This window comes from Seriola dumerili, unplaced genomic scaffold, assembly GCF_002260705.1.
Source record: "Seriola dumerili isolate Sdu_G_001 unplaced genomic scaffold, Sdu_1.0 BDQW01000044.1, whole genome shotgun sequence".
NCBI classification, from domain to species: Eukaryota; Metazoa; Chordata; class Actinopteri; order Carangiformes; family Carangidae; genus Seriola; species Seriola dumerili.
Window position 1 is genome coordinate 989,594 of NW_019174299.1, and position 60,948 is coordinate 1,050,541.

General features: G+C 41.2%; 5 protein-coding genes across 5 annotated transcripts; 3 read left to right on the plus strand and 2 right to left on the minus strand.

Annotated features, from left to right (window-relative positions):
• Window positions 1-2,400: 2,400 nt before the first annotated feature.
• gosr2 (golgi SNAP receptor complex member 2) lies at window positions 2,401-8,110 on the plus strand. Its single transcript, XM_022739285.1, has 6 exons — window positions 2,401-2,567; window positions 2,830-2,894; window positions 4,902-5,010; window positions 5,863-5,995; window positions 6,182-6,322; window positions 6,851-8,110. The coding sequence occupies exons 1-6, from the start codon at window positions 2,539-2,541 to the stop codon at window positions 7,010-7,012; spliced, it is 639 nt and encodes a 212-aa protein (XP_022595006.1). The 5' UTR covers window positions 2,401-2,538; the 3' UTR covers window positions 7,013-8,110.
• A 306-nt stretch (window positions 8,111-8,416) lies between these two features.
• On the minus strand, window positions 8,417-37,222 carry gpatch8 (G-patch domain containing 8). Its single transcript, XM_022739286.1, has 8 exons — window positions 37,135-37,222; window positions 31,657-31,734; window positions 23,747-23,819; window positions 15,835-15,902; window positions 14,581-14,667; window positions 14,241-14,384; window positions 13,982-14,112; window positions 8,417-13,552 (listed from the first exon to the last, which is right to left on the minus strand). Exons 1-8 carry the CDS (start codon window positions 37,177-37,179, stop codon window positions 9,655-9,657), a joined length of 4,524 nt encoding a protein of 1,507 aa, XP_022595007.1. The 5' UTR covers window positions 37,180-37,222; the 3' UTR covers window positions 8,417-9,654.
• Window positions 37,223-41,638: 4,416 nt separating this feature from the next.
• On the plus strand, window positions 41,639-54,048 carry LOC111217746 (mitogen-activated protein kinase kinase kinase 14-like). The gene is made up of 16 exons (XM_022739729.1): window positions 41,639-41,669; window positions 47,743-48,012; window positions 48,102-48,183; window positions 48,302-48,521; window positions 48,847-49,236; window positions 49,330-49,464; window positions 49,571-49,700; window positions 50,166-50,294; window positions 51,574-51,678; window positions 51,777-51,934; window positions 52,034-52,184; window positions 52,391-52,699; window positions 52,786-52,895; window positions 53,178-53,316; window positions 53,414-53,514; window positions 53,617-54,048. The coding sequence occupies exons 2-16, from the start codon at window positions 47,757-47,759 to the stop codon at window positions 53,776-53,778; spliced, it is 2,577 nt and encodes an 858-aa protein (XP_022595450.1). The 5' UTR covers window positions 41,639-41,669; window positions 47,743-47,756; the 3' UTR covers window positions 53,779-54,048.
• A 203-nt stretch (window positions 54,049-54,251) lies between these two features.
• bax (BCL2 associated X, apoptosis regulator) lies at window positions 54,252-57,468 on the minus strand. Its single transcript, XM_022739350.1, has 6 exons — window positions 57,260-57,468; window positions 56,485-56,533; window positions 56,235-56,393; window positions 55,977-56,112; window positions 55,747-55,851; window positions 54,252-55,646 (listed from the first exon to the last, which is right to left on the minus strand). Exons 1-6 carry the CDS (start codon window positions 57,288-57,290, stop codon window positions 55,548-55,550), a joined length of 579 nt encoding a protein of 192 aa, XP_022595071.1. The 5' UTR covers window positions 57,291-57,468; the 3' UTR covers window positions 54,252-55,547.
• A 250-nt stretch (window positions 57,469-57,718) lies between these two features.
• On the plus strand, window positions 57,719-60,016 carry rps11 (ribosomal protein S11). The gene is made up of 5 exons (XM_022739351.1): window positions 57,719-57,802; window positions 58,307-58,447; window positions 58,686-58,761; window positions 59,352-59,481; window positions 59,814-60,016. The coding sequence occupies exons 1-5, from the start codon at window positions 57,788-57,790 to the stop codon at window positions 59,935-59,937; spliced, it is 486 nt and encodes a 161-aa protein (XP_022595072.1). The 5' UTR covers window positions 57,719-57,787; the 3' UTR covers window positions 59,938-60,016.
• Window positions 60,017-60,948: the final 932 nt, after the last annotated feature.

Genomic DNA, 60,948 nt, shown 5'->3' on the forward strand with positions numbered 1-60,948 from the left:
TATTTTCACAATGTGGTTTTGCTATAAGTATAAGATCTCAATACTTTCATATCTCTTATATCTTCCTCAGTGGATTATGACTGGACAGAACTCTATGCGCTATAAACATATATTAAGGTGCAACAATGACCTCAAACTAGGTGTAACCACATGTGAGCTCCCGGTCAGTCGGAGTGGTGTGATTGTGCTCCACACCTGGAGTCTGGATTCCAGTTTGTGCCCGTGGTGCTCAGGTGTGGAGGAAAAACCAGTAAGCTCATCTCATCCTTTCCCGAGGGCTGAAAGATAAAGGACAGACGGAGAGAACCCCACGACCTTGAGAGAGGGAGGTAAACGTGGCTCATGTACCGCTCAGAAATGGTTTGACGGGGGCCTTCTTGCTCCCGTTCTCTACTTCTACTCTATTCTGAGCAACAGGTTAAAGCTGTGCACAGCCAACCACATCCCCTGGGGATGTGTTATGACAACTGAAAACGGTGAACAGCGAGAGCAAGAAGTGGCATGAACAGATCTCAAGGTTTCTGACATGTGGGGGTGGGTGAAAAGGACCTCTGTTGAGAAGTGTCTAGCCTGAAGATACAACCATCAACTCAAGTACCATCAGGCAGCCATGGAAAACTGTCTAGGCTGACTTCTGACTGCTGTGCTGGATGAGGTAAACAAATACAGCTATCACTGGCAAACAGGAGCTCGTCACAGCTCACTGCACTAATTAGGTCAAAGGATGTTTGAATTTGCGTTGCTTGGTCCTGGCCTCATCGATTCTCCCCTCCCAAATCTGTAGACAGAACAGTGAGGGTTGGTGAGAGGTGATTGAGATGCGGTTTTGTTAAGGTGCCAGGCAGCGCCCCAGGATGATTTGCCTCACACTAAATCACCAAGGAACTATTGTGAAATTTTCACAACTTGTTCTGGGAAATCCAATCATGCCACTTTCACACAGTACTCCATGACAGAGTCAAGTCTATGACAGGCAACCTCACAGACAACCTGTCACCTTCCTCAGACGTCCTCTCCACAGAATTCTGTGACTTGTAATCTCACCTTGCTAAAGTTTGATATCTTTAGTTTTGGTGCCTCTGACCGCAGGCGAGAAGGAAGCCTCTGGATGGACAGACAGAAATATTCTGACACCTATCTGTGGAAAAAGAGGATAGCCTAATTAGACTGAGTCAGGCTGAGCTGACAAAAGCTACCCCCAGGACATGTTTCACAGAGTCTTTCCTGTCACATGTCTACATGTCAACAGATTATGCTATATGCTCTCAGAGTTTGTCTTAGTGGGGGAAAGGATCTCTGCTATTACACCTGTCACCTATTACATTTAGGAGAATATCAAATATAATGGAAAATGTAGCCTGAAGCCTAGATTTAAATTTGTGAAGTTTAGTATCAGTTGAATAAACTAAAGGAAATGTTGACTTGCCCATTACGGGCATGGTCAGATTAACTTCTTAGGGGGCACTGGGGAAAAAAATTGTTGTTTGGCCCCTATTGATCTCCACTGTATAGGGCAGTTTCATTATTTCACCAGACACCTAGAGTCCAACCAGCATGCCAGAGCTGAAATGATGAATTCATTAATTAATTAATAACAGAAAATTAACTGGCAAGAATTTTGACAACTGGTTAATTCTTTAAGTCGTTTATAAGCAAAAATGCCCAAAAAACTTCCAGGTTCTTGGATGTTGACATTTTCTTGACTGAACAATCATTTGACAATTAAAGACTTTCTGTGTGTCGATTAGCCTGGTTGACAAGCAGAAAAGGAAGTTTGCTAAAACAAACTTTAAAAATGAGGTAAATATGAACTGAAATAATGAAGGTCTTAAATCTAGATTTTGACACAAAGTCCCACTAGAAAAACTACAAGGCCACAAGATGGACGATGGAAGATCTGACACGGATGATACTGTACATCAGTGGCACAAATTTTGGGGATTAATCAAAATAGAGGTTAATCAAATTTTGTAGAACAAAATTAAATGTAGTAAAACTGGAGGTTTCTGTTGAACAAAACGATGAATTCTCTATTAGGTTTCCTATCGGTGTCTGCTACTGAGTTTAACTGTCACCTAACAGGCGTATCTTCAGTATTTTGTGTAAACCAAAGATCATTCATTTACAAAATCAATATATAAAAATTCATTAAAGTTAATTAAAAGTTATAACTATAGTGTTAATTATAATTAACAGACCACCTGACAAAAATGTCAGAGAAATCGCCGTTAGTCACGTAATAGCTGAAGTACAGACAGTATACCGATGCAATTACCTTTTCAGTATCTAAAAATCGATGCGGAGTGAGCGCTCTCTACTCTTTCTCTTTCTCTCTCTCTCTCTCTCCCCCTCTCCTGGTGACGTAGTGGAGCTTCCGCTTTCCTATTTCCGTACACAAACGCTTGGCTGATGACGTGTACACTCCACTACCGTTAGCTAGGCTGCTAGCTTAGCCACCTGTCAGAATAAAGGTGTTATAAATAAATTAACGACCTAAAGTAAAAGGGAAGCAAAGCGTTTCATTAACTCAGGGGGAAAATGGAGACGCTTTACCACCAGACGAACAAGTGAGTGTGTCTGTATTGTGGTTAGAACTATCTTTGAGACATGTCGCAGCCAGCTAACGAGTGTAACTAAACTAGCTAATTACCAGTGACTTACCTGTAGAAAATTATTATCAACATGGGAGCATTAATGGTCATTACAATGTTTACACTGCTGTTCACTGATGATCATAACTGCTTAAAAATTCACTGAACAGTCGAGTTATATTTGTGTGTCATGTGTCGGTTCCCCTTCACCAATTTAACGTTGTTTGTTCTGAATTAGGCAAATCCAGGAGGTTCAGTCTCTGATGGGAAACCTGGAGAAGACAGACCGTCAGTCGGTACATTGTGAGTAGTCAGAGCTGCCGTTTCTCCTGCTGTTCAATCTGCGTCTCCTAACATAAAATCCAATAATACAATTCATCACCAACCAGGTAAAAATGGACAACTTCAAACAGCAAAAGTCCCAAGTTCACTCCATATCATTTGGATCTATATGCGGTAATTACACATTTGTTAGAAACTTGTACCACAGATGTACCGTATCTACAATGACTGGTCCTCCATGTTGTAGTTGTGGTCCTGTCCTATGGGACTTAAAATGTGTCAAAATCTGGTTTTAAGACTTCAACTGTTTTTGTTTAAATTGTTGTCATTTGTTGTAAAGTTGTGCTTTATCAAATTGCATTCGATTTTTTTGTGTGTGTCAAGTAATTAACACACACAAAACCTCAGGTAGAGTCGTGTTATTCCATCGCAGGAGAAATGTAACCAACAATTGTTTTCATCATCAGTGTGTCTGGCAGTTATTTTCTTTAATAATCGAGTAATAAAATAGCTCAGTGTGTAAAAGAGAAAATAATTGTCAGAATATGGTGAAATGATGCCCATCGTTATTCCTGGAAGCCCAAGTGAACATAAACAAGCAGTTTGATTATTTTTGTTTAGTTTTGTTTGACCAACACAAAAACTGATACATTTTGAGTTTACTGTCACAGAAATCTAAGATACAAACAAATATTCATATCTGAGAAGTTGATACCAGTGAAACTTTAAATTCTCACTAATTCCCAATTTTCCAAATAATTTTCTGTCAGTCAAATAACCAACTGATCATATCAGCTCTATCAGTTGGTTTCTCATAAAAAAATCTGCAGATTAATTGATAATACGCCACACAGTGCCTTTTCTATTTCTATTGAACAAGTTCTCCAATCACAGACCATTTTTCTTAGTATTTGAAATAGATTGCAAGCAGTTCATCGAAACGATGCAGCACTCTAACAACAAAAAGGCTTGTAAAACTCCAAATGTATGTACTTAAGTTAATCATTTTGTGTCCTATTCTTATCTGGTGTGATGTCATTGTGAGTATTGTTTCTGTCTCAACCCCCAGCTTTGTTCGTTGATGATGGGAAAAGACAGTGTAATGGGCTTACATGATTTATCTTAGGGTCACGTTCAGCTCTCCCACCGCTCTGTATATGAGTGTTGTTAGATCAGTGTTGATGACATCACTTCCAGTCCACTTTCCTTTGAATGGTCTCTTAATTTCTACTCAGTACTTGGTCTTTGTTATGGCTGCCTGTTACCCTTTCTGACATAATGACTGTAGGGGGGGCTGGTGTCTCCCTGGTTGATTGTTCTCTGTGGTTGGTGCCTGCCTGATCAGTTCTGGGCCAGGCTGGTGCCAGGACAGGAAGCAGTGGGGTGGGTGCAGTGACAGAAGCTGGGAGGGCTTCTTCTAGATAATGGTGGGAGCCAGGGAGTCGACAACCCTCCCCTTATTCTCCTTCCCAAATTATGACATCAACTTGTATTTAAAACCAGGGGAGATGTAGCATGCTAACCTTACAAAGTTACTAATGAAAGAGGGTGATTCCACTGATAAATGCCACTGTAAAGCTTAATACAACCAGGTGCACAGGAATAAACAGATACCCACAGTCACAGCAGCATGAAGACTGAATTAGGTTGGAAAAGCAGTAAATCCAGATTTCAAACAAATATATGGTTTACCTTAAACAAGAGTCAGTTTTTACCAAATATTTAGGATCCAAAAGGGAAATGTGAGGAAAATCTGATGTAGAGCTGCAACTAATAGTCAATTAATTGATTAATATTTTGATAACTGAGTAATTATTTTCTTTTTTCAAGCAAAAATGTCATTTGCTGGTTGCAACCTCTCAAATGTCAGGATTCGATGTTTTGTGGTGATATTTATCAGTAAACTGGTTATGTGCGGGTATTGGACTTAGTTGCAGCCCTAATCTTATTTACTTTGTGCCTTGTGTGATTAATTGTCATTTTCTGTATCCTCTAATTTTTTTCTTTTTCTTTTCCTCAATATACAAGTGTTAGAGAATGACCTGCAGGCTAGAATCGACCAGATCTTCAACCATTTAGAACGCCTTGAAATTCTGGCCAGCAAGGAGCCACCAAACCGCCGTCAGAACGCCAAATTGTGAGTTTGGAGTGAGTCAATTGATGGTGACCCTAAAGCCCCAGAGCTGGCAGGGCGAGCCATATCTCATAAAGGCAAGGGAGGGTGTAGAAGATGAGACAGGCAGCCCTGTCCTGCCCTGTGGCGACGTGGCTCTATGAAAACATTTCCTCAGAAGCCCCGTCATCACCAGCATTCCTGTTGCATTGGGCAAAGATTCATTTCTGAGCTGGGTAAACAGGCCTTAGGGGACACAGTACACCCCATCCCACAGCACTCCTCTGATCTTGGAGGAGCTCTAGTGGGGCCTGAGTGAAGCTCAGGAGAGGGGGAGACTGCATGAGGATTTGAGGGTAAAATAAATGTTCTCATCAACCAGAGGAGTAAGAATTAAAATACGGTGCAATGAGCAATGTCATAAAATTTATCAAGTAGGTGAGTAGGTTTCTGAAGGGTTCACCCGTTTAAATTTAATATCTTTTTCAGTCATACTGTTCAGAGACTGACAGAAAACCCAGCAGGGACAATTACTTATGAAGTACATTAATTTGTTGACATTTATATAACATTTCTGTCAATGCTTCAGCTGAATAACAATAATTCTTAGTAATAATTAACAAACTATATGCTGATAATATGACCTGGAGTCAGATAAGCAGCAGAAATCTAATATATGTATTAACCAATTACGAAGTTTTTGCTAAAATTGTCCATAATGAGACACTGAGCTTCCAGTCTCCTGTAGCTAACGATTAAACAGCCACAGTCCACAGCTGAAGCAATCTGACTTTTAATTTATATGTGTGTAACATCTCCACTTCATAACAAAGTTCGATCAACAGAGTTTTAACTGTATTCTCTGCTTTCCCTCAGGCGAGTGGACCAGCTTAAATATGATGTTCAGCACCTCCGCACCGCTCTACAGAATTTCCAGCACCGACGCTACGCCAGAGAAGCCCAGGACAGAGAGAGGGAGGAGCTCATGAGCCGCACCTTCACCACCAACGTAAGTCAAATGTGCCTCAAAACAGGCCGAGGAGTAAACCAGACAATAGTAGCCAAGCTCAGGTTGTGGAGCTGGGTATGAATGCAGCATTCTGACGTCCATATCACAGTGTAACATACAGTACAAATCCCTCAGTCTCAAGCTTAATAATGTGGAGTTGAATAAGTGTTTGATCTTGTTCAACAGGATGCAGATACCTCCATCCCCATAGATGAGACCCTTCAGTTTAACTCCAATTTGCACAACGCACACAGAGGCATGGATGACCTCCTGGGCAGTGGCAGCAGCATACTCAACGGTCTCAGAGATCAAAGATCCACATTGAAGGTGCGTGCCTACGATTTACACAGAATTGATAAAGAAATAAAGAAATGGTATCTGTAGCAGAGCACAGGACTTTTACTTTTTGTTAAGGAAGCAGTATAAAGAAGCAGGTTCTCCTGACAGATACAGGTTGAAAGTTCTATTCCCTGACCCACTTTCCGGTGTCTACATTGATCACAATAGTCTCATTGTTAGTGTGCATGTGCTCAGCGTGAGGGTGAGTCCTTGTTTCCAGGGAGGAGATGGTCTTCCTGGTTTTGCTTCAGGCCTCCTCTTATCAGGGTGTGTCTGTTGATCAGCACTCATGGCCCGGGTTTCTAACCATGAGAAACTTCTGACGGAGAGGCACGTCAGGCTGGGTGTTGGCACTCACGTCTCCCAAAACGAGATGAATTAGTTTAGATAATTATAATGTCGTCATTTAATGCCTCCATTCTCCAAAACATTGTGTGTGTGTGTGTGTGCATTTTTTTTAAATGGCTTTTATATCCTAATCTAACACGTGATCGTTACCGTTTGGGCTCTGCACAGGGGACCCATAAGAAGATGCTGGATGTGGCCAACATGTTGGGGCTGTCAAACACAGTGATGAGACTTATAGAGAGGCGAGCCACGCAGGACAAGTTCATCATGATTGGAGGCATGCTGCTGACCTGCGTCTTCATGTTCCTGGTGATCAGATACCTGGGCTGACCTCCATCCATTGATGAGTCGTGGACATTTCCGCAGCACATCATCCCTCGTGATATGAAAAGTGGCAGAGCTTGAATTTTTAACATCAGATAAAGTAATTTTTAATAAATTGTGCCATTACAGTTTGTTTCCCATCATTTTAAAATTTTTGGGAACCTGCAAAATGGTAAGTTGGAAGAAGACCCTAATTACAGACAGTATTTTCATTCCACTTGAAGCTCCAAGAGAGCATGGAATTTTCTGCTGCTGTCCTCAGATTACTGCCACACATCCATAATCTATTTTTTTTTCTTTTTTAAAATCAAAACCACTCTGAAACTGTAAATCACTCTTGTGACTGTACCCACATGGCTTCTTAAAAAATACTTCAACCAGATATTTATCCTCAACTTGCTTTTGCCTCTAGTGAAAAGCTATTTGTTTTGTTTTGTTCCTTTAACTGTCACTAATACTGTCAGTGTCATTCTGCCTTGTTCAGCATGGTTCAACAGAGAATTAGAAATATTCATAATGCTCCATATTTCTTTACATTGCAACTCAAGAATACTCCCTGAAGATTCTCCTCCTTCGTGTGTTATGTTTAATCAGTTGCTCACTCACTAATGCAGTTTAATACAACATTTTTGTTGAAATTGCTATTGAGGCATTACTTAAACTTCATCATTATTTTGGATGTAGTTTGTGGTGCTGTTTAACTGTATTGCATTACACGGAGAGCTGTTTGTTATTTGGCCTCCCCTCAGTGATGTAAAATAATAAAGACACCTCTGCATATATAACACAATTGAGCAGCACCGCAAACTGTAACCTCCAAAATGACCAGCTGAATCAGCACCTCTCTAAAACAGTATCGACGATTTACTGCAGGACTGTTGTATCAGACTGCATTAGGTTCAGCTAGCTGTACCTAATAAACTGGTGTATAATTTTGGCAACAAATATGCTCAGTTGCCAGAGATAAACAAGATGACAAAGATCTTTTGGGAGGTAGCAGTCATTTTGTAATTGTTACACACCTTCTCTTGGATTTATGCTTGAGTCCAGTCTCACTATGTGAGTGATTTAATTTTCTTAATAGAATAAAACATGTTTCATTTCCTTGGTGTCTTTATCTAATAAATCTGCTGGAAACATTAACATGGTTCAGTTAATACAGATTTTTTTTCCCCAGATTTAATCTTAATAAGAACACTCCCTTTCAATGTAAGAATTACTGGTAGCTAAGTCCACTGCTACAACACATTTTGTGGATTTACTGTTTCACAAGTTTATTCAAAGCAACTACGACTCCATCTAGTGTTTCATATTTGACACTGATCTCTGCAGGAACTGCTTGCCTGTCTGACTGCAAGTATCCTCATGTGAATTTCATTAACTCGTTTACATATTATGGAAAAAGACACATGAACTCAAGATTTTATTTGCTGAAACAGAGTAAGTCTTTAAAAAATACAGGGTTGCTACTGTTTGACCAATCACTATCCTTCACCATCCCAGCCCGTCTTAGCTGGGGTAAATTAGAAACAACCTTGATAAAATACATAGTGTCCATCTTCCATCCAGCTGGACATTCTGTTTTTTCCAACAGCAGTTTCAAACCTCTAGAATGTTAATAGGTTAATCTACAGCAGTTTTATTTACAAAATTACACAAAAGCAAAACACTGCCCTCCTTTTAAAGAGCATTTTGGAAAATAATTTAAAAACAGAAAAATACAATTATTGCAGTATACTACAATCTTATTGTTACGTGATGCCAAAGCACCATCTTGATGTACAGATTTCAGTGCAATTCATTCAGGTGTACCCTCACCACAAGGGAACATGAGCTTTGCCTCAGAGCATCAGGGATATTAAAACCCCTACATCACATTTCCCCTCACTTACTAAGGGGGTTCTTAAGTGACAACGTCATACCGATGGGGACACCATAGCTGTAATTTCATATGGTCATCATTGGTGGGATTCTTCACATTACACACTGATATATGTACAAGTTTACTGCATTACAAATTATTTTGAGACCAGGGATCCAATAGAAAGCAAGTAGTCATATGAGAACAGAAAGCATCAGTAATTATGAAATTGTCTGTCTCAGAAGGTTACATTACACAGTCGAAGCTGTTCATCTCTAGAACAATACACTTCCTCCTCCTCATCTCCTGACATGATTCTGCTTATAGCTTCAGCCAGTGTCCCTCTTTGGCTGCCAAAATGAGCAAAAACTGAGAATAATATTTTTATGTGGAAAACAAACAACAAAAAAAAACTCCAGTGGTTTCTCTGATTTGTCATCAAAACATATGGGTACTGTTTAACATTCCCCCTACATGGAATATAAACCGATGTCTTGAGGAAGTCTCTTTAAATCGACACCCTGTCTTAAAAATTCAGGGCAAACCATGAAAAAGTCTCACATGAGCCAGAAGAAAATTTTAGTGTCAATTTTAAAGCCAACACGAGCAGCACCACTTTGTGGCTACAACTTGCTGCAATGTGTAGGCCAGTAAAAACTGTGGTTTATTGACCAGCTTCCTGTCTCACTGACTGCACAAAGACTTGATCTAAAACTCCAAACCAAGACAGTTCAGGTCAAGTCTTTCCCCTAGAGCTGTGAATAAACTCCTTCACTTGCATCATTACTCAAGAGCCATGGTTAGGTGGGTGCTGGAGGTCCTGCCCTGAAAAGATTGGGTGTAGGAGTGGGTGGAGCTGGAGAGCTGCTGCTGCAGCAGCCTGTGAGGGCCGAGGTGTGAATAGTGTGGGGTAGAGGGCTGTGTGTGGGACATGGTGGAGAGCTAAAGGGGTGTGGTGAAGTGCAGAGGCTGGGATAATATGTATGGGCTGACCAGAGAGGAAGGCTGTTGGATGGGCAGGAATCAGCCCTGCATGTCCCAAAGAATGTCCCAGAGAGTGACCGAGGGAGGGGCCCAAAGGAGACAGGGAGATGGGGGTAAGGTGGTGCTGGGGAATGTGGTGTACCTGGGCTAACTGGGCATGTGCATGGTGTGGGTGGTGAGGATGTGCTGGGTGGATGCCCATGGCTGCAGCAGTGGCGGCATGGTGCTGCAGGATGGCGTGTTGAACTGTGGTGATTGACGTGCCGGAGGCCACTGACACGGTTGGCTGCTGAATGTGGATCTGTTGCAAAGCTGGTGGAGGGGGGGCTGGGGCCAGGTTGGCAGCGGCAGCAGCGGCGGCGGCTGCAGCAGCAGCAGAGGGAAATGTCTTGACCTGTTTGGCCAAAAGCTGCTGCTGGATGTGCTGCTGTGCAGCCTGTTGCAGCTTGCTGTACTTCTCCATTTCCTCTGGTGTGAACGTAATGGGCTGACTCTCCAAAGGAGCCAGTCCATCTTCCTCTGCCTCCATGCCATCTTCTTCCAGGTTGGGTGGTGGATAAGCAGGGTAGGCGTGCATTGGAGGAGGCTGCTGCTGCTGCTGCTGCTGCTGCTGCTGCTGCTGCTGCTGCTGCTGCATTTCTGGCATGAGGGACTCCATCATGGGGTTCTGAGAAGGGTCCTGTCCTGACTCTCCTTGGTACTGAGGCATCATCATGGAAGGTTCCTGTTCAAACAATGGCCGGGGTTCTTGGTGCACTTGGGCTTCTGTAGTGGGGTGCTGCGTTTCTTCTGGTACCACTGTGCTCTGTGGGGCCTCCTCAACCTTCTGGACTGGTGGAGCTGGAGGTGGTGGTGGAGGAGGGAACTCCCTTATAGGCTCTACCAGGATAACCTCTCCCTCAGCCTCAGAGCCTTTCCCTGGTCCTGACTTCTCTCCCTCATCAGGTCTGGTTAAGGGAATCACTGGTTTCTTCCCTGCCTGCAGCTTACCAAAAAGTGGAAGCATGGCTTTATTTCCCAGTGTGGGGGGTAGTTTGGGACCAAAGTAACCCTGTGGTGGGTCCTTAATCTTAATGCCAGATTTTGTTCCAGTGGTAGAATCATCAGCACTTTTTTTAGACTGGACCTTCTCCAGAAGCTGGCGTGCAGTAAGCGAGTTTTTCTGTTCTCCTGCATCTCGGGACCCACCTGGCCTCAGAGCCTGTGAACTAGATGAATGGGTGTTGCGGTTAAGGCCTCGTGATGAAGATGATCGTGGAGACTGGGAGCGGTAGATGCGGGAGCGGTTGAAGTCTCTGCGATGTGTGTCACTGTCTACTCGACCCCTGGCGCCTCGTCGGTGAGGGGAGCCTTTGGCTGAACTGGAGGAGCGGCTGGCAGAGCTGTGGCTACGGCTGTAGCTGCGCCTCCAGGATCTTGCACTGGTGCTGCGGCTCCAGCTACTGGAGCTTCTCGAGCTGCTCCGATGGTGCCGCCGGTGCCTTTTTCTGCGGCTGTAGCTGCGAGAACGTGAGCGGGAGTCATCTGAGGAGGAAGAGGAGTACTGATGTCTCCTGGATCGTCTACGTCCTCGGCTACCCCTGCGCTCATACTCCGAGTCTGATGAACGTTTGGAGCGCCGCCGTCTGCGACCCTCAGTACTGTAGTCACTGTAGCTGTCAGAGTAGCTGCGACTACGGTGGCTGTAGGCACTGCTGCCTGCTGAGGAGCGTTCAGAGCTGCTGGAGTACGAGTGACTACGGGAAGTTTGGCCACGATGGCGCCGACGGCTGCTGCCTCGTCTTTCCCCTCGTCTTGATGAACGACTGCAGGACCGCCTTGATTCCTCACTATGGTGGCGCCGTTGTTCCCGAGGACTTGACCTGTGATGACGTGAACGTTGAGTGTTGGAGCCCCCTTCTTCTTCACTCTCACTGCTGGGAGGTCTACCAGGACCAGGACTCTTTTGGGCTGAGGTGGAGCAGGAGGCACTTTGAGGTGCACTGGAGTCAGTCTTTTGTCGCTTGGTGCCACTGTGCTCCTCTGAGGAGTTGGCCTTGTCTGTGCCCTTTCTGGCTCCTCCTTCCTCTGCTCCAGACTTGCAAGGCACTTCCTTAGTAGCACGTTTTCTCTTCCCCAGCTCTACTCCTGTATTTCCTGTAGCTCCACCCCCTCCAGTTGCCAAATGAACAGAGGACGAAACAGCTTTTTCTTCTGACTTTGGTTTTGCTTTCTCCTTTTCGTCACCTGTTGCCTCATCTTGATCTGGAGCTTTGTTTTTGCTCTTCTTCCGTTTGTGTTTTTTCTTCTTTTTGGGCTTTTCTTGTGTTACCTCAGTCTCTCCCTCTGCACCTTCTGCTGCTCCTTTTTCTTTGCCTTTGCGTTTTGAGTGCTTTGCAGACTTCTTATGCTTCTTCTTTTTCTTTTTTTTCTTGGCACTACTGCTGCCAGTTGCAGGCTTTTGCTCATCAGCCTCTGATTGGCCAGGCTCTCCCTTCATCATTGGTTTATCTTTGTCAGTGCTGGTCCCAGGTTTAGTGGTTGAATCTACTTCAGCTGTTGAGGCTGCTACCTCTTGTCCCTTGTCATCAGACTCTTCACAAGGCTTAGGGGACTTCGCTGTTTTCCCACCACGCACTCCTTTGTTGCGGGACAGCTTGAAGTCAAAGTAGAGGGGATTACAGCTGTAAGACAGGGATGGCTGCGCTTTTGTAAATTCGAGGAGCTCAGAGGGCCACTGCAGGGTGGTGCTCTCATCTTTGCTGAGAACTGGGAAGAAGGGACCGGTGGGGATTTTAGGGCCTGAAGTGGAATCCAGAGTATCCTGTGTGCTCTCTGCCTTTTGTGTGGGTGAAGTGGGTACCACTGTGGGTAGCGTGGAAGCTGTGTCTGCTGCGCATGAAGAGTCATCCTCTGTCTTCACGTTAGGTGATAGAGGGGTCGGCTCTGAGTCAGGGGATGCAGGGGCATTACCTTGTTCTTTTTCAGTCTTACATTCTGTAACATTGGGATCCGTCTGTTCAGGACTAGCTTCAACTTTTTTCTCCTCCTGCACTTCCTCCTCCTCTTCCTCTTCTTTGTTCAGACACTGATCAGTGGCCTTCATGAAAAGCAAAAACTGGAAGTGAGGCTTTACCCGGCAGTGAGCTGGAGGTACATAGTGATAGTACTGAGGCTCCTGCCCAGCATATCCTTCCTCCTTTTTCATCATCATCTTCAGTTTATTAAGTGTGGAGGCTAGAGAGCCTCCATCGTCAGGCTGCTGCGCCTCCTCCGTCCCTGCCACACTACCGCCCTCTCCTCCTTCACCTCCTCCTGACACTACCTTGGGGCTGTCTGTGCCGCAGACTGATGTCTCCTCTTGTCCTCCAGTCTTTTCCCCCTCCTGGCTCTCCTCTTCCTCCATAGCCTCCTCACCATGATCAGCAAACACTGCAGCTGCTGTCTCCAGCTTTACTGGTGCTTTCTTGGCAAAAGAGAAGGACACACTGACTTTGGATGCACCACTTGGGGTTGGGGAGGAGGAGCTGTTCTTTCCCAGAGAGAAGCTGATGGCTGGGCCAGGCTTTGGGGATGCTTGCCCAGTTTTATCTGTCATTGATCCTTCCAGGGCAGCGTCTGTCAAAGCAGGATTCTCAGGCGTCGTGGCGTCGCCATCTTCTGCCTTCTCCCCGTCCACAGCCACTGTGGTAGTTTTGAACATTGGCCCACTTCCTGGAGTACTGAAAAACAGAGGCATGATACCAATGTGATGTGGGATCAATGTTTCAAACTATCAGACTTAACTTCAGTGAGAGTATAAGATGATAATCAAATGCTTATTGCGTTTGTTAATCATCAAAAGGGTCTCAACAGACTAGTTGTCGGTGTAAGAATTTAGTTTTATCAACTCAGAAACAATGTGAGGGATTTAGAGGCTGTCATAGTAGGATCTATGACATACCTGTGTGTCCTTCAGAGAATACTACAATTTAACTTCTATTATGTTTTCACATGGTGAGAGGGCAGATTGTTAAAAGAATGTTTAATCGATATTTTGTTTTAATATGCAGTCTTTGTTCGGCCTAAAAGGTTGCACAATGATCAAGACTCAATAGACTTCATCATGTTGAGTCCATCCAGCAGAGGGCACTCCAGGAGTAAATTCTTACCGGTCCTGGTGCTTCCTCTGCTCAGCCAGCTCATGTAATCGGCGTAGCATCTTTTCTTGCTTCTTTCCATCTTTCCGGGAACGTGATGACACATTACGAGCAAACTCTCTCTGCTTCAGCTCTTTAAGCCTCTGCATTACACAAACGCAAGACAATGACAGGACAGTGAGAATCATTTCACGATCTCATGATTTCTCTTATGTTTCAAAGCAAAACACAGAGGAGACACAAGATTACAAAAACCGACAGTAAACAGTACCTGCTTGTGAGCGTGGTCGTAAGAGTTAATGTGGTTGTCAAACTCCTGGTGTTTAGTGTACTGTTTGTCACACAGCTCACAGTAGAAATTGGCTCTCAGGTCTTCCAGAGCCTTTGCAATGGCTTTCTCCTTTTCCATCTGGTCCTAGAATCGGTGGAAAATAAAGGAGGGAATGAGTGAATGAATCTTTAAATTGTGTTGAAAAAGTAGAAGAAAAAAAGACACCCAATTACAGTAACGAGAGTACTTGTCAATTTCCTCTTTTTATATGGGCTTACGCAGTAACTAAGTACAGAACAAACACTGATCATTAGCAAGACAAAAGCCTGAAAGGCTTCACCTTGTATTTCTGCCGCAGTTCCTCTGTGTCCTCCTTTTCCACTTCGAGCACTCTTCTCTTCTCTGTGGCGTCCTCTGCATAGTCCAGCTAAAAGGACAAACACAGCAGTTAGAACACTGCGAACAAAACACTCCTGAATCAACTGCAGTCATCCTATTTCATCTTATACTGAATGTACGCTGTGGTGTCAGCTGTTGTTTCCCAAACTGTAATGCATCTAGGCCACAGGGGCTATAGAGATACTAGTTTGTCTGGCTTGTTTTTCCAACATTCTGATGCAGACAGATTATTGATGGTTAAATCATCAGGGATTGCGGAAACACATGGACATAGAAGAACAAATCCTTCTTACAAAAACTGATACTCAACTCAACCCAAGTTACATAGTCCAAGAACAGGCGTTTGGGAAGCGGCAATGAAAGAGGAGGCATCATTCCCCCAATTACATGTCAGTGTACCCTTAAAATGATTTTGAAGCTGAAAAAATTTTTAAAAAAAGAACATTTGCACAGGATAGCCTGTAATGCCACTGAGTGCTGTAGCACTGAGACTTCCATTCAGTGGAGCCAATAACACCCACACCATGATTTTTTCCTCCACTGACTAATCATTCATTCAGGTAGTGTTCTCCTGGCATCCAGCACACTCAAAGTTGTCTATCAGACTGCCAGTTGGTGAAAGGTGATTGATAACTTCAGACAATGTTTCCACTGCTCCACAGTCCAATGCTGCTGAGCTTTCCACAACTCCAGCTCAAACTTGGCGCGAGGCACTGTGAATGCTGCTCTTAGATTCATATGTCATCTCTGAAGCTCCCAAGGATTCTTCCATAGTAGTGAGCGATACGATGAAGGACATACGTTTTTAGTTGGCTACGTGCTTCGCCATTTGGTAATCTTGTCCCGTCTCGTGTTGCCAGTGGGCAATGACTCTTTGGCTGAACTGCTGTTGCTCCTAGTTTCTACTTAACTGCAACAGCACTCACCTTATAGTTCCCATTACCTCTCTGAAAGCCAACGAGCTCTTTGATATTACTTCTACAACCAACAGTTGTGACATTTCATTACTTCGTTCTTTATTTTATACACCTCTCAGCAAAGCAGCAGTGTTTGTTGCAGTGAAATAAGGTTTCAGATACAGCGGTGAGAGCTCAACCAAGATCTGGTCTGGTTCAATATCAGGACAAATACAGAGCAGATATGTCAAAATACATACCTAGTCAAGTGTTAGGGGATAAAATAAACAGTGCCTTACCTCCATCTCCATCCGTCCCATCCCCATGACATCATATTTGAGGATAATGGGCACAGGGTCGGTGCGTCCTGAGGGAAAAGAGACAGAGAAAGGACTAGGTGAGTTTTTGAGGCTTGGACGGAGGGCCAGCTCGGAGACAGCCTGCTTTTAGAGCATAGGGTGCTGGGGTTAGAGAATTTTGCCTTGAAGTGCAAAGAGACCAGAAAGCTACAGTGAACCAAACACCAGCCATTCTCACAGCTTACTGCAGCCACCAAGTACAAACCAATTTATCCTTCCTGTTACATTTGACCTGGCTGCTGATTTGCATTTTGAATTATTCAAATTAGCCGCACTTATTGTATTCCTGGTGGATTAAATGAAGTCAAGGGCATCCGGGTTGTTCAGCTAAGATAAAGTTCACTACAAACAAGACTGTCAGCTTTAAGCCAATGTGTTTCCATATCTTTTCAATGTAGTTGTGCCACCCACTACCCCTCCTCCACCCGTTCATTGCTGCAGTCCTGTTAAACCAGAATCCCAAGTTTATCAAGGACGCTACAGCTTGAGGGACTGCGTGTGGCGGCAGTGGCGTGTGTGTGTGTGTGTGTGTGTGTGTGTGTGTGTGTGTGTGTGTGTGTGTGTGTAGGAGTTGCAACAGGCCTGCGCAGCTGCTGCCACTGCTCACTGAGCACCACTGCGACATCCTCCATGAGGGGAACAAAGCCTCCCAATATTAGCTAAGGCCTATTGCATCATCTCTTTCTGAACTGTCTGCAGGCTGGCTGACCCTTGAAAGCCCCTCTCACTGTCCTGAGGTCCAAATCTGTTCCCTTGTCCCAGGCCCCCTTCCTCATCAAGACTGGAGCAGAAATGTTATTTTCCTTTGTCTACTTAAGCTATGTTACGTAAGCTGTGAAAAGAGCTAGATCAGAAGGAAATTAACTGTAGAAAAATAAACAAACCAAAGACAACCAAAAGAAAAAAAAACAAAAACAGAATGAAACATTAAAGATATAAAATATATAAAAATCAAAACTACTTTGGAGATTGACACAGAATTGCTTAATCCACTCATAATCAGCCAAACAAAGCAGAGAGAAAGACAGTAAAATTAAAATAGGACACAAGCACTGAACTACAGCAGAGTGACGTCACAGGCCAGGTATCGCCATGGTGACAGTGCAAGGGATGGGGATACTTACCTGGTTAAACATGGGTATGGGTAGGAGGAGAAGGAAGGGGACGACAGACAGACAGATAGACAGGGGAATCTCAAAACAAAAGGCATAAAATAGAATTTGGACTAGTCTGCTGCTCCTGTTGCCAGCCAGATACAATAATCCATCTTACTGATAGTGATTATCAATTCAGTTTGGTTTCAGTTTTTTTCCTCCCACATTTTCAAGTTAGGTTTTTTTTTTTTTTTCCATGAATCAATTTTCTATGTATACCATTGGGCATATGGAATAGCTACAAGCACTGCGGCTTGGAAATGTAAAATCAAAGTTCAACTGTTGTGATACCTGTTCCAAGTGAGGCAGATGGGTTTCATTTCTTACCAATTTGAGTTAAAAATTAAGGCCTTTCTCAAATAGAGAGAAAAACAAGAAGGCTAATGCTATACATTTGCCATTGCCCTGCCAAAGTAATGTTAAAGTAATGTTTTGAGCCAAAAACAGCCCTGAGACAAAATGCATAATGTATTAAATATTAATGCATTTGAAAGCTTTCAGCTTTACTTAAACTATGAATTTATTAATTTAAATGGGGCTACTCCCTGGCACATTCTTACCCTCCTGGAGAGAGAAAGGTAAGAATATATTTGAGGTTTATGTCTGTGTCATTCCTATGCCTCCCTTGAATAATTTAGTCATCACAGCCCAATGACATATTAATTCTGAAATCATAGATGCATGGGCATTGTAACATATAGTGGCCTGCCTGTACTCTCAGTCCCACTGCAGTGTCTGTCAGATGGGAGGGCCTGCAACTAAAAACCTAACTGATTGCATGATTGTTGAGGCCTCAATCCACAAAGGAAGTGAGATAAGAGGACTGATTGTGTGATATCTCGATCATAAGACTATCTACTGTTAGACATGTGTGTTCATGCTGTTTGCCCAACAGCGGTAGGGAAGTGAAACCAAAACAGGGTTTGGTCTGTTAGTCAGCCACTGCAGTGGTCTGTCTGAATGGAGTCACAAGCCAGGCCCAGAATTAAAAATTAACGAACAATTACAGTCATCCCAAACTATCACCAATCTTTTAACACAGTGACAATACTTCCACATTACCCATTCCAGTGGAAAAGAAAGGGACCACACAAAAACAATGTGCATCTAAATCACAGGGTGTGAATCACAAGGTTTAAAAAAACTGAAAACAAACAAAATGACAATGTTCTAAGAGTAATACATATGCATGATAATATACAAGCAGCAGAATGAGGACTAATACAGAAAGATTTGAAAGCCTATGTAGCATTGGTGCTCTGATGAGAGGAAAACAAAAAAAATGGGAGAAATTAAAACAAAATATAAAAAAAAAAAAAACAATTCAATTGGGGGATAAAATAACATTTACCACTAAGTTTACCATCAGCACAACATGGGCAGGATCAAATCGCTGTAAAAAAGAAACACCAATTGGTTAAGCAGGAAGATTGAGGCACATAGAGAAGGGAAGGTGGGGTTGGGAGTGTGGTTGTGGGGTTAAGGGGGGTTCATTACCAGAGGGGCATCAGTGTGTCACCCCCCACCCCCCTCATCCCTTCACTCAGGGCTAGGTGCTTACAGGGATTTCCTCTCACCACTCTCTCCCAACCACTGGTCCCAGTCCCCAGGCCCCTAACCTGACATCATCTTGCTCACTCAACCACAGTATGCCCCCAAGGGTACCAAACTACCACCCATTACAAAATACACCTAAAGTCCTGTATCCCAGCACTAGTTAAAACCTTGCAAACCTTCACTTTTTACCTTAAACAAGGAAAATAAATTAATATTAGAAAGCCCATCAGATAAGGATTTTAGGAGGAGCTGTACTGGGTGAGGGAATGATTAAAAAAAACTGCTTGGTGGTATATAAACTCCGACAGGTAAAGGAAGAAAAGAAGCCTACGAGAATCATGAATCAAAACTAACATCTACTTTTGCAGACTGTGGTACTTGGAAACATTTGTACCTTTTTTAACTTTTGTTATCAAATGTCTAGTCTGGGATGACAGATGCCTCTAGGGACGACCACCATTTTCCCCCTTTGAGCTTTTTGCCTCGCAGACGCTTGTCAGCCCAGTTAGCAAATCTCCCTGAAATTCCTTCATTTCCTCGCTAGCCTACAGCCAGCAAGCTTGTTTTGGGATGTGCTTAACCCCGGAACAAGTGAACACATGACACACATAAAATGTACCTGAGGAAAGAGCCAGCAAGGCTTTAAGCAGTGCTTAGAGCAGGTTCTGCATTGCTATGGAACAGCAATTTTTTTTTTTTTTTTTAATCAAAGTACACTTAAATAAATATGAACTGTGCACCTGTCTGGAGTGTTACATATCACTCTATCATGTGAAAGTAATAGTTCAGTGTGCTACCTCCAACACTGCTTAAAGCCCCAGGTGAGTGTGATAGTTTGAGGCAGGCAGGAGTGCACCTCTGGGACAAACATGCTGTGCAGGAGGGCAAAGAAACAGGGGGAGGATGGGAGCGTGTAACCATGGGGACAGAGATATTCGGGGTGTAGAAGGGTGGTGAGGTTTTCCCTGTAAGTTGACTCTATAGCCCGGTCAGTAACAGACACACACACACGCACGTCTCAGTCCCACATAATGACCACACACATACACACAAGTTTCACAGGTTTGGAGGTAGAAACAGGCAAACAAGCAGAGGGGGGGAAAACTTGTCTACTCTGCAAGCCATTCAAAGTCTGAGCCGTGGTTACAGCCAATCAGATACCCGACAGCAGCCACGGAAACTCAAAGAGAAAAAAAAATCTAAAATACATGAAGATGATGATTCTAAGGGATGTGATGGAATCATGGCTTCCTAAATCTACCTCGATTTCAAATGGATTTTTGTTCTTTTGTTCAAATCGAAGCACTTTACTCTTGAGCAGATTGAAATAAAGGTTAAGTGATTATGAAGCAAAGAGGAGGAAGCTGACAGAGGCCATTAGCCTACGGTACACTGTAAAAGGGGTGTTACATTGAGGTCAACTGCCGAGTGGGAGAAAGAAAACACACCCACACACACACATACTGACATACAGAGGGGATCCAACAAACCTTACCTAAAAAGGGGCAAAAGGACAAAAGAAGAATAAGAACAAAGTCAATACAGTGAAAAACTTAAAAAAGGGGACACAATGCTTTCACTTCAAAATTCAAAAACCTTCCCTTCTGGCAAGGAGGACAGAAAAGGAGAGGAAGATTATAATATAATGATTATCCAGCAGACTTCAATGAGATGCAAGGGTGCAATTGTGTTGTAAGCCTACTCCTAAGTGCATTAGCAAATTTGAACAGAGATAGTGGGCTCCAACACTGGGCCATTAATTCCTACACAACTGGACACACTTTGCCGCAGTCTCATCTGCCCACAAAGCAGGATGCTTATATAACCACCCATCAGTGGTGCCAGCGGCAAAAACAAGAGCACAGTCAGCTCCTGCAACTTGTTCTCTCAGCCACACAAAGCACACATCCTTATCACATCAAATAGATTGCTATTCAAGCTGTCCAAGGACAGATGGAAATAAACAACGATGGACACCGAATGCTAAGCTCAAAAATTTCTGCTGTGTTGTTCGCCTCCATGCACTTGTCAGCCTGCCCAGAATGAAGCAGCTTCCTGATCTACTCTGGTCCCTGGCCACAGTCAGCCTGAGAATACCTATGAGATGACACAAGGAAGCAGGACCATATATGTACATGAATGAGGGGTGCTATGGCGGCACAACGACACAGTTTAACAACAAGTCGTCAGATCTGTGTCTCTGGGAGCTCACCAATACACACAATCAACATTTTAATGCACAAGTGTAGAGAGCAGATATGAGTAAAGATGGAAGTGGTTTACAGCAATACCTGCCTGTAAGACCATTTCAACACTGCAGCAAATCTGACACCATTTATATGGGGGGATGACTTCTAAGACCAAACTAAAACATCCAAACAGTGGAAAAAAAGCCACTATGTCTTCTTCGTCATCCTCTTTTTGTCTACAAACATTTACCCATTACAGTCATTATCTGGTTGAGTAGGGACAAACACAGCCTGAAGTCTCAGCAGGTTAAACTCCTTTTTTGTCACCACCTGCTCTGAAAGACCATGTACACAACTTTATGCTTCAATATAGTCGAGCACATGATTCAGGAGCTCTCCTATAGACATAGTTTTCAGTTTCAGTTGCCAGACAACTGTGAAAAACTGAAAATGTCTTTAACAGAACCAGAAAAAAATGAGGACATTGATTTTATGGAGGGAATTTCCATTATCTACCTATGCGGCCAACATATCCAGTTAAGCAGCACAAGTCTGGACACAGCTATCGTGGTATCTTTTAATTTACATTGTGAATTTATTGACTCACTTTACTAGTTCTGCATAGGCTCTTACATATCAAAGTGTGAGGTCATAACTTGTCCAAAGTTTGGGTGTGTGCTGGAAACTGTTTAGCAGAATGAGTGGCGTTTCTCATTAAAATGCTGATATTGAGCACAGATGTTATTGCTGGGTTTACAGGGAGAGCAATGCACTTGTGAAAGAGTTGCAATTGAGCAACAAATAGAGACAAAGAGGTCAGAAATTAATGCATGAGAGTTATATAAATGAAACAGGTAGATCTGCTGTTAAAATGGGATGGACCAAGAGGACAGAAAAAGACTTGGTGGAGGAGGTAGACAAGACTAAATGCCAGAAATTATGTGGAAAAACAGGCTCTTAGCAGACTGCAAGGACTCATTAGCTTGCCAGTGATGACATCACTCGTCAACAATGCTATACATCATCCTCTTTGGATAGAGTACAGGCAAGGGTGAGGCTATGAAGGGAGAGTTAAGAAAAAGATAGAGAGAATAAAGATATTGATGGGGCAGAGGAAAGCGGGTGAAGACACAGGAAGACGCTCAGTGGAAACATGCCAGGCCTCTGCACCACTGCCTCTGAGCCAATGAGCACAGCAGGGTTGAGCTAATGAGGTGCTGACGTTAGCCAAGACCAACCCACACACTCAGCTCTGTTCAGCCTGATCCCTCTTAAAACAAGTCAATATCGACTAGGCCATTCAATCACAGTTGTCTCCAGAAAGTAAAGCAGCTTTCTGGCTGAAAGCTCTCTACATCGTACACAATCCATTCAATGTGGAGAGTATTTGGAGCATTTTCAATTGTACATCTTTCTCTACACTCAAAGGCGACAACAATCCTCAATCTTAAACTAGAAGAGAAACCTTCTTGCGCAAACACAATGTTATACTGATTTTACAGAGAGTGTGGATGCCACAGAGACTGTAGATTATCTTGTAGAGAAAAATGATCTGATGAGATACAGCGGGGGTCCAGACTGAAACAGCACAGGGGGCTGCGGTGGTGGAGTGTGTTGTTTAAGGTACCAGTGAAACAATGAAATAAGATCCAGGTAGTCCAGTCAGAGTAACAGATAAAAGTATTAAAGGCTTAACAGATGCCAAAACGCTGCCCAATGGGATGTAATACACACAGACAGGATTTTTACAACTGTGGAAAGTTATCCCAACGACAACTACTTAATTTTTCATTGGATGATCAGGAGGTAAATACTAGAAATATGGAGTTAAAGTCTATACTACAGGAATGTGCAGTTAACTGTATTTGATTGGCCAATGCTACACCTTGCCAGATGTCATTGCATTGCAACAAAAATTGAGCATGGTTTAACTTTAATCCGGACAACCCTATGTTGTTTTCCAGAGCCCCATGCATTAGCACCCGCCACTGAGCCTAGCTTAAGTTGGTTTTAATGTGGCCCTAAACTGCCACTGCATCTAGAAACACCTCAAGAATCTGAACCTCTAGGGTACCTTGGTTTTGGATTGGGTCCAATTTCATGCCACAACGACCAGGTCTGAAATTGCAAATGCAACTGGCCCAGACAAAGTACAGGCTCAAATTTTCCCTATTAGTTCAAGAGCTTTACATTCCTGCAAAGATGCAGCCATGCTGATGTTTCCAGAGTCAAGCATGTGCCCTTCATTATGTGCATCACTGCCCCAAAAGAAAATAAACACCCATGTTTCAAAAGAGAAACATTTATCTCCTGTACCCAAGATATAAACCCTACAATTTAAGCTGATCAGAGCTGACATTTGTTTTTACCCAGGGGTTTAGAGCATGATCTAGAGTAGTTAAGAGACCAAAGTAATCTAAAGATTACAAACAAACTAGCACATCAGCAAATTATAAGTTCAGAACCACTGTTTCTAAAAGCTGATTGGCTAAAGCAACTGGATGTGAACCAAACTGTAGCCAATTATACTGTCATTTGGAAGGGAAAAAGCCCACTTTTATCTGAAATGGTGTAAACTAAATTCAGCACAAGGACAAATGAAACTTCGCTTCCATCTCCCACCCCCCAGGGTCCCTGCTCTCAGGTTTATTTCTTAATCCTTTACAAGGCTTCCAGGACTTTTTCCTTGCTCTTCAAGTTCAAGGGAACAGCAGCATGAGAGCAAAAGGAACAACTGGAATGATGTTCGTGTAAATGAAATTCCACTTTACCCAGTAACAGACACAAAGGAAGAGGTCAGAGAAAGGATATGAAGAGAAAAGAAAAGTTGCTAGTACAAAAAGAAAAAAAAAACAACCCTGGAAATATGAGGGGAAAGAAAATGGCATAAGGTAGTGGCCCAGTACCACTAGCATACATTGAACATAGGTGTACAGAAGAGTGAGTCCTTACCCTGCATGGTTTTGCCAAGGCCTTGCCCCAACTTCCAGCCATGTTTCTGAAGCAGCCGGTGCCCGATGTTATCCTAGCAGAGAGAACAGAGGAGAAAAAAACCAAAAATATTCCAATAATAAGAGGAGCTTTTCCCCGTGGGCATGGGTCAAAAAACAAACAAACAAAATAAAATAAATCATTCAGATCACACTATCATCATCAGCACAACCACCACCACCATCACCATCATCATTATTGTCATCCACATCACCTACAGCGTGTAACATCAGTGTCTTCCAGCACAAGGAGTGGTAGTTTTGGGTGGGTGGGGGGAGATAGAGGGTGGGAGACTGAGAGGAAGGGTAGGTTTTCCACTATGATGAATACATGAGGCTATGTGTAGCCTGATAACTACAGAATACCCTCCTACAGTGGGAGAGCAGTTTTAAAAAACTGTTTGAAGCAAAGAAATTGGGCATAACCATTTCTATTTTTGGGGGATGGTAAAGATAACACATCAAGTCACATCCACTAACTGAGAAGTTAAGAGGAGGAGGAGGAAGGATAGGGCAATATATGTATCACACGCATACATATATGAACCACTACAGAGCAAGATCTTAGTACACAAAGAAAAGTGACACAGAACAGGTATGGAAATCTTGCATTAACAAAACGAAGACCAGAAACTCCAAGCTTGCTGTGATTCCGTAACCATGACAAGGGGAGCACCATGAAACATATGCAGCTGTCACAAAAAATATAGCAAGAGGAGGAGACAGAAGTGGAGCTATTGGGCCTTGGATTACCATTACAAGGCCCAGGGTGGACAGAATATGCACGTGTGAGGGGATATGTGGGTGTGCAGGTGAAGAGAGGGAGACATTGTGTGCATGTAGTCCCATTAGATATACTAGAAATAGCTGTTGTGCTGTTCTTGGACACCTCCAGCATCTCTGGTCAGTTATCAATGGTCTGGTCCCAACCACATTCACACTTTTGATTTTAAACCAAGAATTTATGCTGTTAGCATGCCTCTAATTTGACCATTCTCAAAAGGTATCATTAGTATTCATGAACTAGAAAACATACTTTACAGACTAGATGGCCTTTACAAACTAAAAGGTGGTTTTCCCCTAACATAAATGTACTCACTGTAGCTTTACAACAAGCTCACCAGAGACACATTTTTCACAGAGGACCCCCGAACGTGTGTAACTGCAGTGAGACCATTTGCTTTAAAATATTTATTTCCTTTCGATTTATTTTCAATATTGGTGATTGCTATGAAAAACACTACACAGCCATGTGGACAAGACCTGGCAACCGATAATGAATCAAAGAGGCTAGAGAGGAGTACAGGAACATACATAACAGGAATTCCTAGCACACTGTGGGGCCCAATGTGCATGTCTGAGACTGTTATATCACTAGTGAGGGTCAGCAAGAAAATAAAAAAAACATTAAGTGAAATGCAAGACCGTCCCACCACTACACACTACAGTACATCCTCAAGCACAAATAAACAGGAAACAATGAGATTTCTTATTAAGCAGTGTTTTTTCTGTTGTGATTATAACTATTCCAAGCTTGTCTAACATTCACCAGAGTGCTGCATTCTACCAAAAAACATACAAACCAAACAAAAAGGATATTTATAATCACAAAGATTGACATCAACTTTCACAAACAGAAAGTGAAGGGGTTGGAACAAAACAAAAAAAAAAAAAAAAAAAAAAAAAAAAAAACAGCATGCAGCTTTTTGTTAAAGAGTTTTAACAAAAAGGATCGTCGGTGTTAGTAGCGCACTGTGAATGGTACACATACAGAAGGGGTGGGGGGGGTAGAGGGTGGGTTAACAAAACTCCAACTGTGTTAGTCTCAGGTGGATCAGGCACAGAGAGGAAGGTGATGGCTCAACAGGGCTCAATTAGTTCTCTTTGACAAAAGAGGAGGTCAGGACAGGGGGCAGAACAGAGCAGGCTGAGCCATGGTGAAGGTGAGTTTCTAGGGCGGTGGAGGTGAGCTGGGCTTGTATGGGTTAGTGCATGTGAAGGGGAGTGGTAGTCACACACACAGCACACACTGCATCTCCGCCCACTAGGTCTTTATTGGGATATATTTGGCTTAATCCTTTTTTTTCCAACCTGTGTTGGTATTTCAGAGCAAACTGTTGCCTTCCTTTGCCCTTTTTAACATTTCTGGAAGAAAAATAGTACATCAGCTGTAAGAACCACAAAATGGTGCTTCGGCTTCACCATGATGACTAGAATGAATACATCCAAAACATCTGGTTGATGTTTGTCTCTAATACCCAAGAGAGAGAGGCTAAACTGCCTCACTTCCTGTTTCTGGGGGTTTGGTATTTTTTCCCCTCCACTTGAGCTGTGTGACTGTCAGATCCCTTCCGCTGTGGGATAAGATAAGAGAGGAATCTGTGCTGGGCCTCACATGGTGGGAAGAGTCCTAAAAACACCCTGCCTTAATAAACTGATAACTACGATGCTGAAGGCTAAATTATCATGCTATCACTGTGTATGACTTGTCCCTGCATGGCAGTTTCTGGACATGTCCTAAGATGCACAGAATTTGAGGCTGAATGGCTGGTAAAGTGTTTCTTCCCGCCTGGTGGACAGCATGTCCCCTGACTTCACTGTGTAGGGAAACACTGCAGAATTTGCTGCAGTGAATGCCTCCCCTCCCATCGACATTGGGCATGCTTCTGTCCCTTACTGCAGTATTATGGTGCAACAACACTCTGCACATGAACATTTATATTAATTTGGAGCTGAGGCCATCTCAGGCTTGGAGCAAGGAGGGGAATAAAATGCATCTGAGAAATGCTCTTGCTCAGCTTCTACGTAACCACAGTTAGCTGACCTGTTTATTTCTCTTAACCAAAGTCAGAGAGGTCCAACCAAGGGTTTCACAGTGAAATGTAAACCTCTGCAAGCTCAAAGAACATAATCCCTACCTTAAATTAAACATGTTTCCTGTTCCAAATCTCTCACATTTTTTATTTTATCTCTGTGAAATTTAAAAACAGAATTAAAAACAGGAAGGGCAGGTTGGATGAGGCACCAGTCGCAACAGCTAACACTAAGAAAGAATGGTTCAAAATGGGCTCAGGAAAGGTCAGAGGGCGGAGATGAGGCGCAGACTGCATGTTGAACAACAGATGAGTGCACCAAAAGAATAGACAGACAGACGGATGAAAGCAACGACGGCGAGTCCAACAGCAGTGCAAGTGGAGTGAAGGCATTTCCATACGAACCTGGCTTTAAAATACTGGGCTGTCAAAAAAACAGTCACACGTGACACAACGTAAGAAACCGGCCAAACGCTTTCAACTGCAATTCTGCTAGCTTCTCTAGATCTTACAAATGCAAATCTCTCTCTGCTTTTAAACAAACATAATACTGTATACAAACAGAAAAGGTAGGCATGTCAATAAATCCACCAACTGACTGTTAATACAGGAGAAAGAAAAAATAGAAAATGTTATCCAAACAAAAGAGTTCTACAAGAGGGGGTGTTTTTCAAAAGAGTGCATTGTGCTGTCATCGGCACAGTGCATGGCAAAAGATATGGGTAAGGGAAGTGATATGCAGGGGACCCCACCTAGAGACCTCAGAGTATTTATGACTCTAATCACTTCAGTCTATGCAGCCATTTATAAGTGTACAGTATGGGTGTGTTTGTGTGTCCCTGTATGGGTATAAATTATTGCTCTGGTTAAGATTACTAAATGGATGTAACACGGAGCAGGCATCTCAGTTACTAAACCTGAACTAAACAGAACCACGTATTTTCTGTAAGTTTTCTTGGCTGCCTGCTCTTAAACAGATCTGAGGTTTTGCACATCTTAATAAGAAGACAGACAGACTCTATAGGGATCTGTCTTGCAAGAAGTGGGCTGCTGCAGTTACTCATCATCCTTTCTCATGTCCCTGAGGAATGTCTTCTGGCAAGAGCTGGTAGCGGACAGGCTCTGCTGTCTGCTGCTGCTCATAAACTCTTGCAGCTCCCTTGTGTTTGATGCTTTGTACATTCCTGGCCTGCCTCAGCTACTGTAGGTGTAACTAAATGGAAACAACTGTCTCTGTGCATAAAGAGGCAAACGACTAAAACAGAAAGCTCCTACTTCCCAGGAAACTGTGTCAGATTTAATGTGAAGGGGATTAAAGATTTCATTAACTAAGTGTTTGGGGAAATGACAGAAAAGCATTAAGGTCCAATTAGAATCAATTTTTAAAAAATATAATAATTTAAAAATACATACTTACCTCATAATTCTGTAGACCCAATTCATGAAGCGAAAGCTTAGCAAAGTAAAGACACTGAAGGCCGAATGTTGAGTTTACAGCTTCTTTAAACAGAGGTAAACACTTGTATTCCCACTGAGTTTGAAGGAAGGTGGTCAGACTACTTTACAGACAAATGCTTTTTTGTGGTTTGTTTATTTTTCTTATTCATAACATTTGAAGGGCCTTAGCAATGACCTCGAACCCATCACCACTGCTGTTCACTGGGTAAAGACTGCTGTTAAAAAAAAAAAAAAGAAAAAAAAAAAACAAAAAAAACTAAGGGTCAAGATTTAAAAAGGGTTGGGTTTGACCTTTTACTTGTGTTCTTCTTCACAACTATTAGTTGACAGAAGTCTAACAGTTAACAGTCTACACACTTCACAACTCAGTAACAGCTGAAATGTCCCTTTTCTTTGCTGTTCCACTTGATGTAACCAAGTCCTGTTGGGCTTCACCAAGAGATTAATCATTCTGTGGCCTGTTTACATGTGTTTCTTAGATTTCCGGTGTTTATGTGTGCTGTCTGTGGCTCTGAGGCTGCCCACTGCATATCACTCTGGGACGGGGTCAGGTAAGGGGGAGAAGGGTAGGTTTGAGGGACTGGAAGGGGCAGGAAACGTGGGAGGAATGAGTCTGGGAGGGAAAACTGTAGTAGTGATTAGGACAGAGTGTGGAGAGGAAATAGTACTGAATGCTACCAAGTTAACACATGCAATGCAAAAACAATGTTAGAGAGAATGAGCAAAGACCAAAGGGGAAAGAGAGAAAGAGAAAAAAGATCCCAATAAAGTACCACAGACCTCTAGCTGCCTATAGATCACACACAATAAGTGGCAGGTGAGGGGCTCGGAGAAGCTGGGCCGAAGCATTCACCAACAGCTCCAATATGTAACACTTGTGGACAACTGCCACATGTCATACCACCTTAGAAGTTGTACTAAGGAGGCAGGGACACTCTGTTGTGTTTCTAATCACACTTTCTATAGTTGTTGGTCAATGTGTTTTATCATTTAAAATAATGAACACCGTGTCCATTTAAGAACACTGTAAATCCTGCCTTAAAGTTTACTGTACATATTTTGAGGCTGAATGGGAATAGATTAACTTCTTCTAATAGTATTTTGGCAAATGCAGTGAAGCATTTGACATGTACATTTTTCTTTTTAGTCAGGAACTCTGGTATTTTTATCATGACAATGTACCTGGTGTCACAAACAGTGTTGTCAAATCCACTAAGATGATCTTCTAGATTAATTGGTGACAAATGTTCATGTTTATCTTCCTCATGGATAAAAAAAAAAAAAGCCTGCCACCTTCATTTTTTGGACACGCACTTCCCAAAGAGATAACATCATGGTGTGCAAGCATTACTACTGGTGACTAAGTGATAGTAAACGGCACCTCTGATGTGGCCATTTTTCCACAGATATGTGAAGAACTGTGTGATGCTGCAGCGCGGTCCTCAGCGCCCCTCCACAAATAATAGCGCAGGAGCAAAAGAGCCACTCAAGCCAGGTGAGCAGGCCACCTCTCTCCCTTTCTCTTCTCCCTCTCCCCCACCCACACACAGTGGATATTTGTGTGCATGTGAGAAAGTATGCCATATCTAAAGCTCGACCAGGATATAAAATTTTAATGTTCATGGTTCACTGGATTCTAGCTAAGAAAAACATGTCCACACTACAGACATGATCTTACTGTGTAATAAATAAGAAAGGCATATGGAAATGGTGTTTTTCACTTTCTGTGAGATACATGAAAATTACCTTGGTCAGCAAGGATGACTGAATGTCCTCTTGCTGTGCCTCAAAAACTCAAAACTAAACAAGATACAAAGTTGGTATTATTCATTTGTAACCTCAAGCTCTTTTCATTGAAATAAAAATGTGTCACGTTTTTTAAAAAATGTCCTGCACATTTTACAGGCACTAATTTGTTATGTTTATGCTTTTCTTTGCTAGTTATTATCTCAGTTGTCATTTTATTTATGATACTAAGAGTTTACTTGTATTTACTTATGAGGCAAATATCTAATTTACTTGCAGTGCAAAAATTGTCATGTCATTGAGGGAAAAAAAAATCTTTTGTATGTTATAAGTTTTTACTAATTAATCAATTATTGACCCTTAACTTGGCTGATTAAGAAACCTGTCAAAAATTTGCATGAATGTTAGTTATATATATATATATGCTAAATACATAACTACAAGTCATTATTTTGATCTATACCTGGTTGCTGATGAGATCTGATTGGCTAACAAAGCGCATCCATGATATTGAAGAGAGGTGACCCAACACTGTGGAGGTAAGAGGAGTTTGGGCCTGCTCACCACAGTGCTTCAGAGACAGAGGAGGGGATGGAGAGAGTGGGAAAGACAGAAAGAAAAGAGCTGCCTGCGCTATTATTGATGTGCCTCTTCAGCGAAAAATGCAGTCCCAGTTGCACAAGCACCATGCCAGCACAGAATGACAGAGGGTACTGTACACCGAATCACTGTGTAGTAGGGAGGGAGCGAGAGAGAAATAGAGGTTGAGAGAGAGAGAAAAGATGTAGAGTGTGACAGTAGTGAAACAGAAAGAGAAAGAGAGAAAGATAGTCAGAGAAGCGTTACAAGGACCCTAAATATAGGAGTAAGAAAGCAGAGCGTGCAAATACAAACCGGGTCATTGCTGCTTAGCTAATAGGGGCCAATTCGCTGCAGGAGAGAAATGTCGAACACCCCAAGTTGTGTACAATAAGATAACTGTCCTATAGACACAAACACTATACACTAACACATGAATTCTAAAGCTACATAGACACACACTCACTCAAGCAGATATGTAGCCATTCACACCATCTAATGTGTGCTCTTTTGTATACTAAATGGAGTGGAATAAGCACTGCCTACATTTCATATTTGAGCCACTACAAAACAATCAGATTTACAACTGTAAACTAACTAATCAGGCTGTTTTATCTCAAAATCCAAGTGAGGTTATTCTGTTTTTTCTCATTTACAAGGTATTGAAAAACTGAATATTTGGTTGAATAGGTAGACCACTAATGGATCATACTGTGGAAAGATTACAAAACTGCAGGGCTCTGTATCCTAAACCTCACTCAAAGCAGCTGTATCTAATATCCAGAATAAAATATGGTCTCTACCAAACATGGATTTTTCATTTGAGTGTATTTAAAATGCCTGAACAGCTCGAATATTAAGATAACAGCCATTAACGACAGTGCTTTATCCACTTCATGATTTCAGAGTCGTCTCATCTCAGTGCTAAGATGACTAATAATGACTAATGGGAGACTCATACAAAAATTAAACTTTTATCTGTAAGCTCTACATAAAAACAAGAAGATCTAGCATATACATAATTATTTTAACTGTCACACAGGAAATGGAGTAGGCAGAGGACATGGGAAGTGGGAGGGACTTTAAGGGTATTAATAGACATGAGACAAGTGATTCTACAGGTTACGTGGCAAGTGTGTTCAAGAAAACACTGGATGCATCTACATGGACAGAATGAATGGAGTAAAAAAAAGGTGTGATTCTTATTCCTCCCTGGACCAATCATATCCACTCTCACAGCTGGTCCAATGGTTCGGGATGATGGATGTAGCCTTACCGATTCGATGGGCTTGTCCAAGGACGCCTGCTCCAGCTCCAACTGGCCCTCTTCATACTGGTCAAAGTGATTCCCACCCTGAATGACACACATCACACACAAAAGCCTATTTTAGAAATATATAAAGGGAATAGTCTTGCTTGTCGACTAACAGATAATCAGCAGTTATTTTTGATGGTTGGTTAATCAGTTAAATCATTTGAGAAAACAACTGATAGTTAAATTTACATTTAAAATAAATGTGTTAGTCACAGCCACAATTGGTAACAATCCCAGGAAGAATTCAGCACTTACATTTACTCCCATTTTAAGACAAGACACTGAGTGAGTTTATTTTCATCTTTGTGTTGTCAAAACAATGAGACAGCACTGTGCAAGGAGGAATGCCAACTGTCTATCATTTGCACTGAATAATACTCATTCACATTGAACAAACTGGATAGCTGAAAAACTTTGTAGTATCACAACATAACAGCAGCCAAACTCAGGTCAGTATGTCAACTGGTGCTGGGTTGCCTGATCTTTGCAAGCTGTCAACATGTGATGACAAATACATTTTTTGTTGGTCCCTACATCAGTGTAGTAGATATGTTTGATTGATCATGTCACAACATGCGCTTTCTTGATATCCCTTCATTCTAAAATGAAAAGACAACGCAAATGACATTATCAATATACCGTTAACTATAAATATATATATATATATATATATATATACTCATGTGTATACACACACATTCTCATTAGGTGCGATAGATGCTAAGCTCCATACACCAGAGGAAAAGGGTACACACAGCAGGTACATGCTAAGAATGGAAATACATGACTGTTAGTTCATTAGTTGCATATTATTCCCTCATAACTCATCCTGTTTTCCTGTTATTTGAATTTTTAAGGTTTATATTACAACTTACATTTCAGTTAGGAAACACTTTATTCAAAGCCACGATTGAAAATTTACATGACATGGTTGATTTCTCGCTCTTCATTTCTTGGTACATTTTCTCCAGCGGTGTCAGCAGAGAAGGAAGATTTCCTCAGGCTATTTGTAGTCTGAATCTGAAGCACAACTTTACTTATACAAACTGAGCATTTATGTCCATGCCCTGGGTGGGATAGGGAGTGAGTAATGGGCTTACTACCCCAACCAAAAGGAGTGTGTTTATAGAGCTGTTTCTGCTCTGAGACAGATGGCTTCCTCTCTTCTGCAGCAGAGGAGAGATGAAGGTCATGTTTGTGGGTCTGTTTTCTCCTGACCTTCACGCAAGCAGAAAACTGAAAGATACCAGAAATAGTCCATGCTGTTTTTATTATTAACTAACTGCTTGCAGCTACTGGTAATAGGACATGTGGTCGCAACTAAATCTAAATTAACAAAATATGACAACCTGAGATTTATTTAAGTCTACTCAAGGGATGGAACATGATCAGTAGGATATTTACTTAGCTTTCTGCAGTTCACAGCATTTTCTGATTATTCTGTGGAACTCCTGTAAAAACACAATGCTAACATGGGCTGGGTCGTGCAAGAGGCTTTACCCACCACATTCTGTGGGGAATCTGGTTTTGCAGAGATAAGCAACTGTTCAAATCAGCCCACAATAATGAGGTGATTTGATGCCACACTGGCAGTCATTAATTCAGATGAAACAGGGCCCTGCATCAGCATGAGTGAAGGTAGGGATTATGAGAAGGGGAGATGCTCGGGAAGAGCAAAGGATTTATTTATGAACAAATCGATGGCTCCCTGCACCCCCCTCCCATGTCTCTTCCTCATGGCTTTCTGCTCACTTAATGTGCTATCAGCACAGCCCCCCACCACAATGACTTCTTATTTTCACTGCTGCTTCCTCATCACCCTAACTGTGGTACACAAACACCACACTGCTGCACAGAAATGATCTTTGCTCTGACTTCTAATGTGCATTAAAACTGTAAATTTCCACCTGTGCGACAACTGTGAGGTGGATACTACATTCCACCCCACATTAGGAAATGAGAGAACTGCTGCTGGCAAACTGTGTGAATGCTCATAAATTTCATGGTGTGTTTCTGCAGGTCAAGATTAGCCACATGTTAAAGCTCCAACACCAATGTAAATCAACAGAGCTGTTGGACTGGTTGTGCAGTAGATATTAGGTAGCCTATCTGTGGGTGTTTCCTGTGCCGTGTTGCTTGGCAGCAAGCTTTAGTCCATGGAGTCAGAGAGAAACTTTCTGAATACTGAGCATATGAATGCCTTCACAGCAGATCTCACACACAGAGCTCCACTGTGCTTAGCCGGAGCTGTCCTCAACAGACTCATTCAGACCACACAGCAATTCACCTCTCACTGACAAAATAGGAGAATACTGAGTTCCCACTGGGCACCAACACAGTGGGCGTAGAGGAAAAAACACAATTTCACAAACTGCTCTTTCTACACGTTTAAACTTGTCATGTGTTGCGCTGCAACTGCAGTTACTAATTCACCACAACCTTGCTGCAGCAAATAGTTGACTGCTAAAACAAACGGCTGAATACATTTTCAGTACAACTTTTATAAATCTACTTTCTATGACAAAAACATCCTATACTTGATAAACAAAAAAAGCCCTCAGACCAAGCCAAAGCATCACTGGCTTCACTGTTTTTGTTCAGAAACACCTCCCATATTTTTAGTGGGGGCATAAATTACAGAACAAAATGTTGTTCTCGAAGTATAAAGAAGAGGAGCCTTAATGAATGAGGAAGACAGGAACTTCCCTCCCAGTTTGTATTTAAATTACTCATCTAGGACCTTAATCTGATCCAGCCTGAACATTGTCTCCACTTCCTTCACAAATCACCAAGAAAAAGCACAAAGAGATGAGAAAAAGTTAAATTGAACACATGATACATTTTATCTCTAGTAATTTTCTTTGCATTCATAAGACTATCTATGTTTATACAGACTAATATACATTTACTCCAGACAGATCCTGGAATAAATGTTTTGAAACTGTTAAGTAGTGACACCCTAGCCTGAATGGGCACAACAGACCCCATGTAATACCAAAACTCTTTGTATGAGGCTAGTTTTATTTGATGAACCCACTCCAAATTACTGCAAAACATTGTATGAGAACAAATTTTGACACATTAACTTGTGTCAGACAACATGTGCGGCAGAATGACACCCAAGGCTCAAGTTTCCGTATTGGCGTTCATCCACTCTGTGGAAGTGTCCCTGAGCCAGACACTAAATCACAATTACAAACATGGATGGTACATGCTGTTTCACTTGTAGAGCCAATTGGTACATTAGCCAATAACGATTACGTCAAAAAGCAGGAAATTCCCAGGAATTAAAAACCTGTTAGGTGGCTGAAAAACATGGATGGATACAAAGAATGACTTATACCGGTTAAAGCAGGGAGATTATAATGTCATTTTAGGGATTCAAAGAAATTACCTGTGCTGAATGAAAAAATGTTTATGGTAAGAAACAAACTGCCAAGTAAAAAAACAAATATAGATTAAGTTTATTTTGTAGTCTAGCCAGTAATAATGTGTTTGGCTTTTACTGGGTGTGGTCTTAGATTGCAGATATGCAAGTGAAAAACAAACAGCTCATAGATGGGTTGTGAAATTCAGCAACTCAACTCTGGAACCGATGTTGTAAATGTACAACCTGAGATATTGTAATGTCACAAAAACAGAGTAATTTAGGTGCAGTAGGGACAGATTTATTAGTATAATACATGAATAACATCTTACAACTGCAGCAAAATAAGGACCCCTTGTTGGAATCCTATTGTGTTCAGCCTACTTTGTTTCAAGTGAAGAGCACTTTGAAAAGCATATGTTCAACATTAAAGTCTGTCAGATGACCATGTGTGTTTTGAAACATGTTTTTCTTACATCTCCTGTCCATCTGCTTTCATTGAAAATGATGGGAGACAAGATCTACAAAAATGTATTCTGAAGTTTATGTGAAGCAGTCCAAGTTAGAAAAATCAAGAGGGTGTCTTCCAAAGTCTTTTTAGAATAAAATTCCCTGTTTGTGTTACTGTCAGCCCAGCATGGCTAAACAGGGAAACACTGTCCAGGGAAGATACATTTAGACCTAAAAGGCTGTTAACATTGCAAGATAGCTACTTGATTTGATTAACTAAGTCTGCTGAAGCCTCAAAGTAGTTTCACATAAAGTCTGGAATACAGACAGTGAATTTTGTTATCTCTTACACTGAAAGTGAATTAGAAAGTGGATCTTTTACCAACCAGCATAAACAGGAGAAATGATAAATATAGGTGTACAAATAACAATTCTTTCTTCTTTATTTAATCTGATGATCATTTTCTCAATTAATGATTATTTGTTTTGTCTATAAAATATCATAAAATGCTAGTTAAAACTTTCTAGAGCCCAAGTTGACTTCTTCAAATGTCTTGCTTTGTGGGGCCAACAGCCTAAAATTCAAAGATATTCAGCTTAAAATCGTCTTTGTCAAAGAACAAAAAATCGTCACATTTGAGAACCTGGTTCAAGTAATTATTTGGCATTTTTGCTTTTAAAATGACTAAAACAATTACTTGATCATCAAAATAATTTTAGATTAAGTATCTGTTGATCAACCAATTGATTGATCGACTAATCAATGCAGCTCTAGATTAGAAGGGAAAAACTGTTTCAGTGTTCACAGAGCACCTGACTATTGTTTTTAGACAGCCTTACAAATTGTAAACGTATCCTTTAACTTGCATTACAGTAACAAACAAAATCACGGTGTAGTAAGTCAGACGGGAAATAACAACTAATACAGCAAAAGGGAAACACAAATTATATGATGATTATAAGAAAAACAGCAAATAAGTGGCAAGGAGATGTTTGTTTATCTAGAAATCTATCGTCTCACACTTGTGCTCTATGCACTTTTAAATAGAAACAAATATATTTGGGTTAATTTCATGTAATGCAATCAAATAACTGGACCAACAAATAGCTGACTTTGTTAATTTAAACGTGCTAACTAGCTGTGGTGGTTATACTCTAGTTGTCAAAATGATACAGCCGTTTCTAGCTAGCGCTACAATCAACCCAATGTGCGTACAAGTTAGCTATCTGCTAGCTAGCTATCCATCGGTAGCATATGTCGATAAATAACCAGTATACCCAAGGTCACTAAAAAGCTAATTGGGCTCAGTGTCTATTTTACTGTTGCATGGTTAAGAGGGTTAACGCAAACTACTGTTACAGTTCATAACCCATGATAGGAATCTAATATACCACGCAGCCAAATACTGAGACGCGAGGGAAGTTAAATTCAGAAGACCCGCTGCGCACTAGCGTTAGCTTCGCTAGCTTGCAGTGTTAGCAAGCGACATCTGCACCGAAATGCACGATGCTGCTTGTTGTATCTCTCAACTGTCCATCACGTTTAAGGCAACATATGTGTAGAGAATCGTGTTAGACGTGTTAGAAGCTATGCAAATGTTCAATTGTTTAACGTGCATTACCTGGAAATCACGCTCTTCGTTGAACCTAGAAAATCTGTCGGCCATTTTCTGAACACAGCAGCAGCGGCTTCTCTGCTCGCTCCGTCCGTGTCCGACAGAAGAGCGCTGTGGTGGTGATGCGCACTCCGCAACCAATTCACTCTCAGTGAACTGGCATCTCACTAGCAGTTTTCACTAAGATGTTACAATGTGACCTGTGGGAATTTAGTTAAGCCATGATAATAATGTAATTTCTATAGTTTATTTGTATACAGTCTTGGTCTGCTGACAGAGCTGACAAATTTACTGTAAAAAAAAAAATGAGTGTAGGATTACTAGTGGGCCAAGGAGGCAACTTCCAAGTTTCCCCCAAAAGTACCTAATCCAGGTAGTTTTGTTAATTTGATAATTTGCAAATTAGTTTGAAAATTTGAACCAGTAAAACACAATATTAACAAATGCATTATTCCTGCATATTAGTTAAATTTGTAGTCATGTCATGTGAAAGGGCAAGGTATCAAAATCTACCTTAAGACCATTATCTATATTATTAATACCTAATTGATTTAGGGTTATATTGATCTAATTTGTTGTAAAGATGTGTATTATCGAGATGCTTTTTTGTGTGTCTTGATTAACGGTAAGGAAAGGTCGTATTATTCCATCAACCAACAATTATCTAAATTCCTGATATTTCTTGTATTACATAAAAACACCATATGAACAAATAAGGTTAAAATCTTGATTTTCATCAGAGGGTGTATTTAAACAATCAATTAACTATCTAAATTGTTAACTCTGAGCTGACTGGTTGATTGAACAAATGATTTCAGCTCTTCAGAGTTCTGATTGGTGTCTGGGTGCCTCTGGGCAACATTGTTATTGTTGTTGTTACTTGTACAGTTAACAACAATCTAAGTGACACACATAAAACCTGTGCAGCAGGTAGTATTATTCTAGCATTTTATTCATTTATTTTCTATTATTTGTACAACAGACCATATACAATAGTAAGAACCACTGTTGTCATTTGACATATTGTTGTGGTTGGTCAATCTTTATTAAGGACACAGCTCATGGTGGGGGGGGGGGGGGTTCCATAGAATGCACAGTGGACTGAAGTTTGGGGGATGGGGTGTCACACACCTGACAGGTTAATCTAGCCATTAAAATCAGCAATAGCCTAAGAACATTTCTAGTGTACATTAATATTTGACATTACTGAGGAAGCATTTGTTTGTTAAGTGCACTTTTCTTAGAAATTGGTCAGAAATTGTCTATTTACTATTCACACAAGTGCAGTACAATGAGTGAGTTTGCAGTCAATCCTGCCCTGACATTTCTATGCACTATGTGTTGTAATGTGCCTCTTCCAAATAGGAGTCAAATTTTACTTGCTGGATCACATCATTAGTTGTGATGGTATGACCACAAGATAATGAATCCCCTCAGAATCAAATGTGGATCTTGTCCTTGTGTCATATAGGTAGACTTGTATGAGACAATATCAGTAGTAGTAAAAGTTAAGTTGACTAGCCCTATGTGTTGTCATCTTACCGGTCAGGTAGTATGTGAGACAAGGCTAAATGTTACCTTTTAAGGTACTTGACCCGACAAAGGCATCACTTATTATTTTAGAGAAAAAAGCTAGAAGTGCACCTGTAGTTTTTCCTATTCTTGTAACATATTGCATAATTTTGTGTTCAGATGATAGCTTTGTGTAAGGGTTCATCCAATTTGCAGACATACAAATGCTTTCAAACAAACATTTGCTTTCCAAGAGTAAATGTTAGACTGAAATCTGCTCTTCTGCTTGCTTTGTTTAAATAAAACGCTTCCATGGTTTGCCTGTGGAATCTCTTGGCTTTTGTTCTCACAACTGTCACAAGATGAAGATATCCAAGGATTTTACTTGGAATTGAAAAAGGGGAAATTACCAGATGATCAATATCCTCTTTGGCACATGACACAGACACAGACATTCTAGCATATTTCTGGATGAGGCTGCTCAAGCGACTTACAATAGGTTCATATTGATATAAGAAACTGAGATCTATTTTAGTCCAGAATTTAGCACTGTTTAGTCAGTACTAATAAATTAAAATCATGGCTGCTGTGATAAATAGTCAGATTTACTTTATTCATGTTAGTGTTTTAAATCAACTTTGGTGAAGATCTGCAAATCTGAACATTTTTAAATAACTAGATGGTGATAATTGGTTTTTACCTCTAAAACAAACATAATGCCTTTATGAAACGTTGTACCAGTGTGAAGGGGAATGACTGTGACTATTTATTATTATGACAACACATGAAAACTTTGTGATATCTTCCTGAAAAATCACAGGATATGTACATTGGTGCTTGACTGTTCATCAGTGTTCAGAAGATTCTATGAAAGACACCAATATTCATTTACTAATTAATATATTATATTGTTTAATTTAATAATAGGCTAAATAATAACCTTAGACTACACATCAGACAGACTATTATGTTACATGTAAATCTGATTAATAGTGTGTGTACTAAATCCCTTTAGTCTGTAGTTTATGACTCCATCTTGTGGTGCTTTTGTGTCAATGCAGGTACCCATGTTAAAGTGTATGTGCAGACGAAATAGTAATATCTCCACTGCCTGGTAAAACAGTTAATTAACCTCCTAGTGTTACCTCCTAAAAAGGTAGTAGTAAGGTAGAAAAATTGAAAGCAAAATGATTCTAAAATTAATATTTTCTAGATAAAATGAAAAAATATCATTGACATTAGCTGATAATTTGGCCATTGAGGTTCTATGAGAAGATATGAAAAGAAGAAAAAAATAAATTCTAAGCAAATTTGGGTGTCACAAAGTTGATGTCAAGGTAACATTAAAGTCAGTTGCATTAGTCATTACAAGCCCTCACCTGCACAGATATAGCCTACAGTACTTGGCTTAGCGTGTACTTTGTCTTCTTTGGTGTTTATTGGCGGTTGGCAAACCAGCTTATAGGCGCATTACCGCCACCGACTGGACTGGAGTGTGGATCAGGACATTATGCAGAAGGAAAAAACAAAACAAAACTATATTCTTTTGGCTAAAGCAGTTTCATCTATAAATTAAACAATGTCATATACTTTCCTTGCAGAGTTTCCCAAGAGACCTGACAACCAAAAATCATAGTGTTTTGCCCTCCTTAGTGACTGAAAAAGGTGATTCCCCTTTAACAATGAGGTCAAAACTTGGTGAGGGGAATAAACAGAGAGGAATAGAAGAGATTGAAACTGTGGGGCTGTACTGTAATTGGTGTAACCCCAGGCTTTCTGCCTTCATGTTACCTATCCATCCAAAACTGATTAAATTGGTCTCATCATGGTCCCAGCAGTCTTTTAAAAAATAAATTTTAGAGGGATATTTGTCATATTGTCCCTGGAGATTAACTCAATATGCCAGCATTATCAATATGCTTGATAGCTATATGAAGGTAATTTATGGCTAGAAAAGCAAAAACACAAGAACCTGTGAATGAGAAAACCAAACAGTAAATGAGACACAAAAATGTAAATGAGAAAACACAATTGTTACAAAAAGCAAACAAAAAAACAATGTAAGCGAAGAATACAATCTAAAGGAGAAACAAGACACCTGAAATCAGTTGCAGTCCTCCATGTATAGAAGTAGAATTGATTTTAGTTCATATTGAACTCATTTGCTTTAAAGGTGTGTTTTATCAAACTGCGTTTTTTCTGTGTGTCAAATCAGCTAATCAACACACAGCAAACCTCAGAGGAGGCTGGAACCAACAATTCACTATTTTCATTATCAACACATCTAACGATTATTTTCTTTGATAATTGATTTCATTGTTCAGTGTATAATTGTAAGAAAATTGTGAAAAATCTCCACCACTAACTCTAATTGTTTTACTTTAAAGCCCATTGGAGATTATCATAGAAAATTGGAAAAATTAACAAACATTCACATTTGATGAGCTGGAACCAGTGAATGTTTAGCATTTTTTTCTGTAATGACTGAAAATGACTTAAACAATTAATCAGTTATCTGATTTTTTGCCAGTTAACTGCCTACTAACTGACTAATTAAGAAGTCTAATCATTTCCGCTCTAGAGTTCCGGTTGATTTCTGGATGCCATGGGGGAAATTATTAAACTATGCATAGTGTGGGTCATTAGGTGCCCAACAACAAGTTTTTGTGGCCATTTTTTTGCAGTTCAGTTTTCACACCTCATAACCACTTCCTTCTCTTCATCTTCAAGAACTGTCAAATTACAAACAGGCGCATACAGGAAGAACTGTACCCTTTGCTTCAAATTAAAAGCATTACGGTCACTCACGAAAACGAGCAAAAATAATATTGAGGCGCAGCAAACAATGTGTCAGTACAGTAAAATAAAATAACAATGGCGATAATGATTTTGTACCATGCCAATCAATGCTATGGTTGTAAAATTAATGGATTGTGATAGTTATTTTGAAATCTACCCGGAAGCCACTATTCTAGCTAAACATCTATCCGATGATCGCCATCGGCCGACGCCTACTAACTGGAAGATCGGTAAGTGAAGAATCTACCGTACAATTACCATAAAATTCAATTCTTTAGTCGGGTAAATTATTTTCTGACTTCAGTCATACCTGCTTCATTTCGAGACAAGAATTTCTCACTCTTTATCTTTGACTTCTGAACGAAGTGGCGGAAACATTTCGAGCGAGGCTTTATGTGGAATGGCGGTGAATGTGGCGAGAAGGAAGTTAATTTTTTAATTCTCTGAGAGCCGCTTTACAGTCTCGAAGAAGTATACTCATAATCGGAGATATAAGCTACATTTACATGGTTGTTACATGAGCTCAAAACAACAAAGACCCGCACTACAAAAGGTAGATAAGTTGGTCTGCTGTTACTGTAAGTGTGGCAGTACAGGTCACCAAAGTTTTTTAAAACCTCACATACGCCTATTGAAGCCAGATGTGTCTGATTAAAACAACTGTTGTACTCCTGCTTGTACTTTTGCTGGTGCCGGCTATTGTTGGATGCTTTTGTTTATAAAGGAAGCCCAATGACAAGATCTCTTTATCTTATCTTTAAGAATAAGAAATAGGCTTATCATAATTTGAAAATAGACAGAAAAGAAGCATGCCAGTGGTTGCAAATGGTACATTCAGAGCCATGATACACATGTAATAGATAAGAAAGCAAATGGAAAAGATGAGGGTTTTTGGTAGTTTTATCCTCACTTATTAATAATAAATAAGAGCATTATTATAATAATAAAGAGCAGTTATTATGATAATTTTATGTTGTCCTGTATTGATCTGTTTAATGTTGTGCCATTGTCTGCTCTTTATTTTAAGCCATTATTCGCATGTATGTGCCAGATTCAATTGTTTACATCTGTCAGCCGTCACAGGTATCTTGCCATAAGTTGAGAGGAATTTCTGTTTCCTCTTTGTAATGCACACACACCGTATATACAAACCCCTGGCAGCCCAGGCCTGGATTCATTCTTGAAAGAGAAGCCAGTGGTGTCCTGTCAATGCAGATGTTTTATTCTCTTTTCATCTGCAAAAAGGGAGAAAAGGTGAAGAAAATAAATGTATATGTGCTTATGTAACAGATTTTATACAAATCTGTTCCCTACATACTGTACATCATCCTAATAAAAAGTAGGCCGCCACTCTTTTAGTCTTTTACACACAAGTTCCACTGCACAGCTGTGTTAGACTGCAGTGTACATAATGTACACATACGCATATATAAAATACATGCCAGAAGTTGTACATGATAATTCAATTAAAATCATATGACTAGTGGGGTTGCTTTCCATTGCGACCTTTAATTTGAACATCACTCATGTATAGCTGCAACAATTACTCAATGTATTTTTGTGATTTTTTTTAAGCAGAAATGCCAAATATTTGCTGGTTACAGCTACCCAAATGTGAAGATGTGATGCTTTTTTACACGTTTTTGATGATGAATTTGTATATTGAATGTAGGGCTTGAACAACTAACAGTTATTTTCACTATTTCATTTTCTGGTTGTTTTCTAGATTAATGAAAGATGCCCATTATAATTTCCCAAACTCTAAGGTCATGTGTTCAGACTTCTTGTTTTGTGTAACCAACAGCTCAAAACCCAGAGGTATTCAGACAAACAGCATTATTAATTGACAAGATGAGACATTATTGTCTCTCACCCACAATTCATCTACATCTTCACGGGGAACAGATGACTCCAGGATGAAACATATGCATCCATACTGACTGTTGTCACAGAGTCATGTTTTGTGTTATTTACTGCAATGAAACCTACTTTTTCACTGTAGTCAATAGTGAGGAGGAAAAGTGAAGTTGTTCAGAAAAACAAATAGGTGTGTCTGAATAGCTTGAGTACCTTTTACATGTATCGCATAACGTGCAGGGCTATGCACGTGTGGTGCAGGACATTTTCCTGAGAAGCAGCCGGCGTTTCCCTTAAGGAATGTGTGTATTCTGTGGCCAACTTCAGGTTGAGTCCCTTTTCCCTGTCCTTACTAAAAGCTTTGGAATTTCATTAATCTGTGTGGGTGTACAGCAGAAGTCGGCTCAGTATGGCCACCGACTGTATGTGGCCCAAAGCTCAGGATTTCTTTGCAAAACTAGATTATAATGGATCGCACCCCTTTGTATTTAAGGCTTAAGGTTATTGTGTGTATACTCGCAGCTGCATGTTAATTACGTACACTTCTGATGTAAACCAATGCAACAGCCCTGCAGTAACGCTTAACGTTTATGTCTGTGAAGCTTACGATGTTCCTGCTTTTGTTGACACTGTCAGAGAGGCGTTGATTCAGCTTAATTGCAGGTTTGAAGGCTGTAGTTAGTCGATTGTATTTGACTGACAGAAAACTAATTGCTATTTTGATAATCGATTAATCGTCCGTCTGTTTTTTGTTTTTTTTGTTCCCAAAAATGCCAAGCATTCATTGGTCCCAGTTTCTCAAATGTGAGAATTTGCTATCATTCTCTGTGAATTGAATGTCCTTTGGGTTTTGGGCAGTTGGTTGGACCAAACAAACACTTTTATTTTTACATTTTATAGACCAAACTAAGACTGAAACTAATTGTTTTAGTTTTGAATAATCTACCCATTATTTTCTCAGTTAATCAATTGGTGTATAGAATATAAGCAAATAATATCCAAAAATATCCATCACAATTTTCCAGTGCCCAAGGTGACATCTTAAAAATCTCTGGTCATTTCTGACCAACAGACTAAAACTCAAAGATATGCAGTTAACTATCATACCAGGACATATTCACATTTGAGAGCTTAAACCATTAATCTATTATGAAAATCATTACAGATTAATCTATCTATTAATCGACAAATTGCTTCAGGTATAGATAAAAGGATTAATTGAGAAGATAGTTGGCAGAGTAATTGATGATAAAAAAATAATTGTTAGTTGCGTCCCTAGCTGCATTATCTCACTATATACTGCTATATTTCTGCTTTGTGTTCAGCTATGGTGGCTATTAATACCTACTACTCATGTATTATTCTGTTGATTCAAAATGAATCACTGCTGTTGGAAATATGAAACATGGCATTTCAAGACTTTGTACCTGGAAATTTGAAAAGTTTTGCATCAGTTGGTGGCTAATAGAGTAGCACAACCAAAGGCTAACTAGCTATGATTGTGTCCAAAGTCTAAAATGTTGTTGCCATGACAATAAACTGTTTCCTTATTACAAAGAAGCAGTGAGCAAATTGCATTTAGCTTTTCACTCATGGCTTGTAGCAGAGCCTCTCAAGTGGTATTCTGAATTTCCTGTGTTCTGTAGCGGTTTTCGTATACGTAAGTTGTTTTGCTACTGAAAAGAAAAGCAAGTGAGATTATGTCAGATAGATACCAAGGACAACTCACATTTCAAGTGACAGTTCATACGCTTGCTTCAAATTCTTTGGGTGGCAAATATTTTCCATAAGAAGAACCTCATAATATCAGATATCAGATTGTCTCATTTGAATATGAGAGTGGGTAGTTTCCTGCTGAAGAAAACTCTGTATTGTTGTTGTTATTAGTTTTAATGACATATAGCGGAGAGTGTGTGGGGGTATGACGTGACATGTGACAGACTATTTTATACACTATCAGTCAAGGGTTTGGACACACTTTCTCATTCAAGTGAATGGGAAAGCGTGTCCAAACCTTTGACTGGTGCTATATATATGTATGTATTAACAGGCTACATGGTACATGAAAGGTCACTAAACTCTTTACATTTCATTCAGTGTCGTGGGTGTGTGCAGAAGATTAAAACTTAAACCAAATTGCTGAGCGTCTCTTTTAACAGTGCAGGTATATTCTGCTTTTAATTTGACTTTGATGCTATCCTGTAATGATCACATCCATCATTTCTTCTTAGCGTGAAAACCTGACAATATCTTGATAGGCGTGGGCAGCAGAGAGCTGACATTCTAGTTTTGTCACTGTCCATAGTTCATCAAAAGCGTAACCAAACATGTTATCCTTTAATCTTGTCTGAGGGAAGAGCAAGTAAGCCAGCCCTGTTGGAGGGAACAGAGGGAGGGGGGGAATATGGGGAAGTGGAGATGCATTTCCCATAAGTCATTGTCAGCCAGCTCCTCCCCCGGCTGGCTGACAGCCAGCATCAAGCAGAAAAGAGAGCAGAGTAACGGGGACTGTGAGCTGAGACGTTGCTGAGAATCAGACCATGAAGGACAAGGCAGACAAACAGAGCACCTAGTTTTTACTAATGTAGATGAGAGGTTATTCAGAGCAGGAGGGAGGATTGCAATTCAGACTGGCATCCGTTGGTAAGTCCACACGCCCCTCTGCCTCACACATACACAGAGTTGTTTTGCGGTTGTGTTTATTGCACTGAGTGCTTCTTTACTTCCTTTCCACGTAAATTCATTGGGGTGTGGTGTTGTGTCGTGCTTTCACAGTACCGGTGCAGCGGCTTAAGACGGAAGTGACAGTTGAATTGCTTTGCTCTAGATAATCTTGCAGTGCATGAAGTCGGCGCACAAGGTAATGACAGTACTAAACTGTAACAGCTTTAATTGAAATTTGACAACAGCTTGATGTCAGTTTTTCTTTAGTATTACTTGTGTTAGCAAAAATATGTAAGAATTACTGAGGTAAATTTAATGGCAAAGTGAATGTTTTAGTCAAGATGTTGGTATTAATCCTTGTATGACCTCTGTCAAGAATATCTATATGTAAACGTGTAGTGTCTATAGTTGAGTTACAGGGAGATGCTGTGATCAAGTCTAGTGGGCACACTGATGCAACATGCTGCAACTGTAGTCCCAGTTCTCAGGTTGTGCCTTTTAAACTGCATGTAATGAATTGAACCAGTGCAGCGACGAAGGCGGTGTGTCTGAGTGTGTCGCTTTCACGGTGATACGTGCTTTGCTGATTATAACCTCCAAACCACGGGGAGACAATAATGCAGGTCTTCATTGGAAATTCAGGCCGGCCTAATGTGCAGTAGTTTACTTCCTCTGACTGAAAAACAGTACTTGCGTTTAACACAGTTGCAACTGTCAAAACAAGGCCAGGGTTGAATTTCCTGCCTCGTCTGCCGACCGCAAACTTTCAAAGTTTCACTTCATCTCGATGATCAAGTGATCCTCACGCTCCTGGACTGGCAGGGCACAATCAATATGTGTTAAACTTTGAACAAGCTATATGTGTGTGCATATTTCTGCTGACAAGACAAATGATCTTGTGCCTTGAGCTTTGTGGTATCAGCCAAATGCCCCAAGTAAACAAATAAATGAAAGTTAGTGGAACTTTATATCTGGTTGTCATTCTCCAGTTTTTCTCCCTTTTCTGTCTCTCTCTCTCTCTCGTTAAGGCAACATCACACTCACATTAGCTGACAGGAAAAAAAAGTCCTGTGTTGCATTATGGGGAAGCAGTTTTCACAAACATCACAACATTTGAAAAGGTCACCCACTGAGTGTGCAGGGACCACGTGTATAGACATATTGTTTTGTGTAGCATGTTCAACTAAACCAGTTCTGATGTGAAAAGTGTGGTTTGTAAAGCAGACAAACGTGTTGCCAATGCATTTCCATTGTAATACAATATATACTATATAAACTATATACTATATACTCAATACTAATATAAACTAGAGCTGCAGTGATTCATTGTTTAGTTGAAGAAGTTCTTTTTTTAAAAAGCAAAAATAGCAACCATATGCTGGTCCCAGCATTTCAAAGGGCTTTTCAGCTGCTTTTCTTTGTCACATATGATAACAAACTGAATATCTTTTGAGTTTTGAGCATTTTTATAGACAAAACAATTAATCGAGAAAATAATCGACAGGTTAATTGCAGCCAACTTGTTTTTATTTTGAAAAGTCTCAGGAAACACAGCCAACGTGTCCTCAGTCAACTCCATTAATCTACAAACATATTTGATTGGTTCTTTCTCTGAGAGACAGTAGCATTGAGGGTTTCCCAATATATAGTCAATATATGGTCAGTTATTCCGGTTAGTTCTAATTTAGCATTAATGTGGTAATCTAAGTTAAAGACTGAATCTATGTAATTGTGGTGAAAGCCCATGACTTATCAGTTGCTTGTGATATTCTCTCTTTCCAGACCCAGCAGATGAAATGGCGGTGAGGCAGGTGAGGCTCTTCAACTCAACAGCACCATTCTCCGGGTCGCCCCAGGCTGACCTGAAGGGGTCGTACACACCATGCTCGGCCGCTGACCAGGGGACGGAGGAGGAGGAGGAGGAGGGCAAGGACAGCAAGATGGGCTACCCGCATTTAACCCCAAGACTAAACAAAGTCTTGACACATGGAACTGCAGAACAAGTGGGCAAAATGCCATTGAAGACCACAACCATCATTGCTCAGGCTTCATGTAAATATACATATATTTTTTTAATAATATAACACATGATAAAACTGTGCATGGACAGAATTGAACAACAACACTGTGCTTTCCTCAAGGTGAAACCCAGGACTCCCAGAGGTTTAGTCCATCTGACCTCTCCTTCCCCTTTGTTTCCTCCTCACCCTGCTCCACCAGCAGGTATGGCGTTACCTTGACAACATCGCCTGCATTTCACATTTCATATTAATTTACCTCATTTCTATGAATTGTTTAATGCCGTGTCTGGGATTCATGTCCTTTTCTTCTTTTGCATCAGTCTTTCCTCAGAGCACAACAACGTGGCATGCCCAACAACGGCCTCCGTCCAGGAGCTGAGCAACTCATCAGCACAGCTGAAACCCAGCAAGAAGAACAGGAAGAGACACAAGCGTAGAGAGAAGAAAAGGCTGGAGAAGCAGGAGAAGCAGCGACACAGACATCGAATGCCTTCTGGAGTCCCTGAACAGGAGAGTGGAAGTTCTCTGGTCCAGATCCAGGTGAGAATTCTGCTTATTCTTCACATCACAGTTAGACTTACATGTGAAAAAGCTCTTTGGAGTAGGTTGAACAAAGTATACTCTTGTATTAATAAAGGAACCAAAAGTACTTGGAGTGTTTTCCTTGTGAATCATCTTCAAGGATGAATTGAAACATTCTTTGGCAGGCAGAGGCTCGATCTCAAGACGTTCCCATGCAAACATTAGCTTTTCTGTGTTGTGGAAGTGGATCACTGAATTCAAACAAAACTCCCTGAACAAACTCAAATGATAATTTAAACACCATGTAGTCTGATCAGCCATGCTTCTTGTTTGTCTCCTGTAGGAGTCGTCGTCTCTCGGGGGGAGAAGCAGTCTCAGTGCCTCTCGCTGTAGCAGCATCGAAAGCTCAGAGGAGCGGGACAGAGGGCCTCCTCTCTACAGCCGACAGATTTACAACACAGGCTCCAGCTGCTCTCCGCTCAACTGGCGGGAGCATGTCTGTGGCCCCCTCTCCAGTCTCCGGTCCTTCGAGCAGGACAGCGTCTCGGACTCCCTCAGCAGTTTGGGAGGCTACTCGCTGGCCCTCGCTGGCCTCAGGGGCAGCGTCAGTCAGGGGGACCCATGCTATGCACGGCCCTTTTTCAAAGATGTGGAGCGGGACATGAGAGAAGAGGAAGATGAGCTCTCAGAAGCCGATTCTGTCAGTAACGAGGGAATCATCTTTTACAACGATGTACGTTCTGCTTTACTTCAGTTTACATCCTGTCTTTCGTATGTTGAAAAAGTGGTTCAACCAAACTAATTTGTTTCTATCTTTTCCTGACAGAAAATTCAGCCTGTGGACTCTGAGTACAAGGAAGGGAGGGAGTTTGTCCTCTCAGATTTCATCAAGGAGGGCTCCTATGGCGAAGTGCACAGCGCTCAAGATGTCAACACGGGCTTCAGATTTGCTGTCAAAAAGGTAACATGGAGCGTATCTTTGTTTGTATCTAAGTTTTTTCCGTTGCCTGGTTTCAGGGTGTCGTCTGTGATTGATTTGATTCATTTGTTCCATTGTTTCCTCACAGATCGCCCTGAAGAGGTTCAGCAGTGAGGAGGTGGGTGCGTGGAGTGCCCTCAGATCTCCTCGCGTGGTGGAGCTCTTTGGAGTGGTCAGAGAGGGGCCTAATGTTTTCCTCTTCATGGAGCACAAATCTGGTAAACATTTCTTTCATTTTACACACACAGCACATTCTGACAAGACTTAATTGTTGGAGAATGTGTGTGTGTGTGTGTGTGTGTGTGTGTGTGTGTGTGTGTGTGTGTGTGTGTGTGTGTGTGTGAAGAGTTGAGTACAAAAACATGTACAGTAGGTGCACCATGAGTATAACAATGTTCAATTGTGCAGAAATACGGATGCGTTTGGTGTCGAGATGTGGAAGTGGGTGGTTTCTGGGATGCTAGAAATGACTGTTGAGCTTCCTTAAAAGCCAAATTACACCAAACATCTGTAATGGGAGATGCCTGCTTGATAAACACAATGGCATATCTCACACTTTTTTTCCTTTGTCATCAAACTCGCTTCTTAACAGGCGGAGGGAAGAGTTGAATCAGACACTGCGTATTGGTAAATATTAACAATACACAGTCTTTGTCCTGCCCTGACCTGATCTGTTATTCCAGGCTCTCTAGGCCAGCTGATAGCCGAGCGTGGCCGGCTGCCAGAGGACTTAAGCCTCCACTACCACTCACAAGTCTTAACAGCACTGGAGTACTTGGTTAAGAAAAAAGTGGTGCACCTAGATATTAAAGGTATGGTATACTAAAACTTTTTCCACAAATATACAACAGTTAAACTCATGTTCCAGTCTCATCTGAGTTACAAAGTCAAAACACAAATGGTGATGCCGTAACAAAAACTGGCATGTTCTCTTGAAGGTGTATCTTATCTACTAAAACTAAATCTTTATCATATCTATATAGTAACACTCCTCTGTCCTCCCAGATATTGCCACTCTGTGATATCACCAAAACACAAACAAGGAGACGTTGGTATCAACCCACAAACACTTTCAAAGCTTAATTTTAACAGCAGTAATTGCAGTGCTCGAAGTAGCAAAACAAAGTAAAACAAAATGTGTCAGCTTGACTTTTACTTGTGGTACCTTGGCAAAAGACAAAACATACAGAGAAAGTCAGGTTTCTAGTTTGTTCTCATGAGAGGATTTTGTGTCTTTGTGCAGCTGTTGTGTGGAACACAAGTGTCACACAGTCTAGATTTGATCTTCAGCACCTGTGTTGTGAAACTAGACTACCACAGAGAAAACGACCGAGCTGGGAATTTCCCACAGTGTGACTCACCGCTGCTCTTAAGAAACGGCGCATGTGCAAAGAATCAGGAGAGCAAGAGAAAAAAGAAAAGAAGAGAGATCGAAAAGGGGAGGGTGGGGGTGGGGGGGGGGTGAGAAGCAGGAAGTAGTTTGAGAGAGAAATGACGTGAGAAAAAGTACAAGGACAGAGAGAAGGCAGGGGATGAAAATAAAGTGGTGAAAAGTGTCAAAGAGAAGGAAAGAGAAAAACAGAAAGCGAATCATGTTAGAGGAAGAACAAAAAAAAAAAAAAAAAAAAAAAAAAAAAAAAAAACAGACAAAAGTTGGAGGGTAGGCAGAAAACATGATTGTGCTGTTGCAGCTCAGGCGCCACCTGGTGTCTGCAATGCCAGAGGAAACTCAAGGCACTAATGCCAAATCTCTATCTGCTGCCTGTTTACTAGTCTCCACATTCATTCCACATTAAAGTGTTTCTCTACAGCAGCTGTGACCTCAAATTTGCCTTTTATTTAGCTCCTTTGTCTGTAGGCTGTTTTATGTTTGTGCAGCTGCCCTGTTTCTAATAATGTCTTCCACACTGTAAACTACACAGCACAAGTTATGGAAATCAACCAAGTGCCACTGAGTCCACTGAGTGGCGTCAAGATTAGTCTAGTCAAGTCAGTTTATTTATAGAGCCCATTTTAAAGACAACAAATGTTGACCTAAGTGCTGAATGCAGATTAATGCAGTAGACCGTTGTCTGTGCTTGTTTCCCACAGCTGACAACGTGTTGCTGTCGGAGGACGGTAGAGACACTTTCCTGTGTGACTTTGGACATGCAGAGAGACTGGACAACCAGGGGCAGAGCCTCAGTGGGTCCAATGGTAAATACCGTGTGACGTTAGCCATTCAGATAAGACGATGTGTAATTTATCCACTTGCATGTCTTAACCCAATGTTTTCCCAATGTAATTCGATGCAGATCTGAAGGGCAGCGAGACCCACATGGCCCCTGAGATCGTTAAAGGGGAACCCCGCGGAGCCAAAGCAGATGTGTGGAGCAGCTGCTGTGCGTTACTGCACATGCTCAACGGGTGTCAACCTTGGACAAGATACTACACCTGTAGACTTTACCTGAAGGTATACTTCACGGCGACACACAGATGCCGCCACACCCTGCTGTTTCATCACAGATGTTCGGTTCTGCCCTTCACAGTCCACTTTTTGTGACGGTTACAGATCGCCAACGAGCCACCGCCTTTGAGAGAGATCCCGCCCGACTGTAGCCCGCTCACGGCTGAAGTTCTGAAGGCAGGACTCCAGAAGGATCCGGTCAAGAGAGCATCAGCATCTGACCTCAAAGAAAAAACTGACAGAGCTCTGAAAGAAGGTAAATAAACTTGCACAGCATTTTTTGTTGTGTTCTTCTCCAACAGTGAAGGTTTGGTTTCAGAAGAAGGAGGGACACAATGACGCACAAAAAAATGCAGTTGAATCAATTGAGCAAACAACAGACTTTGTTTTTTGTTGCTTTCTATAATAATGCCATGTAAACCTTTGTATTGGACTAAATGTGATGTGTTTGTGTGACTGCAGTTGGAGGACTCACCAGCCCAGTGAAGGGACCCTACACCGACCCCCTGTATATCGCCAACAAACCTCCTGACTTCCTTCAACTCATCAATAGCAGCGTTGACTTTTACGATGAGGAGGAACATCAGGAGTCTGTTGAGAAAGTGATCACGGCAGGGGGGAGGAGGGAGGCACTGGATGATGATGAAGAAGAAGAAGAGAAGGAGCGAGGCTCGCCACTCTGTCCACAAATGCTGATCTCTGAGCCAAACCACAGGAGGAGCAGCAAGATAACCACTGTGTCTGAACTTGAGCTACGTAAACTGGAGCGAGGTGAGGCTTCTTCCTGTCTTCTGCTTCTTGTCTTACAGTCGAGTGTAGGTTGGAACTCTGCTCACTATTTTCTGGTTTGTTTGCAGATTTCTACCTGAGCAGTTTGTCCCAGCCTCAGTCTGCTGAGATGCAGGTGCACCTTTTGTCTTGTCTCAGCAATGAAGCTTATTCAAATTGGGAACCATGGGACAAAAAGGTAACCCAAAACACACACAATCGAGTGCATCTCATCATCTAATTTACTTCACAGTATGCAGGAAATAAATGATTAGAGTGAGATTGATTATTGGTAAATAGGGATCTCAGGAATCATCGTCTTGATCCTGGTCTTGATCCAAAATTCAGTATAATTCAATATAGAAATACTCTTCGGGGCCTATGTAAACAAAGAGCTTCTTCAGTGTTCATCCATTTTGGCTGAAGTATTAACAGACTTACTGTTCGGCTTGTGTTCCTCTTTTTTTTAAACGTATTGCAGGACTCTGGCCGCTGGTCCCTGAGCCCAGGAGATGACTTCAGCTCTGGTGTCTTCTCCTACAGCAGTCAGCCAGATGTGCAGGTCTTCAGCATGGATTTGCTGGGTCAAACACAGCTACCACCACCCTGTTGTTTTGAAGGTGCGATGAAAAACATTACCATTTCTCATCTTTTAATAGTAACACGTGATACCATTTCCCTTACGCCATGTGCCTCTCTGCTTTGTGACTGGCTCAGGGGTGGATGTCTGCATCAGAGACTTCAGCAGGAGAAGCATCCGAATCAGAGAGACACGCCGGGTGAAGGTGGGCCACATCGCCACTGGGATCAGTGATCAGGTGAGAGAGCTAACGGCATAACAGGCTCATGATTCAAGACAGCGGTTCAGGTTCAGTGTTTGCACACTTGCTTAGATGCTTATGTGTGCTTCTCCTTTTTAGATCTCCGAGAGAGTTTTCACTCTGGAGACCCAGCAGGGCCTGCAGATCGCTCACGACGAGGAGGTGCAGGAGTCCGGTCTGGAGCTCTGCTGTGTTCCCGCTCCAGACTTCAGCCCCGCATGGAGGTGGAGGATCAGAGACGGGGTGCTGGAGACAAGATAGAGCCAAGACCGCTCTGCTTCCATCGGCCGCATTGTCATCTTAACCGTTGATAATAACGCCTTGTGTTGATTTGCTTTTAACATGTGCCTTTCGTTTGTCTTACAGTGTGAGGCCCATACATTCATGAGTGGTAAATAAAATCTACCCAAATTGCCTCATGCTTTAAATGACATAATGGAGGTTGTTACGTAGCTTTTACCCATAACTGAAAGCACTGAGCTTACTGTGATGTTTATGTGTTTGCATGGAGTCAATAAAAAGTAGCCTGAACTATGCAGTGTGATGCATTATTGATCTTGCTTATTCACTAGATTCATTGAACCCCCTCAAGAGTCTAATGGGGCTTAAATGACTTCAAAGTGTATTCATTTTTATGATGGCACTGCTGTAAGCCTCTTAAATATAATCCTCATTCCTCAACTAATGAATGCATATCCATCTCAGCAGTAACAGTAAAAAGATTTATTTTCCATATTATAACATACAAGGTCACTGCAAAAAGATTTTCAGGGAGACTTCAAACTAATTTCAGCTTTACAAATGTGGTAGAAAACAGTGAAAATTTGAGAATATCAAAGTGATTTATAAGATTTAAAAAAAAAAAAAATACACCAAGGCACTGACAAACAAGAAAAATGTATAAAAAGCCTTTTGCTTTGTAGATAAGATTGCATTTGAAATAACTCAGGTAAAAATACAGTACTTAGAATATGTATAAAGTGAGGTAAGCATCTGTGAGCAAACCAGTGCTGTCTATGTCTGCAGTGCAACTTCTTCCATAGACTGCAGGAAGCATCGGCTCATGACTTGTGGCTCCCTTCACGATAGACAAATAATTGCCAGGCTTTATCTTATTGGGAGCCACATTACGGTCACAATGCTGGTCAAAATGCCCAAACAGACAGCATATCATTGACTATAACACGAAAGGAATTTAGATTCATTTTGCTGAGATCATGACGTTTTAGTCAAATCCCTGCTGTGACACTTTTGTTATCCACTGAAATAAGGCAGAGTTAAGTATTCATGCGAAAAAAGCATAGAAATTACTTGGGGTTGGTTAAACCCAATTATTAAGCTAATTTCTCTTCAATTATAAATCAAACAATTGTTTGCAAAAATATCTATTCTTAACTTGATGGGATTCGACCACCATGTAACACGTTCATTGCCAGCAGATCATTGCAGATTTACACCAGTAAACACTCACAAATACATATGAAGATGGAATTTGTACTATGCAGACACCATGGTGAAATGAATGAGAGTGGGAAGCTCAGAAAAGCAAGTTGAATGGACTCAAAATAATACAATGAAAATAATGTAGAGAGGAATAGAATTCATGAAAACATTTCAATCCATAGATCTTTTAGAGCAGACAGATTTATGCAGTGACTTTTTTTTTTTTTTTTTTTTTTTTTAAATCTGTACCAAGTAAAAAATAAATTACTTAAAAAGCATTCCCTGTTCAAGTCTGACAACCTTTCCACCCCGCATTATGTGCATGTAATCATGCAAACTCGCTTCCTCAGTGGCATAGGGATCATGGTTTTGACAGTGCATTCAGGCAAACTCCCAATCCTTAGATATGACTAGGAGGCAGAAGTGTTTCTCCTTGTCCAAATACAAGTTCTTCTTGTTCGACTTGTTCGCTCTGCTGTAACTTTCTGTTGTCCTTCTGATGTTTGTTCTTATTTTTGTTCCTGACCCATTTTCCCCCTCAGTCGCAGTTCTTCTCATCTTTCATCCGTCTGCTTTTCACATTCCTCTCACATCCTGCGAATGACTACAACAGTGGTGAGAACACCAGCCAGGAAAACCCCCAATGTCTGCCATGTAGGAGTGCCGAAGTAGGAACGAATGCCCTCCTAGAAATCATTAACAGACACAAATATTAACATATGTCTTACAAGCAATCAGGAGCAGAAGCTCAGTTACCATATGATTATTAGATGGTTAACTCCTTACCCAGCCTCCTTGCTCCCTGATCCAGTTGATCACATTATCCCGGAGGTAGTCCAATGTCCAGCTGATAATGGTTTTGATGATATCAGGAACTTTGGTCACAAGAGCCTGAGAGGAGTGAAGGAAAGATGCTTTAGATGTTTGTTATTCAACAATAATTCCATAATACAGACATGTCTCCCTTTGTGTTGTTTTCAGAATGAGGTGAGGTACAACACATCTACTTCACTTACTTTGATGACAAGTCGACAGGCAAAGTAGAACAGGGCGACCACCCTGCCCCAGTTGTATCTTCCATCTGAAAAGATCTCCCTCGCAACTTTCATAAAGATGTCTTTTGTGGGATTGACTGAAGGGTCATTCATCATTCTGGGGAAACCAACATTGAGCAATTAGGGACTGGTTAATTGTACAGTTATTATTGGTAAAGCTTTGTAATTCAAAACACTTAGCACCTTTACTTTGATGGAACAGATCCACAGACATCCTACCTCTGGAGCTCAACATTTCCATCCAGTTCATCTCCAATCTGCTGCAGGCACTGGGCGAGCTTCTTGTGGTTTGGGTCACACAGCTCTCCTCCACCCAGGTGTGCCCTGGTCACCACAGTATTGCCGTTTCCATGGCGCCGAACCCGCTCATAGATGAAACTAAGGGGGACACAGATACACAGTAATATCTATGATTTGAGTATTTACCCAGGTCAGTAAAGAAAAGGCAAGGTGTACAGTGTAAACTTACTCCGTTAACAAAGCAGCTCCTACTTCCAGTATCTGATCTCTGGTATTGCCTGAAAGACAGTGGTCATTGTTAAATCACTCAAACGCTGATAGAGCCGTTTTCCAATCAAGGTTAATAATTAGGGAAGCACTACTTTGTGCTCATTTAACTGCATATTTACTATCGGTTGAGTCGGAGTCTTGGGTCACATTTTACCGTTAGTTCATTTATATTAGCCACACTTAGAACATCATAATAAATCATTATATTTTTGTTTATTATTCTCCCGTGAATTCGCATTTTATGGTGTGCTTTTCCATTTATATCCACTGTGTAAAGTAAAAGAACCCCGTGAGAAACATTTACTCACAGCACATAATATCCACGGTTCTGGTTGTTCGTTAATTAAATTAACTTAAGTTAAATTTGCCGAAGTTAGACATTGTGGTGGCTACATAAGCCAAATATCTACCAAGCCAGACAGACCAATGGACTTCGATATTTTCGAGATCAAAGAGTAGCCAATCGTTATCTGTGTTTCGGTTTTGTTCAAACATATTTGCTAACTCACTGTTGTAGCTAATAAAGCTAACGCCGCATACGAAAACCCAGAGTAAGTGCTAGCTAACGTAAGGCTAACCTCAGTTAAGCTAATGTTAGCGCTAGCAAGCAAACAAGCCACAACCACAGAACAAGAGTTAATTCTTGAAATGTCAGATTGTCCTAGTCTACCAAACTGTTGGCAACACTGTCACAGTCAGTTTAATGTTATAATATTGTTCATGGTAGCACGTACCTTGGTCGCCTCCTCCCAGGTGAGATGCCATCTTGTTGTCTGTTTAGATCGCAACTACTTCCGTAGAATCATGTGACAAGCTTTTATACTCTAGTGAGAACTACGGCTGCAGGTCACAAGTCTTCACTGAGACTGATAGGACTGATGTAGTCAGTCAAAAACAAATAAATCTGATTGACAAGAGCTGTGACACTGTTTACACAAAGTTGGTAAACTATTAAAGTAAAGGCGTGTACTGCTTCAGAGGCGGGGTGGTTATTCACTGTCAGCTATGTTTTATTGATCTACTCACCGCACCCTCACCCCTGTCACACCGCCTTTGGGAGAGTTCGGGGGACAATAAATTAACAACGAACTGTCTTAAAGCGGTGTTTACGTTGTTTGTTACATTTATCAGTTAGAAAAGTTTGTGAATAAAAAATGTTTAATTTTTGAGTCTCGCCTTTTCATGAACGTCACTTCCTTTGACTCGCAGTCTTCCGTCCGTCGCGCGCATGCATAGGCCTCTTTACGACTCTGCTGGCAAAGATGGCGGACGCACAAGTACGTTTGGGAGAACGGCGTGGTGAACTTAAATCGATATATAAACATTTAAATACACGTATTAGGCAGGTTATATTAAGTATGTACCAGTGTGTGCTCCTTATACACGGCCCAGAGCCATTCCAAAGCACACCCAGACTTCAATAGCTGAGATTTGTTGCCGATCTGCATACCCTCGTGTAACGTTGAATTAGCCGGGGTGCTAACTTTGTTAGCTTAGCCTGCTACTATTAACTTCCCAATTGTAAGTGACTTGTTTTATTTATGCTGCCAGCTGTAGCAATTCCCAATAGAGTATTTTGCCTGCCTGTAATTTACCTGGCTGTTTGTCTTTTCAGCGAAGGGTGATATCTTTCATAAGAGGAAGTCAGCTTTGAACTAGCTAGAAGGGCCAGGCAGCGATGTGTGAAACGGGTCGCCCCTGTGTGAGATTGTGGATGTCAATGTTAACGTGGGTTCGGTGTTTCACGGCCTTCATATTCTATTGCTTTTGTTGCTTCACAGACCGAGAGGGCTTATCAGAAACAGCCCACCATCTTCCAGAACAAGAAGCGTGTTCTTGTCGCCGATGGTGGCAAGGAGGCCAAGGAAAAGCTCCCCCGCTACCACAAAAGTGTCGGGCTGGGCTTCAAAACCCCAAGAGAGGTAACTTACTGTCCTCGAACTTAGTCAGACTAATAAAGGGAAATTGTAGCTGTTCAGTTTTTAATTGTAAACTGCAAGTGATGCTCTTTCTCACGATGGTCTTCCAAGCCTACATGGTTCTGACGACAATGCCTTTTGGCAACACTGATGCAGTCAGAGTTTTAAATTTGACTTGATTTCATTGCTTGGGAAAATGCCAACAAGGATAACACTAACAACATTCTTTGTTTTTATCCAGGCTATTGACGGCACTTACATTGACAAGAAATGCCCCTTCACTGGAAATGTCTCCATCCGTGGCCGTATCCTCTCTGGTCAGTTTAATACTTGACAACAAACTAACACTTGCCTGTTGGCACTGGCTTTGGTTGCTGCAGTAGTGTCTGTATGAGTCGATGCATTTGCTGTTATTTAAACATTAAATTCTGCTGCAGTAAAACAAACTACACACAAAGTGACCTATTGATCCTTAAATACATTATGTAATTATCTTGCCATGGATGGTTCCTCACTTTGGTTTTATTTATTGTACAGTTTAGAGACTCCAAGCCTTGAAAACGTGAGTAAAATGCACTACACTAAATAGAATATCCACCCTAGAAGATGCATGTGAAGCAATCCAAGCCAGACCCAACAGGTTAATACAAACGGCATTGTTTTTTTTTTGTTGTCACTGTCCTGCAAATGATGTTTTTCTCACGATGGTCTTCCAAGCCCTCTGGGTTCTGACGACAATGCCTAATGGCAACACTGATGTAGTCTAGTGACAATAATTTATTTGTAATAAAACTGAAACAAAAAATTCTCAGATCCTCCTTGTATCTTGACCTCTCCTTTTTAAGTGACTTCTGTAATTTCTGTAGAAAGCTGTTTATCTCACATTTTGATTCTGTTTGTCCTGAAGGTGTGGTGACCAAAATGAAGATGCAGAGGACCATCGTCATCAGACGCGACTACCTGCATTACATCCGCAAGTACAACCGTTTTGAGAAGAGGCACAAGAACCTCTCTGTCCATCTGTCACCTTGCTTCAGGTACTACTCCTCTCACATGTTAATTTAATATTCAGTCATAGCAAACATGGAATAATTTGATTCAAAAGTAAATATCACTAAATCAGCATCTGTCTGTTGTCTGAATGTGATGCCACAATCTTTCCAAAAAACTGTTAATTTTGCTGCAAATGATGTCTTTCTCACGATGGTCTTCCAAGCTCAGGAAGCTCTGACGACAATGCCTTTGGCAAACACTGATGCAGCTCTGCTTTAAACCTCCTGCTCAGAGCTAAACCTTTATCAGCTTGACATTGGACAGAGATATACCCCAACCACCTCTTAATATCTGTCTGGGTTGTGTTTTTCTGCAGAGACGTCACAGTTGGAGACATTGTGACCGTCGGAGAGTGCCGACCACTCAGCAAGACCGTGAGGTTCAACGTCCTCAAAGTGACAAAGGCTGCAGGCGCCAAGAAGCAGTTCCAGAAGTTTTAGGCATTTTGACTATGAACAGGAAGGCCACAGTTACTAACTTGTCTCATTGTCAAATAAAGAAAACGTTGTTTAAATAGCCGTTTTTTGCCATTTGTCTTTGTCAGTCTAAAATGTTCAACTATACAATACATGCACATAAACTGATCTGCTTCTTCTGTTTTATTTTCTTAAGTATATTCAGTCTGTTAATGGTGGTACACTGCATTTTACAAGTTGATGAGTGATAAGGATTATAGATGCAGAAGAGAATTAATCTGCGTTTATATAGTGATTTAAAGGACGACCTCTAAAATCTGGTCTTAACATTCAGTGAATAAAGACAGATTATAAGAATAAGAAAAATTAGATGGTAATTATATGGGATACTTGAAGTAGTTAAGCTTTTTTTTGTCAAATATATTTACATTGACGAGTGTTCTTTACCCATTTACTAATCTTTACCCCCATTAAAAAGAAATTTGACTATATTGATAGGACGGCTAAGATGAATGGAAAGTATTTTCTCCTGTTCCTTAGATTGCCTTCTCCACATCCTAGAAATTGCCACACCCTGCATTACTAGTTTAAAAAACCTACTGGATACTTTGTAGCCCAGAACTACAAGTGGAAAAGTAAAATGAGAACCATCTGTTCCGGCCAAATACTGTGTCCTTACCATAAAAAGGAGACAACAGTGTCTATATGCAGATCAAACATGTAACCAGTATCAGTACTGTAATGCGAAGGGGAGAATAATTATTGTATAGGGTATGTAGTGTAAAAATGTACTTGCATACATACATTTGGTGTAAAATGGGGGGAGAAACAGGATAACGATGCGCCCATCCATAGGGCATAAGGGGTCTGAATATGACCCCTATATATATAGTTTGAATATGAAAATTATGTGAATTATATGCTGTGGTCTTCAAAATCACCAGATCTCAACCCACTGTGAACACGTATGGGAGATTTTGAATCGACGTGTTTCACAGTGCTCTTCACCATCATCACCAAAACACCAGATGAGGG

Coding starts and splice junctions, on each gene's coding strand:
- gosr2 (XM_022739285.1), top strand. CDS start 2,539: ATGGAGACGCTTTACCACCAGACGAACAA. Junction 2,568..2,829: donor CTTTACCACCAGACGAACAA/GTGAGTGTGTCT, acceptor GTTCTGAATTAG/GCAAATCCAGGAGGTTCAGT. Junction 5,996..6,181: donor GCCGCACCTTCACCACCAAC/GTAAGTCAAATG, acceptor CTTGTTCAACAG/GATGCAGATACCTCCATCCC.
- gpatch8 (XM_022739286.1), bottom strand. CDS start 37,179: ATGGCCGACAGATTTTCTAGGTTCAACGAAGAGCGTGATTTCCAG. Junction 14,668..15,834: donor TGGGACGGATGGAGATGGAG/GTAAGGCACTGT, acceptor TTGTCCTTTTAG/CTGGACTATGCAGAGGACGC. Junction 13,553..13,981: donor CAGAGGAAGCACCAGGACCG/GTAAGAATTTAC, acceptor TCTGTTTTTCAG/TACTCCAGGAAGTGGGCCAA.
- LOC111217746 (XM_022739729.1), top strand. CDS start 47,757: ATGGCGGTGAGGCAGGTGAGGCTCTTCAACTCAACAGCACCATTCTCC. Junction 51,935..52,033: donor CCTGTAGACTTTACCTGAAG/GTATACTTCACG, acceptor TGACGGTTACAG/ATCGCCAACGAGCCACCGCC. Junction 53,317..53,413: donor ACCACCCTGTTGTTTTGAAG/GTGCGATGAAAA, acceptor TGACTGGCTCAG/GGGTGGATGTCTGCATCAGA.
- bax (XM_022739350.1), bottom strand. CDS start 57,290: ATGGCATCTCACCTGGGAGGAGGCGACCAAG. Junction 56,394..56,484: donor GGAGCTGCTTTGTTAACGGA/GTAAGTTTACAC, acceptor TGTCCCCCTTAG/TTTCATCTATGAGCGGGTTC. Junction 56,113..56,234: donor GGAAATGTTGAGCTCCAGAG/GTAGGATGTCTG, acceptor TGGTTTCCCCAG/AATGATGAATGACCCTTCAG.
- rps11 (XM_022739351.1), top strand. Junction 58,448..58,685: donor GCTTCAAAACCCCAAGAGAG/GTAACTTACTGT, acceptor GTTTTTATCCAG/GCTATTGACGGCACTTACAT. Junction 58,762..59,351: donor CCGTGGCCGTATCCTCTCTG/GTCAGTTTAATA, acceptor TTTGTCCTGAAG/GTGTGGTGACCAAAATGAAG.